General features: G+C 38.4%; 1 protein-coding gene across 2 annotated transcripts; it reads right to left on the bottom strand.

Moving 5' to 3' along the window:
- Positions 1 to 40,991: 40,991 nt before the first annotated feature.
- On the bottom strand, positions 40,992 to 68,846 carry LOC143856451 (putative clathrin assembly protein At5g57200). 2 transcript variants are annotated; one of them, XM_077366677.1, is made up of 15 exons: positions 68,625 to 68,846; positions 68,452 to 68,521; positions 67,473 to 67,570; positions 62,433 to 62,571; positions 62,170 to 62,297; positions 61,984 to 62,076; positions 61,804 to 61,854; positions 48,011 to 48,076; positions 47,510 to 47,575; positions 47,333 to 47,413; positions 47,127 to 47,207; positions 43,265 to 43,441; positions 43,095 to 43,170; positions 42,534 to 42,655; positions 40,992 to 41,539 (listed from the first exon to the last, which is right to left on the bottom strand). In XM_077366677.1, the coding sequence occupies exons 1-15, from the start codon at positions 68,712 to 68,714 to the stop codon at positions 41,213 to 41,215; spliced, it is 1,665 nt and encodes a 554-aa protein (XP_077222792.1). In that variant the 5' UTR covers positions 68,715 to 68,846; the 3' UTR covers positions 40,992 to 41,212. The 2 variants fall into 2 exon arrangements, with proteins under 2 accessions (XP_077222792.1, XP_077222793.1); XM_077366678.1 differs by having other exon boundaries at positions 62,433 to 62,539; positions 68,625 to 68,693.
- Between the last annotated feature and the right edge of the window lie 3,243 nt (positions 68,847 to 72,089).

Raw genomic sequence — 72,089 nt, 5'->3', positions numbered from 1 at the left:
TGGTCTGGAATCCGGAACAAATTGGGCATATTTTCCCTTTCGGCCGGAATTCGGAATTCCGGCGGAGACTAGAATTCCGGACAAAACGGGCGGAATGCCCTGTTTCATCCGGGAATTCATTAAAAATGCATATTTTTCAAATTACTGAAATGCCATTATAGCCGTTGGATTAGTTTTTTGCCCCTTTTACCCTCATGTTTTGACCGTTTATAACTATTTTATAGCCATAAAAATGGGAAAAAATGGACAGACACAGTTTGTCCACAAATCTGCCCATTTTTCCCTCCACTGTTGGATGGGTTAGGATCATCCTATGGTTCTGATTTTTTGTGGACACCCTATCTAGGTAAGGGGCTTTCAAATGAATGGTTTGGATCACCCAAACAATGTGGTACCCACTGTATTTAACCCGACCGAGTAGATAAGCTTAGCTACAAGACCGAGTAGCAACACTTTTCCGATATATATATATATATATATATATATATATATATATATATATATATATATATATATATATATAGAGAGAGAGAGAGAGAGAACTGTTGGTGAGCTTAAGCGCACCATTTTTTTGGTGCGCTTAAGTTGTTATAACGCCTCCCATTGGTGCGCTTAAGTGGGACCCAAACATTTAAATGAATGGGAGGCGTTATAACAACTTAAGAGCACCAAAAAAATGGTGAGCTTAAGCGCACCAACAGTTTTCCCATATATATATATATATATATATATATATATATATATATATAGAGAGAGAGAGAGAGAGAGAGTAGTGTTCCTGCGAAGCTGCTCAGATAGCTTATCTGAGCTGCTGCTTCAAAAACTCATGTGGCCCACATTTTTGGGGTGATCCAGAGCATTCATTTGAAAGGCCCTTTCATGGATAGGGTGTGTACCAAAAATCAGCCCTATAGGATCATCCTAACCCAATCAAAGGTGGAGGGGAAAATGGACAGACACTGTTTCTGACCATTTTTTCCCTCCACAAATGGCAGGGTTAGGATGATCCTAAAGGGCACATTTTTGGTACACACCCTATCCATGGAAGGGCCTCCCAAATGAATGCTTTGGATCACCCCAAAAATGTGGGGCCACATGAGTTTTTGAAGCAGCTGCTCAAATAAGCTATCTGAGTAGGAACACTTTTCTCATATATATATATATATATATATATATATATATATATATATATATATATGAGGAAAAGGATTGTACGCTTGAGCGTACCAAGCTTATGGTACGCTCGAGTGCCCCAATCACATGGGTCCCACATTTTTTGTGGTGATCCAAAGTATTCATTTGCAAGGCCTTATCATAGATAGGGTGTGTACCAAAAATCAGCTCCACTGAATCATCCTAACCCCTCCAAAAGTGGAGGGCAAAAATGGGCAGATTTGTGGTCTATCCATTTTGCCCTCCACAAATGGATGGGTTAGGATGATCCTATGGAGCTGATTTTTGGTACACACCCTATCTATGATAGGGCCTTTCCAATGAATGCTTTGGATCATCCTAACAAAGTGGGCCCATATGTGATTGGGCACTCGAGCGTACCATAAGCTTGGTATGCTCGAGCGTAAATGCACCCATTCAACTCACATATTTTCATTCTTACCCCCTCCTTTATGCTTTTTAACAAAGGCACCCATTAAAGCCATATAATTTCAATCTTACCCCCCTCCTTTATGGTTTTTTAATAAAAAGTCTATAGGGTGATCTTAACCATCCGATTTAAGAAGAATTATGGAAACCTCTATAGATTGGAGGGCTAGGATCAGCCTATGGAAATGATTTTACGGGCACAACCTATTTATGTTGTATTCCATCACATGAACGGTTTGAATCAACCTATGATGTGGTCCGTACAGTTCTTTGTCGGCCCGTGCATCGCACAGGGTTTTTTGCTAGTATATATAGTAGCAAAAAACTCCATAATTCCTCTTAAATCGGATGGTTAAGATCACCCTATAGATTTTTTTATTAAAAACCCATAAAGGAGGGGGGTAAGATTGAAATTATGTGGCTTTAATGGGTGCCTTTGTTAAAAAGCATAAAGGAGGCGGTAGGATTGAAAGTATGTGAGTTGAATGGGTGCATTTGTTAAAAAAAGTCAAAAAAAGTGATGTGTAATTCTCATAGAATTTTGAAAAAATTCAAAAAATTCTCTTCTTTTCTCTTCTGCTATATATATATATATATATATATATATATATATATATATATATATATATATATATATATATATGAGGAAAGGGTTCCTGCTAACGTCAGCGTAAAACAAGGGTGGGCCACATTGTTGGGCTGATCCTAAGCATTCATTTGAAAGGCCCCATCATGGATGGGGTGTGTACCAAAAATCTGCTTCATTGGATCATCATAGGATGTCCTTTTGTGGGGGTGAAAATGGACAGATACTGTTTGTCCACTAATCTGCCCATTTTTTCACCCCACAAATGGACACCCTAAGAAGATCTAATGGAGCCGATTTTTTGTGAACACCCTATCCATGAAAGGGCCTTCCAAATGAATGCTTTGGACCCCCCCCCCCCAACAATGTGGGCCCACCTTGTTTTACGCTAACGTTAGCAGGTAAGCTTACCTGACGTTAGCAGGAACCCTTTCCTCCTATATATATATATATATATATATATATATATATATATATATATGTGTGTGTGTGAGAAAACGGTTTCTACACACATGTGTAGATAAGTTATCTACACACTAGCTTAAAATACAATGGAGGGCATATTGTTTGGGTGATCCAAACCATTCGTTTGATTGGCCCTCACATAGATAGGGTGTCCATAAAAAATCAGCTCCATAGGATCATCCCAACCCTAGGATTTGTGGAGGTAAAATGGACGTGTATATAAAACTTCACAAATCTGTCCATTTTTTGCCTCCACGGTTCGAAGCGTTAGAATGATCCTATGGAGCTGATTTTTTGTGGACACCCTATCTATGAGAGGGCCAATCAAATGAAGGATTTCGATCACCCAAACAATGTGGGCCTCCACTGTATTTTATGCTAGTGTGTAGATAACTTATCTACACATGTGACGTGTGTAGAATCCGCTCTCTCTCTCTCTCTCTCTCTCTCTCTCTCTCTCTCTCTCTCTCTCTCTCTCTCTCTCTACATATATATATATATGAGGAAAATGATTGTGAGCTTGAAGCTCATATAGCATATATGAGCTTGAGGGCCCAAACACATGTGGGCCCACATTGTTAGGATGATCCGAAGCATTCATTTGAAAGGCCCTTACATAGATAGGGTGTGTTCAAAAAATCAACTCCATAGGATCATCCTAACCCATCCAAAAGTGGAGGGCAAAATAGACAGACACCGTTTGCCACAAATCTGCCCATTTTTACCCTCCGCTTTTGGAGGGGTTAGGATGATCCAATGGAGCTGATTTTTGGCACACACCCTATCTATGATGGGGCCTTGCAAATGAATGGTTTGGATCACCACAAAAATTGTGGGACCCATGTGTTTGGGCCCTCAAGCTCATATAAGCTATATGAGCTTCAAGCTCACAATCATTTTCCTCATTATATATATATATATATATATATATATATATATATATATATATATATATATTCATTTGCAAGGCCCCATCATAGATAGGGTGTGTTTCAAAAATCAGTTCCATTGAATTATCCTAACCCCTCCAAAAGTGAGGGCAAAAATGGGCAGATTTGTCGACAAACAGTGTCTATCCATTTTTCCCTCCACTTTTGGATAGGTTAGGATGATCGTATGGACCTGATTTTTGGTACACACCCTATCTATATAAAGGCCTTCCAAATGAATGCATTGGATCACCCTAAAAAATGTGAGACCTATGTGTTTGTGGCACTCTAGCTCATATAAGCTATATGAGCTCAAGCTCACGAACAGTTTTCCCTAAATATATATATATATATATATATATATATATATATATATATGGGAAAGGTGTGCGTACTCGGTCGAGTAGATAAGCTTATCTACTCGGTCGGGTTAAAAACAGTGGGGGCCCACATTTTTGGGGTGATCCAAACCATTCATTTGAAAGGCCCTTACCTAGATAGGGTGTCCACAAAAAATCAGCCCCATAGGATCATCCTAACTCATGCAACAGTGGAGGGAAAAATGGGGAAAAATGGACAAACACAGCTTGTCCACAAATCTGCCCATTTTCCCCTCCACTGTTGCATGAGTTAGGATGATCCTATGGGGCTGATTTTTTGTGGACACCCTATCTAGGTAAGGGCCTTTCACATGAATGGTTTGGATCACCCCAAAAATGTGGGCCCCCACTGTTTTTAACCCGACCGAGTAGATAAGCTTATCTACTCGACCGAGTACGCACACTTTTCCCTATATATATATATATATATATATATATATATATATATATATATATATATATATATATATATAGGGAGAGAGAGAGAGAGAGAGAGAGAGAGAGAGGAAAGGGTTCCTGCTAACGTCAGCAGCTAGCTTAGCTGCTAACGTTAGCGTAAAACAAGGGTGGGCCACATTGTTGGGCTAATCCTAAGCATTCATGGATGAGGTGTGTACCAAAAATCAGCTTCATTGGATTATCATAGGATGTCCATTTGTGGGGGTGAAAATGGACAGATACTGTTTGTCCACTAATCTGCCCATTTTTTCACCCCACAAATGGACACCCTAAGATGATCCAATGGAGCTGATTTTTTGTGGACACCCTATCCATGAAAAGGCCTTTCAAATGAATGCTTTGGATCCCCCCAACAATGTGGGCCCACCTTGTTTTACACTAACGTTAGCAGGTAAGCTTACCTGCTAACGTTACCAGGAACCCTTTATATATATATATATATATATGTGTGTGTGTGTGTGTGTGTGTGTGTGTGTGTGTGTGTGTGTTGCGTAAGGGGGAGATTGCTTAACGCATTCTCTCTCTCAGACGCCTCTTTTTCCTCCATCGTTTCTCTATCTCTCATACTTCTTCTCCCTTCCTTCTATTTCTCACCCACCATCATGTAGATCTCTAACATGGTATCAGAGCGGATGGTGTGACAGATCCACATCAACAAAAAAGATTCTCTATTCTTCTTGCCTCTTTTTTTCAAATTTTATTTGGTTTTTTATTTCAGCCCTAACCGTTTAGGGTTTCCAACCCAAACTTTAACCAAAACTCTCATACCCCATACTCTTTATTTTCGACCAATCATTTTCCTAAAAAAAATTTGTCTTATTCACAAAACCCTAGTTTTGTCCTATTCAAAAATCAGCACCTTCGGTCCCTTTTCTCCATGCCCTAAACCCTTTTTTTCTTGTCTTTCTTCCTCGTTTGTGATTCCGATCCTTAGGTCCATTTTACGCATGATCTAAATGATATCTTATCTTTTTATTACGAAACTTGTGGTTCGTGGTATCCGTGGTTCGTTCTGTCATCCATGATCTAAAATCAGCACCTTAGTTGTTGTCGTTGGTGGTTTGATGAGGTAGGATGGTTCATCTATTACATGAATTGTTGGTGGTTGTATTGGCGCAGTTGTGGTGATTTACTTATGGATGCTTGACTACTTGTGTTATAGCCTCCTTTTGGTTGTTTCGCCTTGTGGGTGCTGTGGTGGTTATGGTTGGTGATCGTCTTCTTTTGTTTGTTGGCTGAGGTGTTGTTGCCTCATGGTGTTTGTTGTTAGTGCTCCTATGGCATTGCAATCGGTTGTTGGGTGCCTTGTGGAGTTTTTTATTTATTTATTTTCGGTAGTGATTGGGGTATACTTGTTGGTTGTTCTAATTGTCGGTTGTTGCTATGGTTCTGTGGAGCCCTCCGCTCAGCAACTTTCTACTCTCAAGGTTGATGAGGACCGTTCTTCATCGTATACTGCTTAGTCTAGCTATTCCTGTATTGAGCCTCCCCTTCAGATGACTTCAATAAAACTGAATGGGACAAATTACCCCCGTAGAAGATGGCGGTCTACACTTATCTACTTGGCCGTAGAAAAATCAGTTTTCTTGAGCGCTCTCCTCCGATTAGCACCGATTCGACATATGATCAGTGGCGTGAGGATGATGCTGTAGTTCGCTCCTTTCTATAGGGCTGTATGGTACCCCATATCGCTATGTCCATGATGTATCTGCAGTCCTCGAAGGAAATCTGGGAGAGTGTGGCTACGATGTATTTAGCAGTGGATAATCTGACTCGTATCTGTGATCGTTTTTCAGATTGGTTAGTCTTGAGCGAGGAGACAAACCTGTAGGATCCCATTACATTGACTACCTTGCACTCTGTCAGGAGCTTGACTTATTGTTGCCCTTTACGGTTGATCCTGAGGTTCTCAAAAAGCGTCAAGAAGAGTTGTGGGTGGTTCGGTTTCTTGATTTTGGGCTATCTCCAGATCCGTTAGCGGCTTGTTAGTTCTAGGTCGCTTCCATCCCTCGCAGAGGCCTTCTCCCGTGTCCAGCATATGCGAGTACCTCAGCCTGGTGAACATCTAGTGGATGGATCTGCTCATGTTTCATATGGTGGGGGTGATCGTGGCCGTGGTGGTGGTAGCTTTAGGCGCGGCCGTGATGGTGGTTGGCATGGTCGTGGCCGTGAGTCGGGGGAGGCAGAGATGGCGGCCGTGGGGGACGTTATTGCACTCATTGTCGTTTGGATGGCCATACTATTGATTATTGCTACGATTTACATCCTGAGCTTCGTCCATACAAGCCTATGAATGCTTCGGCTGCTGCTTCTGATGGTATTTCTTCTTCTGTGGCTCCATCTACATCTGAGTCCCTTATTATCGCTCGTGTGGAATACAAGGAGCTTCTCCGCATTCGGGACAAGGGAAAAGAGCCAGCTGCCACGTTTGCACATAAAGGTAGTCCCTCATGTTTTCTCTCTAGTACTTCTTCTGGGACATGGCTCATTGATTCAGGAGCATCGGACCATATGACTGGTAATCCTACAATTCTTCTCTCCAATCTCTTCCTTCTATGGGACCTCGTACTGTTACATTGGCATATGAAGGCTTGGTTTGGAAGATTTAGTGCTGCGATTTTGTGTTTTGGGTTGAAGCAGTGTGCTGTTGATCATTCTGTATTGAGTCACAAATCTAGTTCTGGATATATTCTCCTCATAGTGTATGTTGATGACATTGTATTACAGGAGATGACAAGTCTGGTATACATAATCTGAAATCCTTTCTCCAAAGTGAATTTTTACTAAAGATCTGGGTCAACTCAGATACTTCCTTGGTATTGAGGTTGCTCGCTCTCGTCACGGTCTCTCCTCGTCACAAAAGAAATATGTGTTGGACATTTTAGAGGAGACAGGCTCAATGGGGGTGAAACCTGCGGCTATCCCTATGGATCCAAACGTTAAACTTCTTCCTGATCAAGGAGAGTTGCTGAATGATTCTGGTCGATATAGAAGATTGGTTGGGAAACTAATCTATTTGATTGTCACTCGTCCAGACATATCATTTGCAGTTGGTATGGTTAGTCGCTTTATGAGTACTCCACATACTTCCCATTGGGCCGTTGTCATCCAGATCATCAAATATTTAAAGGGTACGCAAGGTAAAGGTTTGTGCTTCAGAAAATATGGACATGAAAAGGTAGAAGGATTCAGTGATGCAGATTGGGCAGGATCTCCCGTTGACAGGAGATTAACGACAGGAGTGCACATTTGTCGGAGGTAATTGGAGAAGTAAAAAGAAAGATGTTGTGTCCAAGTCAAGTGCAGAAGCCGAGTATAGAGCTATGTCATATACGAGTGGGAAAAGTTAAGGATTAGTAATCCTTTTTCGAAATCGAATGGATTCGGTCTTATACATACGCGAGGAAGGTAATCAAAAAAGAAAGAAGGTGAGTTCTTTCTTTTAAGCCGTGTGAGATGAAAGTCTCATGCACGGTTTTGAATGAGAGAAAGAAGTGAGGAATCCTCTTTTCGACTCTGACTCTCCCACTCCAATCGTTGCTTTTCTTTCTGTTAATTCGAAAGTAGTTGCTTCAGCTTCAGCCACTCGAATTTTCGATATTCCTTTTTATTTCTCATCAAACGAACGGCATCTTCTTCTGGAAATCTTAGCTATTCTTAGCAGAGATTGGGTTCACATCGACATCTCCAGCACAGTTGTATTGTGACAATAGAGCGGCAATTCATAGTGTAACGAATCTAGTGTTCCATGAACAAACCAAGCATATTGAAGTTGATTGTCACTTCATTTGTCATCGAATTCAAAGTGGTGAGATTTGCACAGTGTTTACCCGATCTGCAGATCAACTTGCAGATATGTTTACCAAACCATTGGGATGTGCAAAAATTGAAAGATTTTTGTAACAACCTTGGAATGTATGATATATACATTCCAGCTTGAGGGGGAGTGTCAAATGTAATGACGCCCATTGAGGGGCATACTTGTCCATCAATTATATATATATATATATATATATATATATATATATATATATATGTTACGTAAGGGGGAGATTTCTTAACGCATTCTCTATCTCAGGCACCGCTTTTTCGTCCCTCTCTCTCTCTCTCTCTCTCTCTCTCTCTCTCTCTCTCTCTCTCTCATACTTCTTCTCCCTTCCTTCTATCTCTCACTCACTATCATGTAGATCTCTAACAAGAGGAAAGGTTCCTTTTTTAGGCTACTACCGGGAACAGATCCAGTGGAGACGGGGTGGGGCCTATAGCTTAGAGGATTAGAGCATGTAGATACCCCCCCTCGGAGATTCGCCAATTCTTTGATGAGATCCGTGATAGAACTGATGGTTCTTCAAATCCTTCTTGCATGTTAGATGATCGGCTAATGAGATTCCGGATAGACTAGCTAGGGAAGGAGTAGATGAGCACGGTTTGGAGTTGTTTGATTTCTTACCTCCTTGATTGGGCTTTCTCGGTGTATTTTCTTCTATTGCTATTTTCTTTTTTCACTTTCGTTGTAATTTTGGGTTGACTTTCTCAATCGTCCCCTTCTAAAACTGAAATCTGCTACCGTTCAAAAAAAAAAAAAAAAGAGATTTGGACTGCTCTTTTAGCCTACTTAAAAGCCTATTTCTACTTTTAATTGATTACATTAAAGCCCAAATCCCTAAAATCCCCAAATTTTAACTTGTTCCCTTGGAATTTGCCCTGGAAAGGTCAAATCCTCCATATTGGGGTGTTGTTTGCGCATCATATGAGGTACTGGACGGCAAGCCTAATCTGGATTGCTATTTAAATGGGATTGCACTTTTGGGACAAGAATGAGGGTCCCAACACATTTCTATTGAATCATTCTTCAGTGCCCTTAGTGTGCCAATCGTAGGTGTTAATTTTATGCAGTTCTTTTGAAATGATCAATTGTTCTTTTGAAATGATCAATTGCTTGTTGGTTATATTTTATGGTTCCAGCTGAACAAAATTGTTCAGCTGAGCATTGGAATGGACATTTGCTTTTTTCAAATTCTGCGGGATGCAAACAAGGTTGCTCATTCCCTCACGAAAGAAGGGGTAGGCAGGAATGCGATTCTTTCTGGAAATTTTATTCCGTTGTGTCATCTGACTCTTATTTATGTTGATGTTTTCTTTTTTCTTGTAACTGTTTTCTTTTTCTTTTTCCTTTTTTTTTTTTTGGTTGACCAAAGTGTTATCTTCTCAACACACACATAATCAATATTCAATACAATGAAGCTCATTTCATTGTCTTAATTCCAAATCAGTAACACTAAAAGAGTGAAATCAAATGAAAGAAATATAACAGCTACTGCAGTATCGAACAGACAACCTGTGTTGACAACCTATAATACAATGGTTTTGAGGAAAAAAATTGGATTTAGTAAATTTCATTTCCATGTCTTAATTCCAAATCAGTAACATTCAAAGAAAGTATGAAGATCAGATGGAAGGAGTATAATGGTTGATGGCAATATCAGAAAGAAAACCCATGCTGGCAACCTTTGACCCAATGGTTTTGACAAACATAATTGGCTGAGAGAGAGAGATTCTTTTTTTGGTGTGTGTATGTGTGTGTGGGTGGTTTGGGTTAATTTGTCGGCAATTATATAGGTTCTACAGAATTCAAATGTAGTCTCAATAAATCCATTGCCATTCAAAAATATAAAGAATAAAAATAAATCCATTATGCTTACGAAGAAAACTAAAATCGATATATACAAAAATCAAGAAACAAAATCGTGCTCAGCTAAAAGATCATGACAGAATATGAAAGAGAATACATGTCTAATCATCCAGCAAACGAGTTCCAAACAATAAAATAAATTCATGAAGCCACAGAAACATTAAATGCTCTGGCTAGAACAGAAAGACATCTCACTCACCCATGATGCCACTTTGTCAGAGATGTGAGTCATCCTTCTTCATCTTCAGACTGTGTTGTCTTCTTTGAAAGTGTCTTTGTCTTCTTTGAATGTGTCTCTGTCTTCTTTGAATGTGTCTCCACAGGCTGTGGAGATGCACCTGCAACCAAAATAGAAAATACAGTATACATTAATACACATGGACCTCTTTTCTCCTCATAGGTACAAGCACTTAAAAACAAATATGTTTGGGTGTTTGAGGTGCATCTGCAGAAATTGCGTCGTCTGCATCAAACTACAATATTGGACACAGAAAGATAAGCAAACCCTATGAATGCAGATCTGGCATGCTATATGTGCTATATACATTCGACGAAATCCAAACATCAAACTTGCAATCAAGAAACAAACAACACAAACCAAAATTGGACACAGAACAACAGACTAAACACTGCAAATCTAATCCTCAATCTTTCAACAGATCAATCAAGCAAACCACTCAAATCGTTACTACTATCATCATTTCCAAAAAAATCAGCATAAGATGCAAAAACTACCATGAATCAACAGATACCACCAATTTACAACAACCAAAGAAAAGCCGGAAAAAAAAAAGCAAACCTCAGGAATGCAGATCTGGTGTGCTATTACAAAATCCAAACGACAAAACACTAGAAATATAAGTCTTGAACTTGCAATCAAACGATAAAACAAACATAGAATCCAAAATTTCACGCAAAAAAGGGACAAAAACACTACAAATCTAAATCTCAATCTTTGAACAGATCAATCAAGCAAATACTCAAAATTGATACAAATCTCAGCATTTCCAAAGAAAATCAGCACAAGATGCAAAAACTATCATGAATCAATAGATCAAAACCACCATATACATCCACAACAACCAAAGAAAAACAGAAAAAAGAAAATTGTGTCCTTAGAGAGCTTTTAGAATCCACACGTCATGATTTTTGGCAGATCAAAGTACTTGTTTCGAAATTGATAGAGCGACGATGATTTGTGGAAGGTTTGAAAAAAAATCAGCATAGCAATCGAAGAAATTCACAGAGATGAAGGAAGGCTGAATCTTGCAAATTTTGTTGTATGGACAGAGAAGAAAGAGACAATTGATGATCATGAAAAATTGTATTTCTTTTCAACTTTTTTTCCCAAATGAGACTTGAAAGATCATGATCGTTATTTATGAAGAACATGAAGGCATGATGTCAATTATGATATTCAACAAAACTGTGTCCAATAGGATTTGGTACCCCGGTAGAATAAAACATTTTCTCTAAGGGGGAAGGAATGATGTGTGCATGTTAGTGGTGGACATGGGGTTAGTTAGTATGTAGCTATTATGTGGTTCTGGATATCTGTTTTAGGGTTTTGGGTGTTAGTTATGGCTTATGTGCTTAGGGTAGTAGGTGTTCGTTGTTGAGGATGTGTCTTGTAAGTGGGAAAATAGAGAGCGGATGTGTAAATACTTTGTGCTTGTATTTAAGTAGTTATATTACAATAAAATGGAGAAGAAAACAATTTTACAGCAAAGGAAACTTTGTTTTTAGGAGAGTCGTGGTTCCACTTGAATTGAACTGTTAGGAGGTACAGTTGCCTCAAATCAAACCTTTTTCCCCCTCTTTTCCTATGTTTATTTGTGTTACGGCCACGTAACACACGTCAACCAAAGAAAATCAGGAAAAAAAAAAAAGCAAACCCTAGGAATGCACATGATAAATACATTCAACGAAATCCAAAACTCAAAACCTTAGATTTTTTTTTTAATGGTTCAAAACACCGGCCCTATTCGTTTCAGATTGTTGCTAATGATTGTGGACCCCAAACCGATTATTGGACTCCAAACTAAGGCCCTGTACGTTTCAGATTGTGGCTACCGATGGTGAGGGCCCCAATCAATTATTGGTCAAAAATTAAACATAATTTTTGACCAATAATCGGTTGGGGCCCTCACCATCAGTAGCCACAATCTGAAACGAACAGAACATAATTTGGAGTCCAATAATCAGTTTGGGGCCCACAATCAGTTGCAACAATCTGAAACGAACAGGGCCCACAAATTTAAGAGTCGAACTTGCAATCAAACAATAAGAACAGAATCCATAATTACATGCAAAAAAGGGACAAAAACACTACAAATCTAAATCTCAAGCTCGAAATCATGGTTTTAAATTTCGGTTTCAGTCCCAATTTCGGCCTTGGCCGAAATCTGGTAATAGAAAAAAAAAAAGTAATATTTATTATATCCGAAATTTCGGCCGAAATTTGGTAAACCTGAAATTTAGACCGAAATATAGCTATAGATATCAGGTGTGCAGCGTGCCGCTTTATGCATTTTCTACGACTCTGGAAAAGAAGGGACGCTTTCGCTAACCTAAGGGCGGAAAGATCGAAATTTCGGGGATTACGTGAAATTTCAGTTTCGGTTTCAACCGAAATCCGAATCGAAATTTAAAACCATGCTCGAAACAGATAAATCAAGCAAGTCAATTAATATGCAAACAGATCTGGCGTACAATATAATTTCAATGAAATCCAAACCTCAAAAAACTAGAAACATAAGAGTCGAACTTGCAATCAAACAACAAAACAAACTCAAAATCCAGAATTCCATGCAAAAAAAGGAACAAAACACTACAAATCTAAACCTCGATCTCTCAACAGATCAATCAAGCAAATCACTTAAATTTGATACAAATCTCATCATTTCCAAAGAAAACCAGCATAAGACGCAAAAACTACCACGATGATACGTACCTAGATGGGTCCCACTTAGGATTTAGCAATATCTAAATTGGCTTTTGATATAAATGTGGCTGCTGGCAATGTTCAGTAGGAGATGAAGATTTGATAGGACTCTTAGCATATTGGCTACTCTTAGAATAGTAAGTTCTTATTTAATTAGGAAGTAGATTTGGGTAGGATTCTTCTTATGTAGGAAAGTATGTAGGATTATGGGATATAAATAAGTTGTAATCTTTTATTTCATAAATGAAGAAAAAATTCTGAAAATTGTGTCTTTTTGCACAAAGGAGGACTGATCCTTCCCTCGAAGTGGATCAAGAGGCTGATCCTTCTACGAAGATCAATTCCGTTGCTAACCGATTCGGATTCGTAACACACGAATAAATAGATCAAAACCACCAGACATCCACAAAAACCAAAGAAAAACAAAAACAAAACAAAACAAAAAAAAAAAAAAGCAAACCCTAGGAATGCATGTGCTAAATACATTCAATGAAATCCAAAAGTCAAAAAACTAGAATTTTTTTTTTTTTATTTTTTTGAATAGCGCAAAACACTCAAAATATAAGAGTCGAAGTTGCAATCAAACACAAAATCCAAAATTTTATGAAAAAAAAAAGGAACAAAAACACAACAAGTCTAAACATCAATCTCTCTCAACAGATCAATCAAACAAATCACTTTAACATGTAAACAGATCTAGCATATTGTATACATTCGACAAAATCCCAACCTCAAAACACTAGAAACATACTAATCGAACCTGCAATCAAACGATAAAACAAACACAAAATCCAGAATTTCACGCAAAAAAAGGACAAAAACACAAAAAATCTAAACCAAAATCTCTCAACAGATCAATCAACCAAATCAATCAACATATAAACAAATCTAGCGTATTCTATACCTTCAACGTAATACGATGAAGAAGGCCAGCCACGAGTAGAGGAAAAAGATAGGGTTTCCTCTGCAGTGAGAGGATTTGCCAACCGTCGGATCAATTCAACGAGTCCGATCGGGCTTTTTCGCGGTGGAACCCAGTAGGAAGATCCAGGAAGAAAGGGGAGCCATTCAGGAGCAGATCTCTGAGCCATGACTCTATAGATTGTGTCTTCGAGTTTTTGCCATCCTGAGATTTCAACATCTGTGTTTTCTGATTCGAGATTGAGCTCGATTAGTTGTGTTTTTTTAGGTTGATTTGAGTTTTTTCGGTAGGTTATGAGGCGAGAAGAAGGGGAAAGAGGAAAGGATTTGAAGGAGAGAGGTGAGTTTTGGATAAGAGATTGGGAGAGGATTCGAGCCATTTAGAGAGAGGGAGAAATAATAGGGGCGTGAGGGTATTTATAGGTTTATGTACGCTCCATGTGTATGAGTGAGGCTTTGACGGGCGTATTTAGAGGTTTATACAGGGCAATGATAAATTCGCACCTGCTCTAGGATAATTCGCACCACTTGGATGTTAAAAAGGGTTAAAGTCTGCCACATATCCTCTTTTAAAGAGGCGCGAATTATCCTATAGGGGGTGCGAATTTATCATTGCCCGTTTATATATACGCTCCGTGTGTGCCACCTCGTGAATGAAGACAAAATCTGCTGAAAAGTGAGATTTTGTGGCTGCTGTTAGATGCAATAGATCATCTGCGAAATGCCTTATGTGATGGACGCTAGTAAATCCCGGGTACTAGTAGGTAGGCTTTTGCCGCAATTAAATCCGCGGAAAAGGGGATCCAACCCAGGGGTTTAATTCCCGGTTTAAGAGGGGACGGGAATTGAAAAAATTCTAGTTGTCACTATCTCCCATGTTTCTCTAATTTTTCTTCTTGTTCCTCCAATCATTTCTTTTATTAAATTTTAGTTGAGGTACCTTACTTATATGCATGCCTTAAATTATTCATCTTTTCGGTTGGGGTGCTTCATTTATTTTGAACCGCGTGCTTGAAAGAGAATTTTAAATTCCATGAGGAACGGTATTCAATGCTGACACATGTTGTCTTGCCCGTCGAGACCATTTCTTGCTTATTCCGACATTGGTCCCTTGCGACCCATTTCTTGCCCATTCCAGCATTGGTCCCCTGTGACCCATTGCTTGCCCATTCCGATGTTGGTCCATAGTGACCCATTTCTAGAGGATTCGGTATTCAAAACCGGCCTAAAGACGACTCGCCCATTCAGGCTTGAATCCAATGAAGTTCATTGAAGTTCTTCACGGCTCATCTTCCAAGTGATACATTCTTCGGCAACAAGCAGGGATCATTATCTTCTTCGACAATCAACATCAGAGGACATTCCATATCGCCAATCGCCATCACCAAGGGATCTTCGTCGGCAACTTTTGACATTGCTCATCAAATTGTTAGAAATTTTGGAATTCTATTGTATTTGGGAATTTTATTGTAATCAAACGTATATCGATTTTTCAATTCACATACATTTCAGGGGGCATGTTAGAAATATGTAAGATTCGACCATTGCATTTGGTGTAGATCTCATTGTTGGATCATCTTAGTGGTAGATTAGGCGGGTTGAATGAGGTAGCCATGCTAAATTAAATAGCTTGATAGAATTAGAAATTAGGCTAGATTAGAATGTTCCATTCTCATCTCTTTCCATAGTTATCAAGATTTGATTCTATGTTTATCATGTAAGTGCTCTATATAGGCACATCTGAGATTGATTGTAATCATCCAAAAGTTTAGTGAAATCTCCTAAATTTGCTAGCCGCACTTACCATATAACAAATTTCGTTTGGTATTCCTAAATTTTCCCTAATATCTTTCTTAAATGAATTTTTAGTAGAATTTTCTAATAAAAATATCCATTTTCCTCGTAGTATATACGGGGTGGGATGAGGATTACATTATCCCAGCCGGGCAGGGACGAGGATTCCCCGCAATCTCAAAACGGGGATGGAACAACATAAGCCCCGCCCTGCCCTATTGCCACCTCTATCACCTTCCCCTTTTAATGAGAAATTATATGGTGGCTGTACAAAACCATATTTCTCAAAAAAGAAAGAAAGAAAGTACTGTAGGGTCCAATCCGTATTTGACCACAACGTAAATAGGTTGGACATTATGGAAACTTCTATAGATCACATGGTTAGGATTCGAGATTTGAGCCATTGAAGAGAGAGGGACAGACTGAGAGAGACAATAGGGGGTGAGGGTGTTTATAGGTTTATATACGCTCAGGTATTTATAGGTTTATATAGGGCGATGATAAATTCGCACCCGCTGTAGGATAATTCACACCATTTGAATGTTAAAAAGCGTTAAAGTCTGCCATATAACCTTCTTTAAAGCAGTGTGAACTATCCTATAGGGGGTATGGATTTATCATTGCCTTTTTATATACGCTCCGTGTGTGGAGAGAGAGAGAGAGAGAGAGAGAGAGAGAGGGGGGGGGAATGGGTAAGAGAGTCGTGGTTGGGCGCAGAAGCGGGAAGGGAAAATTTTCTTCTGAGCAGACAATATTTTAATAGGGGATTGGGATCTGCTAGCATCCATAGCAGAAGGCTCTTCGCAAATGGTCTGTTGCATCTGACAGCAACCATGTCCTGAATGAAGACAAAATCTGCAGAAAAATGAGCCTCTGTGGCTGTTGTCAGATGTAGACCATCCGCGAAATGCCTTCTGCGATGGACGCTAACAAATACCGGATACTAGTAGTAGGCTTTTGCCGGTCAGCGCCCCAACGGTTGTTTAATTCTCGGAATTGAAAAAATTCTAGTTATCGCTATCTCCCATATTTCTCTAATTTTTCTTCTTATTCTTCCAATCATTTCTTTTATTAAATTTTAGTTGAGGTACCTTTCTTATGTGCCTTAAATTATTCCTCTTTCCAGTTGGAGTGCTTCATTTATTTTGAACCGCGTGCCTAAAAGAGAATTTTATATTCCATGAGGATCGGTATTCAATGATGACCCATGTTGTCTTGCCCATCGAGGCCATTTCTTGCCCATTCTGGCGTTGGTCCATCATTTCTTCCCATTCTGGCATTGGTCCCTTGCGATCCATTTCTTGCCCATTCCGGCATTGGTACATTGTGACCCATTACTTACCCATTCCGGCGTTGGTCCATAGTGACCCATTTCTAGAGGGTTCAGTATTCAAAACCGGCCTAAAGATGACTCACCCATTCAGGCTTGAGTCCAATTCAGTTCCTTGAAGTTCTCCGCGGCTCATCTTCCAAGTGATACATTCTTCGGCAACAAGCAGGAATCATTATCTTCTTCGACAATCAACATCAGAGGACATCCCATATCGCCAATCACCATCACCAAGGGATCTTCGTCGTCAACTTTTGACATTGTTCATCAAATTGTTAGAAATTTGGAGAATTCTATTGTCTTTGGGAATTTTTTTGTAATCAAACGTATGTCAATTTTTCAATCCACATGCATTTGAGGGGGCATGTTAGAATATGTAAGATCCGACCATTGCATTTGGTGTAGATCTCACTGTTGGATCATCTTAGTGGTAGATTAGGCTAGTGGGTTGAATGGGGTAGCCAAGCTAGATTAAGCAGCTTGATAGAATTAGCAATTAGGCTAGATTAGAAATATGGGGGCATGCTAGAAATATGTAAGATTCGACCATTGCATTTGGTGTAGATCTCACTGTTGGATCATCTTAGTGGTAGATTAGGCAAGTGGGTTGAATGAGGTAACCTTGCTAAATTAAGCAGCTTGATAGAATTAGAAATTAGGCTAGATTAGAATGTTCCATTCTCATCTCCTTCCATAGTTATCAAGATTTGATTCTATGTTTATCATGTAAGTGCTCCATATAGGCACATCTGAGATTGATTGTAATCATCCAAAAGTTTAGTGAAATCTCCTAAATTTGCAAGCCGCAGTTACCATATAACAAATTTCGTTTGGTATTCCTAAATTTTCCCTAATATCTTTCTTAAATGCATATTTAGTAGAGTTTTCTAATAAAAATATCCATTTTCCTCGTAGTATATACGGGGTGGGGATGAGGATTAGATTATCCCCGCCGGGTAGGGACAAGGATTCCCCGCAATCTCCGAAGCGGGGATGGAACAACATCAGCCCCGCCCTACCCTATTGCCACCTCTATCACCTTCCCCTTTTAATGAGAAATTATATGGTGGCTGTACAAAACCATATTTCTCAAAAAAGAAAGAAAGAAAGTACTGTAGGGTCCAATCCTTATTTGACCACAACGTAAATAGGTTGGACATTATGGAAACTTTTATAGATCACATGGTTAGGATTCAAGATTCGAGCCATTGAAGAGAGAAGGAAAGACTCAGAGAGACAACAGGGGGTGAGGCTGTTTATAGGTTTATATACGCACAGGTATTTATAGGTTTATATGGGGCAATGATAAATTCGCACCCGCTGTAGGATAATTCACACCATTTGAATGTTAAAAAGCGTTAAAGTCTGCCACATATCCTTCTTTAAAGCAGTGCGAATTATCCTATAGGGGGTGCGAATTTATCATTGCCTGTTTATATACGCTCCGTGTGTGGAGAGAGAGAGAGAGAGAGAGAGAGAGAGAGAGAGAGAGAAGGGGGGATTGGGGAAGAGAGTCGTGGTTGGGCGCAGAAGCGGGAAGGGAAAACTTCTTCTGAGCAGGCGATATTTTAATAGGGGATTGGGATCTTCTACCGTCCATAGCAGAAGGCACTTCGCAGATGGTCTGTTGCATCTGACAGCAACCATGTCCTGAATGAAGACAAAATCTGCTGAAAAATGAGCCTCTGTGGTTGTTGTCAGATGCAGACCATCCGCGAAATGCCTTCTGCGATGGATGCTAACAAATACAAATACTAGTAGTAGGCTTTTGCCAGTCCGCGCCCCAACGGTTGTTTAATTCCCGGAATTGAAAAAATTCTAGTTGTCGCTATCTCCCATATTTCTCTAATTTTTCATCTTATTCTTGCAATCATTTCTTTTATTAAATTTTAGTTGAGGTACCTTACTTATGTGCCTTAAATTATTCCTATTTCCAGTTGGAGTGCTTCATTTATTTTGAACCGTGTGCCCGAAAGAGAATTTTATATTCCATGAGGATTGGTATTCAATGATGACCCATGTTGTCTTGCCCATCGAGGAAATTTCTTGCCCATTCCGGCGTTGGTCCATCATTTCTTCCCATTCCGGCATTGGTCCCTTGCGACCCATTTCTTTCCCATTCCGGCATTGGTACATTGTGACCCATTTCTTACCCATTCCGGCATTAGTCCATAATGACCCATTTCTAGTGGGTTCGGTATTCAAAACCGGCCTAAAGATGACTCACTCATTCAGGCTTGAGTTCAAATCAGTTCCTTGAAGTTCTCCGCGGCTCATCTTCCAAGTGATACATTCTTCGGCAACAAGCAGAAATCATTATCTTCTTCGAGAGTCAACATCAGAGGACATCCCATATCGCCAATCACCATCACCAAGGGATCTTCGTCGTTGACTTTTGACATTGTTCATCAAATTTTTAGAAATTTGGAGAATTCTATTGTCTTTGGGAATTTTATTGTAATCAAACGTATGTCGATTTTTCAATCCACATACATTTGAGGGGGCATCTTAGAATATATAAGATCCGACCATTGCATTTGGTGTAGTTCTCACTGTTGGATCATCTTAGTGGTAGATTAGGCTAGTGGGTTGAATGGGGTAGCCTAGCTAAATTAAGCAACTTGATAGAAATAGAAATTAGGCTAGATTAGAATGTTCCATTCTCATCTCTTTCCGTGGTTATCAAGATTTGATTCTATGTTTGTCATGTAAGTGCTCCACATAAGCACACCTTGAGATTGATTGTAAGCATCCAAAAGTTTAGTGAAATCTCCTAAATTTGTCATGGTATCAGAGCATCTTGGTCCTACCATAGCCTGAGCACAACCTTAGCAATGCCGTCCTCCGGCGGATGGCCAATCGAGCCGTCCACCCGATACAAATCTTCATCTTCGTCTTCTAATATATATGCCTCTACCTGCTCCTTCTCTGTCTTTTTTTTTTAAATCTTTGGTGTTTCGTTGTTGGGCCTTGCACCCATCAACCTTTTGATTTTCTTTAAGATCTAGGGTTCTGTCACTCGTAGTTTCTTCATCTTCCCTCTCTGTTGTCACCACTGTGGCCGAACCCCATCCCTTGCTGCCGAAACAATGGGTGACACAAAATTGCGCTATTCTGTTCTCTGGTTTGAGCCCACTTGTACCTTTTTTCAAAAAAAAAATCTCTCTAATGTCCAAATGCTTAGAATTCTCCGTTGATAATTGCCGCCATCCTTCTTACTCGCTAGTTGTCGCTATCTCCCATATTTCTCTAGTTTTTCTTCTTATTCTTCCAATCATTTCTTTTATTAAATTTTAGTTGAGGTACCTTACTTCTGTGCATGACTTAAATTATTCCTCTTTTAAGTTGGGGTGCTTCATTTATTTTGAAGCGCGTGCCTAAAAGAGAATTTTAAATTCCGTGAGGATCGGTATTCAATGCCTACCCATGGTGTCTTGCCGATCGAGGCCATTTCTTACGCGTTCCGGCATTGGCCCCTTGCGACCCATTTTTTGCCCATTCCGGCATTGTTCCATTGTGGCCCATTTCTTGCCCATTCCAGCGTTGGTCCATAGTGACCCATTTCTAGAGGGTTCGGTATTCAAAACCGGCCTAAAGATGACTCGTCCATTCCGGTGCTGGTCCATAGTGACCCATTGCTAGAGGGTTTGGTATTCAAAACCGGCCTAAAGATGACTCGCCCATTCAGGCGTGAGTCCAATCCAGTTCATTGAAGTTCTTCGATGTTCATCTTCCAAGAGATACATTCTTCGGCAACAAGTAGGAATCATTATCTTCTTCGACAATCAACATCAGAGGACATTCCATATCACCAATCACCATCACCAAGGGATCTTCTTCGTCAACTTTTGACATTGTTCATCAAATTGTTAGAAATTTGGGGAATTCTATTGTATTTGGAAATTTTATTGTACTCAAACATATGTCGATTTTTCAATCCACATACGTTTGAGGGGGCATGTTAGAATATGTAAGATCCGACCATTGCATTTGGTGTAGATCTCACCGTTGGATCATCTTAGTGGTAGATTAGGCTAGTGGGTTGAATGGGGTAGCCTAGCTAAATTAAGCAGCTTGATAGAATTAGCAATTAGGCTAGATTAGAAATATGGGGGCATGTTAGAAATATGTAAGATTCGACCATTGCATTTGGCGTAGATCTCACTGTTGGATCATCTTAGTGGTAGATTAGGCAAGTCGGTTGAATGGGGTAGCCTAGCTAAATTAAGCAGCTTGATAGAATTAGAAATTAGGCTAGATTAGAATGTTCCATTCTCATCTCTTTCCATGGTTATCAAGATTTGGTTCTATGTTTATCATGTGAGTGCTCTTTATAGGCACACCTTGAGATTGATTGTAAGCATCCAAAAGTTTAGTGAAATCTCCTAAATTTGTCACCCGCACTTACCATATAACAAATTCCGTTTGGTATTCCTAAGTTTTCCCTAATATCTTTCTTAAATGCATTTTTAATAGAAGTTTCTAATAAAAATATCAATTAAACACATTTTCCCATAGTATACGAGGTGGGGATGGGGATTAGATTATCCCCGCCGGGCAGGAACTGGGATCCCCCGCAATCTCCGAAGCGGGGATGGAGAATTTTCCTTGAGGCGGGGAAGGGGAATGCAACATGGGCCCCGCCCTGCTCTGTTGCTACCTCTATCACCTTCCCCTTTTAATAAGAAATTATATGGTGATCGTACAAAACTGTATTTCTCCACACAAAAAAAGTTTGGTACGGTATGGTCCAATCCGTATTTGACCACAACATAAATAGGTTGGACATTATGTAAACTTCTATAGACCACATGGTTAGGATCATCTATGGATGGTTTGAATCATCCTATGGAGTTGGCTGTATTGTACATATCTTATGAGGAATGCTAGCATCAAGCAGTTGAATATACTCTAGTTTCTATTGGATGTCAAAGCCACGCTAGCATTCATTTAGTCGAAAACCCCTACTTTGTAAGCAGCTTTCATTGCAGCTAAAGATAGTAAATGGGTTGCCTTGGAAAATTTGCAAAATCTGTACTTATTAGCCTACTTTAACTGCAGCTAAGAGGAATGATAGATGCAAGGGCGCCTTCATTTGACCCACGTCATTAAGTGCAACCAAATTTACTTTCTGAAAAATGACATGGATCGAACCCAGGGCCCTTTTCTGGCTTTTTATGCAAGGGCGCCCTTGTATCTACAATTCCTCTTGCAGCTAAATATTGTAAATGCACTAAAGATCCTTGCTTGTCACTTTCCTTTTTACTCGGAGTTACAAATATGTGGAGATGGGGAATCCTTCTTCCTCTTGTATCCTAAGAGGCAAGTTCGGTTTCCCATTTGGGCTAGGTGCCACGTGTCGAACTATCATAGGGAGAGCGGATTTTGCCCCAACACTAAAAACAACTGTTTTTCAACTTAGACAAATATGAGACATCCATGGGTTAATTTCAGGTTACACACTTAGTTGAGATAGAGGTGAAACAATCTCTTAGTAACTTAAGAAAAGTTTAGCCTCCAATAATATAGCGCTCCTTCTTGTATTCTTGCAGATGTATCACTATCATTTCACCCAATTATTTTTTGAATGATAAATTTTATTAATGAAGAAGACAAAAGCCTAATGACTGAGATAACAGAACAAGAAAGCAACTTGTGCATAGCTGATAGAATTGAATCGATTCTATTTTCGCTCTGTTATTAGGGAAACCTTATTCCCATTTTCCTAACAGCTCTCTATTATATGAAAATGCTAAAAAAATGGTGGTTGACTGGTTGTGAGGTTTCTAACAGACACTTTCTGGCTCTGCTTGTGCCATACCTATGTGATTTGATAGATGGTCCGATTAATAAAAGTTTATTTTTCATGACATTTATGGGTACTGGAAGTTAAATATGTGTGATATGTTACTTTTTATTGACACGTATTTGTCCTTAGGAAGCAAAGTAAGAAACTCATGCTCATGGATTCATAGATCTTAGGGAGCAAGGAGATATGGGATTCCGTTTCTTTGCAGACCTTAGTAGTTCCTAGTTGAGGTTGAGGTTGGACACCTCATCCTGTACACAACTAGCATCTGTCTTGCCTACATGCAAGAGAAGTGAAGTGACTTATCTCAATTACTTGGGTAGTAGACCCTAAGCAAGATAGAATGGGTACGACAGTGAGATTCCGTACTGAACATGATCACATTAGAATAGCTTGTTGAGAAGAGACAATTGAGCTATTCTACTAGACAAGACCCTTTACATGTCCTTTAACCTGAGGGATCATATTGGTCTGTTAGCGAGTCTCTTATTTTTTGTCTATCTAACTGTGGTTCTTATTGGAGTCACCAAAGCGTAGTACTGGAACGTTGGACAAACCTTCGAGGTCAATAGTGATACCCGACATGGAATTCTCCGCCTAATTAATATGACAACATCTACAGTTTTGGTCAGAGTAGTAGACGTAGAAAAATACCTGGCCAGGTGGATTTGATAAAAATATTTATCAAAAGGGTTTTCACAAAATAAGTTTTGAAATAGTTTTAGCAAATGCATTTGCGGGCTACACTACTTTACTGAAAGGTACACTTTGAGTGAGCCCAGGGGGTAGTTAATGTCCACCCCCCGTAAGACTCAACTCGGTAGATATGGACTTGAAGGAAGGACTTGCACATTTGATGTGATTAGATGTATGATGATTTGACGGTTATCTTCAGGGCTACGTCTTGATGGAGGCCACTGACTCAATGCAATCGTAGCATTAGCAACGGAGTAATAATCGCAGTGGGGGTCCACTTATGGGTTATGCAGGATCTACTATTAAATGACTGCTACGATCCCACTCACTACTTGATTGACCTATTATAATCTATTGGATAGAGGTCCTGCATTTATTTAGTTGCTCGCATGAACTATTTTCGTGGCATTTGATGCATTGAAAGGATATACACAATGTATATAGTGTATATACACTATGGGATACATTGGAATACCAAAACAATTAAGTATCATAAGGGTATTTTGAGAATAACATAAATTATGTTGGAGCTTTAATCCTATTCGATAGGATTGGATTGCATTAATTTAATTAGGAATTAAATGAAAAATGCAAAGGAATTTAAATTGGATAATTGGGAACCACATGGGACGAATTTGGGTGGGACCCATGTCCACACGCCCCATGTGGTGTGCCATTATCAATGAATAAAACAAAATTGGAAACTAGGGAACCACATGAGGCAACCTTGGGTTGCTTGGGCGGCAAGGCACACCCCCCCTGGGCACCCCATGTGGGTTTCCCAATTAGGTGTAGCTTGTTTTCCAATTGGAGCTTCCAATTTTGACTAGTTTCCTTAATTTTTTTGAATTCTCTAGAAACTTTGGATTGTATCAAAGGCAATTCAAAACTCTATAAATACAAGACAAAGAGCTAGAGTTTTCTACATATCTTCCATAATTCCATGTGTTGGAAATTGATAGAGTCAACCCCAAAAATTTGTCCCCTTGTTTTCTCTCTCAATTTTTAGTTTTTGGGTTTTTGAACTCATTGACTATCATCAAATTAAGCTCCATTGATCTAAACAATTGTTCTCATATTATAATCTGATTTAGATCAGAATTCAAAGTGAACAAATAGTTGTTTACAAGTTCCTTTGTGCAACAAAAGGAATCCATCGATTCAACTTGCGGCGCGTGATTAGATCGTCGGCAGATTTTCGAGTAGATCAGGCGGATGTTTTCTTCTCTACAGCAACTTAGGTATTTAATTTATATTTATGTTTATTAAATCACCATAAGATCAATTAGTCCCTAGGAATCTTGGGTTAGGGCAAAATTTTTATTCTACGCGGTTTATTCTTCCGCTACGTGTAGCGATTTTGCACTGAGTTTTTCAACCTTTCTAATAACACTTCATCTGATGGGATAGTAGAAATGTGCGGAGAATCGAGACCCTTTATCTTGGTACCTCGCCATGTAGGTGAAATGTTAGAAACCTTCCTAAATTAGTTTTATTCCATATCTTATTAGTTTCCAAATAAAAGATCATTGCTGTAATTGCTTGATTTAGGGAATAATTCTATTGTTGTAATTACGTGACTAAGGGAGTTGATTAGGGTAGAATTAATACAAGAAAGGTTTCTTTGTAAGAGAACAGATAGTGAAGTTAATAATATCAATTGGAGGTCTGGGTTTCCTCGAATTAACATGTCTTCTTCTATTCCAGTTCTTTTTATCTCTTTATTTTTATTTTATAGAGCATTGCTCTATCATCTGGTATCAGAGCAAGGCTCTTGTGTATGCCTATTACGCACATGCAAAAGATAACTCATTCGGCTGTAACGATGTTGTCCTTGCCTATAATCAAAGGACCAGAGATGACCGTGTTGCTGATTCGTTGCTAGAAGCAAGGTTCGTTGCTACAAATCGTCAGATCGGACATCTTAAGGAGTACATATCAACTGTGATAGCCCAATAAACAAAGAGTATTGACGCCTTAACCCAGCAGATTTTGTCAATCGTGGGTCCTTCGCGTTACACCGCTGAAAAAATACAAAATGATCCTGAGATCGTATCCAGGTCCATCAATGATGGGGAAGGACATTACGGTGGAGGAGTCAATCTTCAGGCATGTTGATTGAGCGATCGGGACATCCACAAACATCGGGTGACGAGAGATCGGATGCAAAATTTTACTTTCATGAAGGTTGAGTTTCCACGCTGAGGAGGTGACGATCCAACGGGATGGATATCAAGAGAGGAAAATATTTTCACTTCCACCGCATAGATAATAACATGAAGGTGGAAATTGCCGCCATTAATTTGGATGGTGATGCCATCCAGTGGTTTGATTGGTACAAGTCAAGCCACGAAGTGCCCGCATGGGAAGATTTTGTCGACGATCATACGGGATGGATATCAAGAGCGGAAAAATATTTTTGCTTCCTCCGCATACCTGATAATATGAATGTGGAAATTCCCACCATCAATTTAAACTGCGATGCCATCCAGTGGTATGATTTGTACGATTCAAGCCACGAAGTGCCCACATGGGAAGATTTTGTCGAGGGTCTCATGGCGCGTTTTGGTCCTACAGGATTTGATGATGGTCATGGACAACTTGCAAAAATACATCAGACATCAATGGTACTGGAATACCAAGGTCGCTTTAAGCGACTCTCTAATTGAGCTCATGATTGGACTGAACGACAACTCATTGGCACATTTGTAGAAGGACTTCGATTGGATATTCATCATGAAGTCAAGATGCATAAGCCTCGCACCATGACTGCAACAATATCATTTGCCCGGTTACAAAAGGAGCGGCTTGTTGATGATAACCGTCGCATGAACAAGGAGCTCACAAGCCGATCGAGCGAGGAGATCCGAGGAGGAGCATCAAATATAAGTACACCGGCTCGCAGTCCACCTGTGAAGCGGCTTACACGAGAAGAAATTTAAGGAAAGGGCAGTGCGAGGTCTTTGTTGGCAGTGCGACGAGAAATGGCAGAGGGGCCATCATTGTAAACAAAAGACACTTTACCTCATTAAACCAAATAAAGACATTATTGATTCCAACGAGTCAGACACTGATGGGTCTGAAGTACACGATGAGGACGGTGCAGATCATGATGACACATTGGCAATCTCTATTCATGCTTTGGCGGGCTTTTCTACCCCAAACTATGAGAGTTAATGGATTTATCAAGCAGTAGTTAGTAACAATATTGATTGACTCGGGAAGTACAAACAGCTCCTTAGATTCAAAGATGGCGAAACAACTTTCTTGTCCAGTGGAACATCCTGACCAGTTCGAAGTAAAGGTGGCTGATGGGAGATCCATAACTAGTGGAGGCAAATGTTCTTATATCAAAATCACAATACAAGACCATGCATTCACCACAGATCTGTTCCTCCTCCCATGGATGGATGTGATGTGGTCCTAGGGGCATAGTGGCTGCACACTCTCGGGGATATTACCTCGAATTTTTCAAAGTTTGTTATGCATTTCACTGTGAATGGGAAGCCAGTAACTAGCAGAGGCAAAAGTGGGGGTAATGTAACAACTGTTAGTGCCCACGGTATAGAGAAGATGTTACGGAAAGAACACGAAATCTTCCTGGCATAGTTGTAGAGGTAGAGGCAAAGGAAATCACCTCTCATGAAACTCATGATATGGAGTCCTTATTGTTAGAATTTTTGGACGTCTTTGAAGAAATAAAGGGTTTGCCACCTAAACATTTGCATGACCATAAAATATCATTGCTCCCAAATAGTGGTCCTGCAAATGTGAGGCCTTATCGTTATCCATATGTACAAAAGGCTGAGACTGAGAAGATAGTCCGAGAGATGGTGGAGATAGGGATTGTTAGGCTAAGTGTTAGTCCTTTCTCTTCACCAGTTCTACTAGTTCGCAAAAAAGATGGGTCGTGGAGGATGTGCGTCGACTATCGGGCATTGAATAGGTTAACGGTTAAGGATAAGTATCCTATTCCAGTAGTTGATGAGCTACTTGATGAAATTGGTGGGGCCCAATATTTCTCGAAATTGGATCTACGATTGGGGTATCATCAGATTCGTATCCATGAAGCAGACATACCAAAGACGGCTTTCAGAACCCATGATAGCCATTATGAGTTCCTAGTGATGCCGTTTGGGTTGTCTAATGCTCCATCAACCTTTCAGAGCCTAATGAATGACATCTTTCGCCCATATCTGCGTAAGTTCATCTTAGTATTCTTTGATGATATTATCATCTTTAGTGCATCTTGGGCCGAACATTTACATCACATGAAGATTACTCTAACTATTTTAAGAGAGCATTCTTTGTTTGTTAAGAAGTCAAAATGCAGTTTTGGAAAGACCGAGGTTGAATTCCTTGGTCGTATTGTCTCAAAGGAAGGAGTGTCAATTGACCCATCAAAGGTGAAGGCAATGGTAGAATGGCCAACCCCAACCAACATCAAAGGGCTATGAGGTTTCTTTGGGTTGACGGGCTATTACCGCAAGTTCATCCAAGACTATGGAAGAATTAGTGCATCGTTGATAGAACTATTATGTAAAGATGCTTTCAAGTGGAGCCCATCTGCTGACGAGGCTTTTATCAAATTGAAGAAGGCAATGTCATCCACTCCGGTCCTAGCCTACCTTCCTTCCACAAGTTGCTTGTGGTGGAATGTGATGCATGTGGGATTGGAATAGGAGGAATATTGATGCAAGAGGGAAGGCCTTTAGCTTACACCAGCAAGGCTTTATCCCGCCAACATTAGGCCATGTCGGTGTATGATAAGGAAATGATGGCTATTATTCATGCAGTGACAATGGAGGCCAGTCGACATTTTCATATTAGAATTGATCACAGGAGCATAAAGTACATTTTGGAGCAACGAATTTCATCCGTGGAACAACAAAAGTGGGTTTTAAAATTATTTGAGTATGATTTTGAAATTGTTTACAAGAAAGGGAAGGAGAATGTAGCAGTAGATGCACTTTCAAGAATGTATGAGAATGCAGAGATTGTAGCCATGTCAGTCCCAATGTTTATTGGCCTTGACGACATACGAAGGGAATGGGCACAAGACAATGATATATAGGCGTCGATTCAACGGTTACAACAAGATCCAAGTTTCGACACTCACTACACATGGGATGCATTAGACCTTCAGCATAAGGGTCAAATTGTTTTAGCAGCCCACTCTACCCAAAAAGCCCTGATCTTGAATGAGCTCCATCCGCCTCCTAGTGCATATCACTCGGGATTTTTACGCACATACAAGCGTGTTGCTGTAGACACCCCATTTTGACCGAACCCTAAACCCTGGCTTTTGTTAAAAAAAATCCTTTAAATAGGTGAATTTGATGTCCCAAAATCAGTCCTAGCGTATGTCAGGGTCCCATTTAGGTCCCTCTAAAATTTCAGCAAACGAGAGGGGTAGGTAATGTTGTGTAAATTTAGTATCGCAGAAGGGGTGTGCATTATCCTGACCAGAGGGTGACCTGGTGGGAGTAAAACGTGGGTAATTCGCTGCAGGAGGGTGTCCCTGGGTAACCAGAGAGGTACGGATTTATCCTTTTTTTTTACCTCATTAAAACTTTTACCCAGAGGCCACCCTTTCCAGCAAAGCATTGCAGAAATATACATAAAGGGGTTGTCCAATAACTCTAGGGGGTTGAAAATTTTCTCTAAAAACAATATAAATAGGAGGGCAAGCTTCTCTCACAAGCCATTCTTCATTTTTCGTTAAACATTTTAGAGAGATAAAGAGCGAGAGAAAGAGAATGTTCTAGAGTGAGAAAGTAGATCTCACGACTGAAACCCTAACTTTTTGTCATCTTCTCCGGCAAATCTCCGACCGGCAAATCTCCGACCGGCAAACTCATTCTCTCCGGCGAGCATTTCTTTGTCTTGATCTTAGTTTCGATCATCTCTCCGGCAAACTCCGGCTAGAATTTTGTTCGGAATTCTGACCATTTTCTCACCATTGACAAACCTTTTGATCTCATGTTTCATCTCGATTGGATCTCTTTGCTATTTTCTCATCAAAGCTTCAAGCCCTAATCCCTTGGATCGGATCGCCTTGCACAATGTGCTGTTCTTCAACGAGTGGATTTTAAAGGTGAAGTTAAAAATATTCAAACAGCAAGGCTTCGTTTACAGTTCAGGTATTTATCTCCTCTGAATTTCGTGGATGATATTATTTGATTTACTTTAATTTGTCTTTGCTAATAAGATCCATAGGTTCTTTTGATTATTTGCCTGATATATTTTTTTTATCATATTATGCAATGAGATGCAAATTGCAAAGAAAATCTGTAGGTTTTGTACAAATCTGAGAAATTTTTACAAATTTATTATAAGAGGAAAAGACAAAGGAAAGGAATTTATGTTGTGGATGTTGTTTCATGTTAAATTTTGATTTTAGACTACGATTTTTGGATAGATTTCGATGATCAGTTCTTGAAATAGTATGATGTTTGGTCTGATGTGCTGATCTTACTGAAGGTGTTATCTTGACTAAGTTTTGTAATCTCTATTTCATAATTTCTGACAATTAAAGGAAGAATCAGGAGTTAGAGATTTGTTATATTCTGTTTAAAAGAATTTAGTGAAAATAGAATTTTCATCTTAACATTTTGGGGAAATTATTGAAAACAGGGTTTTTATCTTGATGTTTTGGATTTTTCTCTCGTCAAGTGACTTATTTATTACTACTTTAAAGAGTTAGTTTGTGAAAATATGTCTAGGATAGCATTTAATTCTGAGGTGAGGGTAAAGTTTCCGAACAAGTTGAGGTTAAGGTGAAATTTTTTTTATATTTTAAAATGTGTCTTCTTGTTTATATAGGACTTTATCAGTGATTAAATACATGTAAATGAGATGTAAATGAATTAATGATGTGTTTGAAATATTGGAAAATGATACTCGCTTCAGGCCATGATGTATGTATTAGTTGCTTTTATCTCTTCTCTGTTAAAAGGTGTAGAATGATAGTAGGTCGATTATGGCTAGGTGTACATATAGCCTACTTAGTTCAATTTTGCTGATATGTGTGAAGTAATGTTAACAATTTTTTGGTCTTGATAGAGTTTATTTGGATTATCCCTTAGCAGTGTATATGAAATGATATTTGATATATGTACAGGTCATCCTACTTCCCCCTACTGAATCATTAGAAAAGGATGGACATTTTTTTTTTTTAGCCGATACATATAGAACATGAAAATTGTTTTGCTTGACAGACAGGGGAATAATGAGCTGAGGATAAGGGATAACTATCAGTTTTCTTCACAAGTCATTTTAAACATGTATGTGTATTTTCATGTCATGAAAATTATGCAGACTTGTCCCTTGGTCCTAGCTTTTATAAATTGTTTTGGGGGAAAAGAAACAACCTTATACTATATATTTGAGCTTCCATGATATTTTTTTTTTTTTTCATTTCTTTCCATTCAGGTTCTAGTTTTGTGTTCAAAAATTTTTAATGCTAAGTTTTCTAGCAAGAGCAATTTCCATGTCCTGTTTTGTGGTGACTTTATCCTTTAGGTATTAGATTTCCAAAATTCTTTATTTATTTTTTATTTTTTTATTTTTGGGCATTTGATGTTGATCATGCTATGTTTTATAATTGTGCCGAGTCACCTTGTCCCTTATCAAATTTTGATATGACTCTTAAAGAGCTCATAGAATTTAAGGGGCAAGGTGAATCGGAATTAATCAAAGCATGACAGTTGGGATTCCTGCTTCATTTCTTTCAAGAAGAGCACATCAAAGTCTGTTTCTCCTCACTTGTTGATGGGGAATGATATCTCCCCTACTATCTTGACCCTATCCGTTCTATTCACTTTTAGCCTGCACATTTATTAGCATTGAATTGTCTAGCCACTATCATTTCTGTTTTCCCATTATATTGTTGTAACAAACCTCAATTTCATGTTATCTACATCAATAATCCCAATCATCAACTATCCCCATTATTCCCTCTAATTTAGCTACCATTTCCATCTAACCTAACCTTAACAACATCATTTTTTTTTATCAAATCCTTCTCCCAAATTTAAATCCATTTTTGAAATCTGGGCATATTCTTCTTTAATTCCGACTCTTTACTATCTTGATCTCAATCGGCATCATCTCTTTGCTCTAATTTCAGCAATTAATTCCAGCAATCCTTGCAAATTTTGGCAATGCATCTTTCATTTTCAGGTTATCCCCTGCTACATTCAACCGTTCCTGCTACCTGGATATGATTCATATTTTTTTTGAGTATTTGTGTGGAAGTTAAAAGAAGAAGAGGAAAAGGAGATAGGCTATAAAGAGGAGAAGAAGGTTTAGGGGATTTCTCCTCACGTCGTAGGATTTTATTTTTTTTAGAACTTTTTAGAAGAAGATTAGTAGGAGAGGGAGGAGCTGCATTATCAGATTTCAGAAAGTAGAAGGGGAAGGGATTTGCAGCCATCATTCCTGCCATTGGATCCAGTCTTGCCGGCAACTTTCGAATCAGCCACCTTCATCTCTATTTCTTTCTCTCTGCAAATCCATTTAAACCATGAATCATGCCTCATTTTGTTATCTCCATCTTCTGTCCATCTCATTTATAGTTCCGTTTTTGTCCTTGTCAAATTTCCTCTTGGTCCTTCTCTTGTAATGCTATCCCTCGTTTGTATTTAAATTTGAGCATAAAGTCCAAGATATGAATGTTTGATCCCTGTTTTGATTATTCTTTGCTGTGATTACCATCATGAATTTCCATTCTCCCCGGTGCCCCTTCATAGTTACCCTAAGAGCATCTGTTAAAGTTTTCAACAAAAAAATTCATTCAATGAAGGCAGGATTTAATTGTAATTGACTCATACAGGTTCCTCATTTCAGAGTGGGCATTTTGAATTGTCATGTCAGCCCCACATGTATCATATGGTTATGCTTCCTATAAAGTTTTGTATAATCTGATATAATGCGTATTTTAATTATCATTCAGCACTATATGCACCATGTGAATATTCCTCTTGTACATGTAAAATCATACCTGCTTGTGCATATTAGAGTTGTCATTAGGGGTGGCCAACCGGTTTGGTTCTCGGTTCTCGGTTCCTTTTTTTTCGGTTCTCGGTTCTCGGTTCCTTTTTTTTCGGTTCTCGGTTCTCGGTTCTCGGTTCCATGAACCGTAAGAACCGAACCGAACCGTAGTACACAGTAGGACCGAACCGAACTGGACCGAACATAATCGGTCGGTCCGGTCCGGTTCTTCGGTTCTAATGGCTAATTATTAATTATTAATTATAATTTATAAAAACTTTTAATTAAAGTTATAATATAAGTTACTTTCTTATTATAAGAATAGTATTAACTATTACTTATTAATATTATAAGTAATTTATATTATTAAGTATATGTATAATAGAAATATAAAAATATTATATATATATATATATAAATATTATATATATATATATATATATATATATATATATATATATATATATATATATATATATATATATATATATATATATATATATACATTCAAAGTTCGGTTCTTCGGTTCCGGAACCGAACCGAGAACATTAGACCCCGAACCGAACCGAATAATTTCGGTTCTTCATCAGTGGAACCGAACCGGACCAAAAATATTTTTTTACAGTTCGGTTCCGGTTCGGTTCTTCGGTTCCGGTTCGGTTCTTCGGTTCTGGTTCGGTTCTGGCCACCCCTAGTTGTCATATATCATTGGAAATGTAAGATTTTTTTTTTTAGGCAGGAGAATTGTTTATGGTACTATCTTGTATTCACTTAATTTTGGATAAGATGACTGTGCAAAGTCATTTTTTATTATGTCTTGTTATGTCAAAGCTCATTTTGAATTATTCTATATGGTTCCTAGTATATAGGGGATTTGGTCCAATATAGAATGAATAGGTAATATCTGATCATTGTATTTATTGTCTTGGATGTGTAATTAGATGTATACACTTATATTTCTTCACTGTAACAGTGGTTTTTATAATGGGGGTTAGTAATTTTTTATATATGTATATGATTATGTTCCTTATTTAGTTATTTTACTAAGAAGGAATATAGAAGGGATTGCTAAATGGGGATTATTAAATGATGGTCTTGTAGAAACTTTATGACCTGTCTTTATGTCTGAAAGAGAAGGGAGTTGGTAAAATTTAATTGTCCTTCTTTTATTATCAGAGAACCTTGACTTTTGTATGGTTGTAGGTTGATTTTGGTGTTTGGGTAGTATATTTTGTTTGATTTGCAAGGTGCCCTAACAAGGCTGTTGAAAGACCAGTGTACAATTTTGGACTAGCTTTGGGAAATGAGTAAAAATGAAAGATTTTAATAGGGAGTGTCAATGTTTATTCTGGTGATCCAAATAGGCGTTTCTTTCCATTTCTTTTGTGGTCTGTCCCCTATGTATTATCATATTTAGGTCATGTGATAAGGTGCTTTACTTTATGACTAAGTAGTTTAAAATTTCATCACATCACAGATAGTTAATGCAATATATATATATAACCTAGAGGTTTCTCTTGTGGCATGTATGAATTAAAGATATTTAGGGTGTTCACCAAAACAACAAGAGTTTCTTCTACCATCCATTATGTGCAGATATCTTATGCATATTTGATATCTTATGCATATTAGTATGGGTTTAGTTGGATCCTTTTGTTAGTTGTTTTTTTTGGATAGTGAGAACATTTGGACCATAGCTCTGTCTTCAATTCTTTCATTAGTTGTGCTTTATTTAGTGCCCTTTGATTTTAGTTAGGCCATTATATTTTATAATACATACCTCTTGAATATTGCATTGAATCTGATAATCTTGTTTAACTAGGTACATAAGGGGGTAAGGTAACAGTCATGAATGGATTTGTAGATTATATAATTAACTTAACATATTGAGGGTTATAGTGTTAAGGAGTGTGTAATGTTTTATTTTGATTAAGTCTTAAAATGAACAGGATACATATTCATCTCATTTAATTTTGACAATAGTGCGTGAATTTTTTTATAATATCGGTTACTATATGGACTAGTGTTATATTATTCAGTTTTGTGAGAATATAAAAAATGATTTATACTACTTTAAGAGGAGGATTTGATGGTTAGATACATTTTATATAGGGTGAAAATATCAATCAAGCAAGTAACTGATGATAGACTGATTAGTTTCATATGGCTTTGTTATTGATAAGGTTGTTCTTAGTTTGAAATGTCATAATAATTTAATTTTTGTTATTTGATCTATTGTGTTTGTAATTAGCTAGTTATAAATGTCACAATTATTTGTCGGCTAACCGTTACGCTTATTTAGGGCAATGAAGGCGATAGCCCAAGCTCATCTTTAGGGGACTTGCTCGGTTCTAGTAACACTCCCCTCTTTTGTTTAGTAGGCTTACCCAGACTTTTAGATATTTTACTCATTTTTTAGAACCCTTCTCTCATTGCAACAGTAATGATAAGATTACTTGGAGTCCCATAGGAGACATGTTTTGTCTCATTTGTTTTAGGGGTGTCCCTTCCTTTAGATATGTTTTATTTGATTGGCGTTTCACTTGTTTGTGATAATGCTAGTTTACTTGTTTGTGACCACGCTGGTGTACCTGTTTGTGAGCACGCTAGTTTGCTTGTTTGTGAATCACACATGTTTACTTGTTTAGTGTTTTTATCTCGGAATATGTTCCGAACTACGTTGGCTTGATCCTCTTTCACGAGGTACGTAGCGCAGCTTGGGATTCTTATCCCAGGTCCAGCCAAACATTACAAATCTTTTAAAAACTTATTTTCCAAAAAAGCTCTTCCTCTAGAGTTAGGAGTATGTCCTAGGTAGAGTGTTTTGGTGGTTATGTGTTTGCTTTAGAGTTAGGAGTTTGTCCTAGAGTTATAGGAACGCTTACCATTCAAAAAAAAAAGAAAAAAGGAACGCCTCCGTCTGGTCAGTTGGCGATTCACATCGCTGATTGATGACTAGGTCTAGGATGCGTTAGTGATCCTATTATTTTCCTTAGGACACACAGCCTAGCTACATATAGGTTGTAGGAATTCCATGCATTAGCTTAGGGCTAACCTGCATTTAGTTAGGGCATATAGGGTGTCCTAAAATCATAACCCACTCAAACATAAATAATCGTGCAAAAAAACCTTTAATAACTAGTCCAGTCTTTTAGGTCGAGTCGAGGATAGAGGTCTAGATGTCTTAGGCATTATAGTTTAGAATAGGTGCGAAGAACTACTTCCCTCTGATTCTTGTGGAGGCGGGGATACGTAGGCTGCTTGGATGAATATCAGATCATCCAAGAGTCGAGGACAATTTTAGAACCTTAGGATTTGTTGTTAATGTTTCTTTTTAGAGTTTTATGTTTGTAGTTATCATTTTCTTGTGTGTTTTCTTTCAGATCGAGATTAGTTTCTTATTTGATCATTTACATCGTTAGCTGTAGATTTTTACTGCTTACCAGTCTATTATTTCTTGCTTATATGCTTAGCTATATTTTTTTTACTGCTTTATCGCTTTTACTGCTTATTATGTCTCATTTACTTATTTTGTTGTCCTGCTTATTCTACTTATCATATTCATTATATCTTGTTCAGATCTTATACTTTTAGCTGTAGTATGCATGTGTTTGTCCACCAGAACTTAGACACCTATTAGGTATGTCACTCATAATCTAGCTGTGCTTAGGTGACACACTTCTTTCATTAATTTTGTGTGTATTTATTATTTCTATTCTGAGAAAATGCATGTTTAGGTAGACGATTCCTGAGGATTGTTCCCATTTCATATGATTTTCGCCCAAAACTTTTCAGAGTTAATAATAAATGGCATAAGAGACCAAGTGTTCGCACTCGGGCGAATTGGGGGTGCTCTTCAGACCTTCCCCATTCGTAATCAGGCACGAACTCATTCATTTCTGGTTATCCATGGTATACTGAGCATATTTGTTTAAGGATCCATGATATACGGCCATGGATCCTTAAACAAATATGTTTAGGTACGTCTCGAATCCAGACTTATTCCCGAATCGAGAGGTATCTCCCTTATATTGTCACTTGTTTTATGCTATGAGGGTGACACCATTTCGAGAGTTCCTTGGTAGAGTTCTCCTTCACACGTGGATGATCCTAGAGGCCGCTGGGGGCTCGTCCCCCACCTCTCTCCCGGATCGGGGTCCACAGTTGCTCATGCTTTTTATTAGTGTGGCATGAAGAAGGATATCAAACGATTTGTGGAAGAATGTGATGTGGGCCAAAGAAATAAAGGGAAAATTGTGGCCAACCCAGGATTACTACAACCATTTCCCATTCCCACTCAAATTTGGGCATATATTTCTATGGATTTCATAGATGAGTTGTCTCTCTGAATTCCAATTAGGAAAATCAAGAGGGGGGTGAATTGGTTGGCAATTATAATTTTTTTCTCTTACAAGCATTTGTGAGATTGGTTTTCAAAAACTTAGGTTATAAATTTCACTTAGGCCTTTTAACAAACACTTAGTGTGTGACTTTTGAAAACCCTAGTTGATTCTCTCTTTTAGTCTTTTTATCAAACACTTGATGGGTGACTTTTGAAAAACCTTAGTTGATTCTCTCATTTAGTCTTTTTATCAAACACTTGATAGGTGAGTGAAGTTAGTTATAAATAAAGAGCAAACACCACAATAAGATAAAGGGCAGTGATAAATCGACTCCCCAAATGGATAAATCGACTCCCCATGTGTCTATCTCTCTCCTCTTTCTCTCTCTAACCTAGAGGAGAGAGAAAGACACATGGGGAGTTGATTTATCAATTTGGGGAGTCGATTTATCACTCCCCTAAGATAAATGAATAAAATAGAGAGGTAGAGAGATACACACAAGAGTTTATAGTGGTTCGGTCTAAAATAAAACCTACTCCGCTCTTCCCAAGTTTGTCTCCTTGAGGTAATCCACAAATGATGTTTGATTACAACGAAGATGGCTCCGCGTCTTCTCCACTTGCCCATAAAGATGGCTCCGCGTCTCCGAGCACTTGCTAAAATAATCTCTAAGGGATTTAACTAAGGTGCCTTTCCACCTTTACAATGTTTTTGAAGTTTGAATGTGTTGTGCCTTCCTCTAAGGCTAATACACCTCTTCAATACAATATATTTCTTCTCAACTAGATATTACAACTTTGCTTGATGAGAACTTCTCCGATCTAGGGTTTGAATGAGCTTGAGAGATTTTCCTTTGAGTAGATGATTGCCAATGAGAGCTTGAGTGGAACTTTCTTCAATAATGATCACAATAAGCTTGGGAGATCTTCTTCAAAGTGATTGCAAGTTTGAAACCCAAGGAAGATGAATCTTGAAGAACCCTTTTGAAAGATTGAAAACCCTTTGATAGCAAGTAGATTTGATTCCCATAGTTGCAAAAGTGTTTGAATGCTTCATTTAATATAATATATATAGTCTAACCTAAAATATGACCGTTCAGAGGTAAAATGGTCATTTTACAGGCCCGCAAGTTAAAAAACCGAAGTAGCCGTTATAGCCTTAACGACTATTTTTTTACAACGTAGACGTCTCCACTTTTCCAGATGCCGAAAACTGGTTTCTGAATTTTCGTAGATCTTGCGTAGAGCTCTACCCTTCCATCTATGGATTTTTCAGATTGTGTATTCTTCTCCGTTTTTCTTCCACTTTTGATATGATTCAAAATGAGTTTTTGGGGGATGATTAACATCAACATTAGCATATTTTGAAGATGTTTAGACCTATTTAAAAATACTTTAGCTTAGTGGACCTAAGTGGGATTTTAAGGTGAAATTTAAGGCCATTTGAAAATCATTTTTATAACAGTTTTGAGAACTCTTGCAAACTACATTTGAAACTTGATCTCCATTCAATATAAGCTTGTATGATCCCTTGAATGAGCTATCTTGACCTTCCATGTTCATGATTGATTTTAATCTTCAACTTCGCTAGACTTGCATGAATTCCACCTTGATCGAACTTCATTCCTAGCTTTGAACGTTGGTCTTGATCTTTGAAGAGAAAAACTTGAATTGTGGCTTATCATGCGCGAGGTTTGTCTTTGTCCATCTTGATTGATTGATCTTGACTTGATTTGCTTTTGCTTAATGTTGCTTTGAATTTTCATTTGTTACCTTTCTTTGCCTGGGCATTCTTATTAAAGGTAAAACATTAGTACCAACTTACTTTGATCAATTTGGGTTTGTTATCATCAAAATCATTATTAGGGTCACACTAGGGAACCCTTGGGCTAACACTCTCTCACAAGGAAAGAGTGCCATATTGGTGGTGGTGGACCGACTCACTAAGTATGCTCATTTTTGTCCATTGTCCCATCCATATGCGACAGCGATTGTTTCCCAGTTGTTTATTGAGAATATTTTTAAATTGCATGGGATCCGCAATCCATTGTTAGTGATCAGGACCCAACTTTTATTAGTCACTTTTGGCAGGAATTCTGTAAGCTACAAGGAACTGAGCTAAAGATGAGTATTTCGTATCACCCTCAAACAGATGGTCAAATAGAAGTGGTCAACAAATGCTTATAAAACTACTTGAGGTGTTTTACAGGTGATAAACCGAGGCAATGGGTCTGATGGTTGGGCTAAGTGGTGGTACAACACAACATATCACTCGTCAACAAAGAAAACACCTTTTGAAATTGTTTATGGTCATTCCTCCCTACTCATCACATCCTACACTCATGGATCTACTAAGGTACATCAAGTGGACTGTGAGTTAAGGGATCGAGATCGCGTGCTAGAAATTCTTCGAAATAACCTCCACCAAGCACAGGTGAGAATGAAGCACCCGGCAGATAAACATCACGCATAACGAGAATTTGAAGTTGGAGACTGGGTGTATCTGCATTTGCAGCCATATTGTCAAGCATCAATAGCGGTCCAGGCATCTACGAAACTCCCCCCGTTTTTATGGACCGTATCAAGTACTTCAACGCATTGGGACAGTTGCTTACAAGTTGGAACTTCCTCCTGGTTCCAAAATACATCCGGTTTTCCATGTGTCATGCCTAAAGAGAAAGTTAGGGGATCATGTCAAGTCTCAAAGCCAATTGCCTGTTACCAATGAAAAGGGAGAAATTCAATTCCAGCCCCACACTATTCCCACACTATCTTGGATCGCAGAATGGTCAAACAGGGTAATTGAGCCATCACACAAGCGTTGGTCCAATGGGCCAACTTGCTAGAAGAGGATGCAACATGGGAGAATTTTCAGACCTTAAGGGAAAGTTTTCCTGATTTTGAGCTCAATCAACCTTGGGGACAAGGTTGAAAATAAGGGAAGGGGGATGTTGGAAACCTTCCTAAATTAGTTTTATTCCATATCTCATTAGTTTACAAATAAAAGATTGTTGATGTAATTACTTGATTTAGGGAATAATTATATTATTGTAATTGCTTGATTAAGGGAGTTGATTAAGATAGACTTAGTATAAGAAAGGCTTCAATGTAAGAGAACATACAGAGAAGTTAATAAATATCAATTGGAGGTCTGGGTTTCCTTGAATTAACCCGTCTTCTTCTTCTATTCCTCTCCTTTTTATCTCTTTATTTTTATTTTATAGAGCAATGCCATTCAATTGGAGTACTTGAATTCGGTCTCGTTCGACTTTTTTCTATTTTTTCTTATTTGTCAATTCAAAGCCTTTCGATCAAGGGAAAATGGGAAATGATATCCCCACTACCATATTTTGATAATGGCACTACTCTATTATGTTTGTTTTAGGCCCTGTTCGGTAGATTGTGACGACCTATTGTATGCCCCTACCCGATTATTTGACTCGAAATTAAAACCGATTATTAGACTCAAAATTACATTTAATTTTGAGTCCAATAATAGGGTTGGGGCTCACAATCAGTTATCACAGTCTAAAACGAGATGGCCTAAACATAATTTGAGTCATAATATGTAATATGTATTGGACTCACAAAAGCGATTACAATTCCCTAAGACCCTGTTCGTTTAAGATTGTGACAGCCGATTGTAAGTGCTAAACTGATTACTGGACTCAAATTTAAACGTAATTTTTAGTCCAATAATAGGTTCGGCACTCACAATTGGTTGTCATAATCTTCAAAGGGGCCTAAGTTCGTTTTGGATTTGCAACCGGATGGGCCTAAGAGCTCTCAAAAGCCAATAAAAAAACGTATAAAACAAAGTGATTAGTGTCCTTATCAAAATATGGTAGTGCGGATATCAGTCCCGTTGATCAAAGGGCTAAGAATGGCCACCAAAATATTGTTGTGTCGTCCCCCCTTGTATTAAAATAGGGTCACATTAGCTCTCATCAAAATTGTGGACACAATGGTCGTTGTACTCTAAATTGGTTGCATAATTCCACAAAGAAGCAGATATTGATTAACAGATTCACACACAAACACACGGAGAGGGAGGGAGAGAGCACAAGATTTTAAAGAATGAGCAAAGAATACATGAATCAGTGTTCAACCAATTTTCAGTGTTTTCAAGACAAAGAATACATCCACAACAGCAGGAATGCAGAAACCCAGCTCAAAATTTACGAGGAAAAAAAAAGCTACCCACAAATACCTCTCTCTCCCAAGGGAAAAAGAACCAAAGATTACAATTAAATTTAGAAAAAAAATTACCTAGAGCAAGTTAGGGTTGCCCTGAGGGGCACTCTGCGAGAAGCCGCCAAAAGGGTCACCAAATGGGTTTGAACCTCCCATCTGTGGCTGAGGATATTGAGGTTGGTATGGCGCCATACGTTGTTGTTGCTGTTGCTGTTGTTGTTGCTGAGCCATTAAGGCCATTTGCACATTAGGTGGGGGTGCGAAGTTGTTCGACATGGCAAATGGGTCATACGAGTTGAACGGATTAGCATCCATCCCAACTCCATAGCCTACATTCTGTTGTTTCCTTGCTGCGGCGTCATCGTACAAACTATCCAACAACAGCTTGTCAAATCCACCAGCCTGAGGTAGAGACAAAATTTATCAGAAATAATCCGACACAGGTATTGAGTGTCAGATTCGGCAAACCTAAAAAGAACAATTTGCAGATTCTCCAAAATGTTTTAATCAATTCTCAAATTTTATTTTATTTACATAATAATATCGTTATAACAAGTAATAGATTGAATATTTTAATAGGTTAAGTAGATATAATATTATATTTCAATTTAAGAAACTTAATATTAGGATGGGTAAAACTCAAAACATATGGAAATTGTAAAGTTGTGGTAGTAGTATTCAGAAACAACAGATAAAAGAAATTTAGAAGTGTCTAAGAGAATCATGAAGTATTGGAATCAGAGACGTGTCGGACACGGATTCTTCGCCCAGTTAAAAGAATGACACTTTTTAAATTAAAAGTAGTCACAAGAGTTACCAATGTGGTGGTCTTTAAAAATGACACTTTTTAAATTAAAAGTAGTCACAAGAGTTACCAATGTCAATGGATAAATGCTTGGTCTAACACCACCTAGTCAGGGGCTCAGGTCCACTAATGTCCATATCAGATCACAATAGAGCAATGGTAATATATGCATTGAAAGGAATGTTGCATGAGTACGGATAAGAGTGTCGGAATCCACAGGGCTATCAGGTGTCAAATATGGCTAAACCTAAAAAAAAATGATTTGTGGATTCGTCTAATTTTATTCTTTTACGATATAATGTGGTTATATATTTGGAATTTTGGTAGATTACATGTGCAGCAAATCATGCAAGTGAGAGACATCGGGCTGATTGGTGTTCAGAACAATGATGCATAGACGGAGAGGACATGTTTGTTTACCTATGAATGCCAATGGTCTATTATTCCTTTTGAGATTCTGCATTAATGCATTGAGATGATAATATTTCTCATAGCATTTTTCAAAATTACAATGGATGCAAAGTAACTTCATAAATAAGAAGCAAAGAGAAAAAAACAAAGAGAACTATAGATTGTCCAGAAAACACAAACCAATTTGCTTTCAGTCAAGTGGGTGCTATTGCTACTAGGAGTAGTAACCAGTGCTAGCTCCCATCCAGAAATATCAGTCCCACTTCCCATCAATCCTCCGTTCGTGGATTTTGAGGCATCATCTGCATAAGTTTTAAAATTTTGATTTTTAAAAAGAATACAAAATGATAATAGAAAGTAAATAGAGATCAACTGCTGAAGAAACACTAAAGAAAACCAGTTCTGACAAGAAACGAGACCAGAACCTGGTGATCCTGAGTTCAACCAAGAACAATGCGATTATCGGGAAAAAAAAAACACTAAGCCAAGAATAATTGACTAAGGGAAATGATATCAGCACAATCATATTTTGATATTTTCACAAAACATCATCTTTTAGTAATTAAAGAGCTGTCAAAAGGTTATTACATTTCTCCAAAAGCTCTCACGAGCCAATTAGAGAGAAATAGACAGCTGGGGTTTGTGCAAATACCAAAATATGGTCGTGCTGATAACATTTTCCCTTGACTAAACACAAATTATAAGCAAGTCAGTAAATCAGGCATGTGTTATGTACCCTACCAGGTGGAACTATGGCTAGAGCCAATGCGTTGCTTTCCTCGAGCGCAGCGGCATTGGGATTAATTTCATTCAAACCCTGCAGGAAGTATAAAATGGAAGGAATTTCTAGGAGTAAGAGACTGTGGGATCAACGGCATGGATTTAATCTAAGAAACACATAAGGATCTAACCAATAAATCTCCAGTATCTGCAGCTGGCACAGGTTCAGGTGCAACCTCACTTTCAACCTGAGAAGGTTCTTCTGTCTCTACAGCTGGTTTTACATCAGCTTCTACAGCAGGTTTTAGATTCTCCGAAGGGGACAATTCTTCTGGTTTGTCCATCAATAGATTCTTTTCCTGATACTCCTGGTTTAAAGTTTAAACAAGAACCAAATAAAGATATACCCAAGCACATCTGAGGCTTATTTTCGAACCTCGACAATAGAGAACGCAACCAGATTGACTGAAATACGAAACCAGTTCATAACCCAAAAGAATAGCAACCCTTTGGACCTATTTGCCTTCTTCATCAAGAGATAATACTGAGCCAAAAGATAGATTTCTAAGTCCCCAAAAAGTATAGTATTTTGCTTGCTTAAATACCATGATTGGTCCTTCCATGTAGGGGTGGACATGGTTCGGGTCCAACTTGAAGAACCAAACCGGCCTATTTGGTTCGGTTCGTTTCGGTTATGAAAATATGTGGTTCGGTTCTGGTTCCAAAATTTTGGAACCGTTGGTTTTTGGTTCGGTTCTGGGTTTGAGGTCCTGGGACCCAGAACTGAACCGAATATATATATATATATATATGAGGAAAATGATTGTGAGCTTGAAGCTCATATAACATATATGCGCTTGAGGGCCCAAACACATGTGGGCCCACATTGTTAGGATGATCCGAAGCATTCATTTGAAAGGCCCTTACATAGATAGGGTGTGTACAAAAAATCAGCTCCATAGGATCATCCTAACCCATCCAAAAGTGGAGGGCAAAATGGACAGACACCGTTTGCCACAAATCTGCCCGTTTTTGCCCTCCGCTTTTGGAGGAGTTAGGATGATCCAATGGAGCTGATTTTTGGTACACACCCTATCTATGATGGGGCCTTGCAAATGAATGGTTTGGATCACCACAAAAAATGTGGGACCCATGTGTTTGGGCCCTCAAGCTCATATAAGCTATATGAGCTTCAAGCTCACAATCATTTTCCTCATATATATATATATATATATATATATATATATATATATAGAGAGAGAGAGAGAGAGAGAGAGAGAGGTTTATGCGCTCGAGCACAGAAAGAGGGGGGAGGGGGCATTGGGGGGTGATCCTAACCATTCATTTGGAAGGCCCAATCATGGATGGGGGGCCTACCAAAAATCAGCTCCATTGGATCACCAATGGGTGTCCATTTGTGGGGCCAAAAATGGACAGATACTGTTTGTCCACAAATCTGTCCATTTTTGGCCCCACAAATGGCCACCCTAAGGTGATCCAATGGAGCTGATTTTTGGTGGACACCCATGAAAGGGCCCATCAAATGAATGCTTTGGATCCCACCCAAAATGTGGCCCCACCCTGTTTCTGTGCTAGAGCGCAGAAACCATTTGCAGAAGCAAATGGACGGAGCGCAGATAAGCTAATATATATATATAAAGAGAGAGAGAGAGAGAGAGAGAGAGAGAGAGAGAGAGAGAGAGAGAGAGAGAGAAAACTGTTGGTGAGCTTAAGCGCACCATTTTTTTGGTGCGCTTAAGTTGTTATAATGCCTCCCATTTGTGCGCTTAAGCGGGGCCCAGCGAGACCCAAACATTTAAACGAATGGGAGGCGTTATAACAACTTAAGCGCACCCAAAAAATGGTGAGCTTAAGCGCACCAACAGTTCTCTCATATATATATATATATATAGAAAAGTTTGCAGAAACACCTTCGCACTCTGTCCTTTGCAAGTGATGACAGCCATGTCAGATGAATTAAAGGAATAAAGCAAAAGTCAACATATGTGGCTGTCATAACTTGCAAAGGACAGAGCGCGAAGGTGCTTCTGCGAAGGAGGCTAGCAAATCCCATATTACATTTAAGATTTTCAAACTTAAGCAAATATGGGCCATTGGATTGAGCGAGGCTGGAAGGGAGTGTAAAAACTAATAGTCTTTTTTTATTTTCATTTAAAATAAGAGAAGAGGGAGGCTGAATTTGGAAGAAAGGGGGGCTGAAAAAAATAAATAAAAAAGTTGGTTAAACCCAAAACCGAACCGAACCAACCCATTCAGGATCGGTTTTGGTTCGGTTCGGTTCCAGGGTTCAGTTCTGGTTCCCAATATTGGGAACCGATAGGGATTGGTTCGGTTCTGGTTTAACCCAGAACCGAACCAACCCAAACCATGTCCACCCCTACTTCCATGTTCAAACCACAATACCAGGAAAAACTGACTTCGTTTTCTAGTATGCTAATCACATTTTGGCGGGGACAAATGAGAATGGATGCCAAGAAAATGCCACAGATATAAACAGCGTTGTACATAAGGTCCCCAAATATTCAAATAAACCACCTATAAAACCAAATGCTTCAGCTCATACCATTAAAAAATGACAAGAATAAGTAGCACGGTAGATCGCTCTGAATGACCTCAGAAGCCCTGGGACCTTACAGCTATCTAGGGCATGAAAGTAAAATAAAAAGGGAATAACATCCACCGACAGTATGGTTTTGGAAAATTATAATTATCTACACCCAATACAGATAATTGTAGATGGTCAATCCACTCAATCATTCCACTATCATTTTCCAAGATGTGGCAATCCTTTCAAAATAAAGGGCGAAAAATTAGTTGTCAAAAGAACTATGGTCAGAATTCATTTTAAAAAACGAATTTTGAACAGACATGCAGCAGAAGATTGATGCCAAAATAAGCCCAAAAGGAAGACCCATTACTCTTATCATATTTATAGAAACGAAATAAGAGATGAGACAATGTACATGCAATGATTCTCATTACTGATGAAAGATCTCCGGCTGCACATATGCATATTAGCTACAAAAAGTAAAAAATGCATAATACCACACAGTGTAAATGCGATGGATCTAATTATTGAGAAAAAATCTCCAGCGAAAATGCAATTAAGGTCACTTGACACTAAGAAAATCCATGGAAGCACTAGTTGCTAATTGATCCTACGCTAGGTATTCATAATCAACAATCACCCTATTCATGTAAATAGTTGACCACCGTATCCCTCTCATTCAATGAGAGATCTAGGAAGTGAGTCCCCGGTGGTTCTTTTCCCACAGGACATGTCTGAAAAGTGTCACCAGACATATTCTACCCTAGTGTCCTAATTCTCAATTTGTTAAGATGGCCAGAACTAGCTAAGAGGTCTACGAAAGAGAGCCATACCTGCTCAAAATACAGTAAGTACAGACGCTAGATTCTCCTACACAACTTTCATTTCATATAACTATGCAACTCATTGTAATGATTATAACATTATCATCAACAGTGATATGATTGCAACATGCCCACTTTATTTGTGAAAGATCCTCAACTATAAGTATATATTTTAAACAACACTGAAGCAAGAAATTATACGGCACACTAGGAATCCCCAAACCTTTCTTGAAGTATTTAGGCAAAGCCCATTGCAGGCAGCCACCAATTATGTTAACAAGACATTAAAACTTTGCAGAGGACCGTAGTACAACACCCATTTTCATAGGTAAGCCCCAATTAAGGAAACTAACTTTATGTCTACCAGTCCAAAAATTCTCATCCAAAACTAACTAGTGGTGTTAAAAATTATTGCACTGCAACAATTGGACTGGAGAGCTCTACAGTACTAAAAAGGATATTTTGGTTTTCAATCCTTGCAACCTGCCGAAAAAGTTTAAAAAAAAAAAGCAGGCATTTTGCAGTCTTAAAGTAAAAACTTTACAAATGATTTTCTAGCACGAATTCTCACTCTATTGTGCTCAAAGAACCAACAAATTTGCCGTTAAAAAAAAAAGGAACCAACAAATTTACACCATGAATGAATTTGAGTGAACGCACCAGTCTCTTATTTGAAACAGAACCAGTACGAGGTGCTTCTCTTATATATTCCTCCATTGTTGCAAGAAATGAAGGAGGTGGCTGTAGAGAATATAGACTCGTTAAGGACCATCAAACTCATCACAGTATGAAGAACCATTGAAACCAGATAAAAAAGATTATAAACATTAGACCAAATTTGAATAAATAAATAAAAAGAATGAAACCTGTCTCAGAGTTGGGAATTGAAAGTTCCTAGCAAGCTCCAAACCTTTGCAAAACTCATAAAAATCAGAAAGATTTTCAGCCTGTTGAAGGAACGAGTTAAGTTAAACAAGTGTGGATTCAGATAAGTTAAACAAGTTCCGTTGCGGAGAGTCATCTGAAAGTGAAGGATTTGAGACCTGCTGGCCAGCTCTTTTATAGATATTGAGGGCTCTGACAGCATCATGCCTTGACATCTCAAAGAACTGCAGCAAAGTAAAGCAATCATTAGATATGCCTGAAAGCTAAGACCTATGTCACAATTGTCGTTCTCCAGAATTTTTCGGCGGGAAAATTGCGGGGTATATAAAAAAATTATTTTTTTCAGTTTTATATCAGGAAAAAACTGTAAAGATAAAATTATTTAAAAATATATAAAAAATTAAATTTAAGAAAAAATATATAATAAAAAGATCGTAAAAATAATGGGATAATTTCGAGATAATATCGGGATATTTTATGATAAAAATGAAAATATCACTATATTTTTAATATCCCGGGATTAGTTCGGGATTTTGTCGTTTTATCAAAATGTCGCGATAAAAAAGCGATATTTTGAAAATATCGGAGATATTTGTGACATGGATCTTAACCCCATTCCAAGAGGCAAGGAGGATATCAGAATGTCAGGATCACCATACCATATCCACAAGATTGATAATTCCATCATTGATGGCACAATAGATTTTAAAGCTCTCTTTCAACACCTGCATAACGAAAATGGAAAGACTAAACAGATTAGGTAAGGCATCTGGGAAAATGAGTTTTGATAAATAAAAAAATGTCACCCAGATTCACAGATACAAAGACAAATTTTTGAGTTTAAGGGTCTTCCTTTTGTAGATCAGAATAAGAAAATGGGGAAATAGGTATCAGACCTTCAACCTCAACAAAATGCACTGATGTAACCATAGTTCCATACAAACCCATTATTCGTATATAATTTACTTTCTGATTTAAGTTAAAGTTGCAAATTAATTGAATTCATGCATATAAATTTGATATTACATAAGAATCCAAATTTATTGAATACAGGAAACAAGATAAAAACCAAGATTGCAATTCCAATCCAAAAACAATCAGAAAATGTGACTTGCAAAGATATAAGTACGACTCCATGGAAGCCTTAGGCTTCATTTGGATGTAAAATTATATAAAACTGGGAAAATCTATCTCAGTATTCATAAAATTTGTGATTTTCTTCTAAAAATGAAATTTGGGACATTTTGTAACTTTTAGTTAAAATGCAGAGAATGCAATTTGACAAAACACACACACACACGCACGCACGCACGCACGCACGCACACACACACACACACACACAGAAAAGAGTTCCTGCGCAGCTGCTCAGATAGCTTATCTGAGCAGCTGCTTCAAAAACTCATGTGGCCCCACATTTTTGGGGCGATCCAAAGCATTCATTTGGAAGGCCCTTCCATGGATAGGGTGTGTACCAAAAATGACCCCTTTAGGATCATCCTAACCCTGCCATTAGGATAACCCTTCGAACCATGGAGGCAAAAAATGGACAGATTTGTAAAGGCTTATACACGTCCATTTTACCTTCACAAATCGTAGGGTTGGGATGATCCTATGGAGCTGATTTTTTGTGGACACCCTATCTATGTGAGGGCCAATCAAATGAATGGTTTGGATCACCCAAACAATATGCCCTCCACTATATTTTAAGCTAGTGCGTAGATAACTTATCTACACTTGTGTGTAGAAACCGTTTTCTCATATATATATATATATATATATATATATATATATATATATATATATATATATATATGTATGTATGTATAGAGAGAGAGAGAGATTCAAATAAGTAGGAACGACCAATTTATCATTAATGTGGGTGATCAGTCAGACCCAAGGTTGCCAGGGCGGGATTCGAAGGCTCCGGGGATGGTTGGGAGCGGGATTCGAAGGCTCGGGGATGGTTGGGAGTGGGATTCGAAATTTCGCCGGGGACACCCATTGCCTGTGTACTTTGCAATCAAAGCCACTGGATTTTTCTCACATCATGTACATTAGCCCCCTTTGCAATCAAAGCCACTGAATTTTTCTCACCCATTGCCACTGATGCTGGGTGTGGGGTGATCAAAATAGGCGTAAATATCACTCCCCTAAACCATTCTCAAGCCCGAAAACCTCTCAAGCAGTTAACCATTCACATAGAAACCGTTCAAGAGGGGGGAGGGGCGGGTTTATATCTGAGGAATCGTCCTGGAAACGGATTTCACGGAATGGGATTTGCGATTTTGGGTAATGTCAATCCGCGAATTTTATTATCAATGAAACGCGAATCCATAAATGAAGAATCGTGATTCCGGTGGAAAAGAAATCGCGATTCCCAAATAGGGATTCATGTTTCCGATGAAAAGGATTTGGGATTCCCCTATTTTGGGGAATCGAACCGAATCCCGAATCCGATTCCCCACCTGTGAGAATGAATCATGGTTCCTTGGTCAGACCACATAATCCTAAGAAGAAAGAATTATGCATTAGCTAAAAGGAGTAAGCTATATCTCAGGAGGATTGTAGGATGATTGCCGAAGAATATTTTCCTTTAACAGGTACTTACAATATAAAGGACATATGTATACCGGTTTACAAACTTCCTTTTTTCCAAGGTTGTTTGGAGTTCATGAACAACTTGAAACGATTAGATTGGGAGGCGAAGCAAACCCTTTGCATTCGAAAGATATCCGATCTGATAGCCATCCGGATGAATCCGGTTGAAGAGGTCCCCTACCCGCAGTTCGCTTCAGATTTTTTCTCCGAAGATAAGGAATATTGGAACTAGACATTGGGATTTTATTGGTGGAATTGAGCGAGTGTGCATGATAGTTTTTGTGCCAGAGTTAGTTCGGATGTTCTGTAAAAGGGTTATGATAGACGGTTTCTTAAGAGCTAGAAATTAGTTTCTTACTGGATGGAGAAAACGTAAAGATGGCAAGGAAGTGTAACAATTTTTTTTTTTTTTTTGGGTAATAGTTTGTAGGGATGGGAGTTCTTGGGGATTTTGGTTTTGGTTTCTTTGGTAAAAGAAATGAATGTTGGGAAGACCTGGGTGGTGGTTGAACAATGTATAGACATCTGGATGCTGTTTTGTTTATCTCTTTTGGACTGATGCCAGCATGTCGGTCCAGTCCACCTTAATATTTTGTAATGCAAGCTGGGACTACTGGTCCCAATTGCTATCTTAATATTAATGAAATATGTCAATTTTAAAAAAAAAAAAGAAAAAGAAACGAGTAAGCTATATTGTTTTTGGATGCGGCTTTGGTTTTTGAGGCTTCCATCGCATTGGATTTTCCATCTTTAGGACTTCCTCCATTACAAGCTCGAAAGAGTCCGGAAATTGACTCATATCTTTATGTGCGAAATTCTTCAAAAACACTCAGTTAGGGTTCCGAACGTGAAAGCTCGATCTTTGAAGACCTCCACTGAAGTACGGTTTTAACTTTCCACCGAAACCGACATGAAATGACTGAAATGTTTCCATCTTCATTTCCACCGAAACTGAAATGCATACCGAAATCAAAATCATAAGTGTATTAGTGGTATACAATATTAGTATGTGTTACATAATTATATTTATATGAAGAATAGTATGTGAAATGTAATGTGTGCACTACATATAAAAATTTATATGAATTATATATGAAATGTAGTATGTATTGAATAATCAAATATGTGTGACAACGCATCTCAGTAGGTGTTAGTAGTTGTTAAATCATTATGGATTGCTATCTTTCTTATGTGATGGTTTCTAAGTATATATTTGTGCTTATTCCACCATTTCCTGAAGTTTCAACTTAAGATTCTATCATTTGCATATGTTCCTTACATTTTAGTGATTTTACAGAATTTCCACCAAAATTTCCAACCGAATCCAAAACATTTCCATTTCTGTGGAGATTGAAATTGAAACCGAAATTTAAAACCTTGCACTAAAGAAACTCTTTTGGAATCCGCCACTACCTTTTAGATCAGTGTTGAGCTAGGGTTTGAAAGGCCAACAAGAAATATCTTCAAATATTCTTTTGCAATTCCCACTTTGTACTTGAAGCAAAGGGGAGTTAAGATTTCAACATCTAAACTTCTTACATGGATAAAGAGTTTTTGCTTCTACCTTCTAGAAAACCCAGAGATTCTCGGTGCTTCTATTGATTTTTTCAGCAATACTGGATATCTAAGGCATCCAATTGCTCTCGTGCTTGTTGCAACGGTTTATTTTGGCTGGGCTTCTCCTAGTGTGGGCGCTGCCACCGACGATCCATGATCCCATTTGGATATGGCAACCCTGTGACTTGGTCTTCTGATGAGAAAGAGAGTTTAGGGGTTAGAGGGGTATAAACCATTTGATCGAATGGGTGGTTTATAAAATTAACAGTTGCCACCTAGAATTCAGGGTTCTAAGATCCATGAATAACTCTGATCAACTGATCTACGAATTCAGAAAGGGCACGAGTCTAGTTACAAGATTGGAAGGTGTTACGCATTCAATCTTACCTAGTTTTTCAACTGGCTTCCACCAGTAATCTCATTTTTTGTTCTGAAAAACTTTTTATTAAATCCATATTCATGATACAAATGAGTTTAGTAGGCTTTTCTGCATATAATCATCATCTTTGGAGGGTGAAATAACATGATTAATCCAATCAAGGTTGAATTTGGAACGATTCCAAATCAAATGTCTGAACATCCAAACGAACATGTGATATGTCTGCCTAGTCAGGATTGGTGTTTTTACTAGTTTGGGTCTGAAATATATTTTTATTTGAACGTATTGTGCAGATGCCTTGTATTTTTGGACCCTGATGGGCTAATGTGCATGATGCACACGCGAGTCGAGCTGCGCGATCAGCTCGTAGGGGGTGCAGGGGAGTGATTTTCAGATTTTCCGCTAAAGGGTATTTCGGTAAAATTCTTCATATAGTGGCATTGATATATAAGCCACATTTTAGGGTTACGTGAGTAAGGTTTTTTTTTTTCTTTGTGTGTTTTCTTGGCCAAGAAGAAGAGGGTTTGTAACCCTAGACCGAAATAGTGAAAATACTTCTCTTGTGGGCGTAGGCACATTGCCGAACCACGAAAATCCTTTGTAACGACCTCAAAATTTGGGTCCACACCCAAAGTGGGGATGCGCACCACACTCCCAAAATTGGGAGCACGCGCATAGCTTGGGCGGGCCCCGTTAAATTGGTTCTATTTTAAAAAAATTAAAAAGAGAAAAGAGAATCTTTCCAAATATCTTTGAGGTTGTGATAATTATGAAATTAGAAAGCCAACAAAAAAATCCTAAGAAATAGGAAAGCACCAATAATAAAGAGGGATACAAAAAAAGGAAACCTTTTAATTGGGGAAAGAATCCCCATCAAGGAGGATTCTTCCCTCCTCAAATCTCTATTAATATTATATACACACACACACACACACACACACACACACACACACACACACACTATATTGCAGAAGAGAAAAGGAGAGAATTATTTGAATTTCTCCCAAAATTCTAATAGAATTACACATCACTTTTTTTGACTTTTTTTAACAAAGGCACCCATTCAACCCACATATTTTCAATCCTACCCCCTCCTTTATGCTTTCTAACAAAGGCACCCATTAAAGCCACATAATTTCAATCCTACCCCCCTCTAAAATTACGTGCATATGTGACATCAGAACCGTAATTGTCATATTTCTATACATCTTCGTTGTAGTTTTTTCCGTAATTGTAATAGCAAGGTACCATTTTTGGGTACTTTTTCCCGTAATTGCTCTACTGTACAGCACTTTTTCCGTAATTTTCCTCCAAAACTTTAGTACCTTATGTTATTATTGCTAGCCACCTTTCTAGAAATAGTATTTCCGTACAGTTTTCACCACGTCTAATGAGACAAATCTCTCAACACATACAATTGCAAAGGATGGGCGAGAAGTAGCCTTTGGAGAAGGTGGGTAGCAAATACCTAGCAAAACAAAAAAAATAGCAAAAACAAAGATTGGAGAGTTATGATCATCCCATGGAAATGATTTTTGGGGCACAACCTATTTACATTGTGGCCCATCAAATGGATGGTTTGGATCATCCTATGGTGTGAGTCGTGCATTAACATTAAGGCTCAATTGTAGGCCCCACCCATATTTGTCAAAATCAAGTTTGCGATGCAAGCCCTAAAAATCATTGCCATATGATGATCCTAGCCCTCCGATTTTTAGAGAAACTAATTACCATGTCAATTATCGAAGCCATTGCCCTTTTTTATCATTTCGTATGTATGCCACTTTTAGTTATACAATTTCTTCAATTTCGCTATTGTTAATAGTTTTAATGCTTCTTTTAATTAACCATTATCTTTTCTTCGCCGCCTGTGCATCGCACGGGGTTTTTTACTAGTGTGTGTGTGTGTGGGTCTATATATATATATATATATATATATATATATATATATATGAGAAAACGGTTCCTACACACTAGTATAGATAAGTTATCTACACACTAGCTTAAAATATAGTAGGGGCCCACATTATTTGGGTGATCCAAACCATTCATTTTAAAGGCCCTCACATAGATAGGGTGTCCAAAAAAAATCAGATCCATAGGATCATCCCAACCCTACGAACCGTGGAGGCAAAAAATGGACTGATTTGTGAAGGTTTATAGACGTCCATTTTACCACCACAAATCGTAGGGTTGGGATGATCCTATGGATCTGACTTTTTGTGGACACCCTATCCACGTGAGGGCCTTTCAAATGAATGGTTTGGATCACCCAAACAATGTAGGCCCCCACTGTATTTTAAGCTAGTGTGTAGATAACTTATCTACACTCGTGTGAAGGAAATGTGTGTGTGTGTGTGTGTGTGTGTGTGTGTGAGAGAGAGAGAGAGAGAGAGAGAGAGAGAGAGAGGGAGAGTTGGCCGATAGAGGGAGAGAAAGAGAGAGGGCCGAGAGAGACGAGACCGAGAGAGAGATAGAAAGAGTGAAAGCCGGGGAATAGAGTGAGGAGGAAAGAAAAGAAAGAAAAGGGAGAAAAGAGAAGAAGAACCAGATCTAGGGTTTCTTCGCCCCGTTTTCCATTCACGATTCGAGTAAGTGCTGAAAACCTAGTTTTTTGTTATGTTCCATTAAATTTTGATAGGATTTCAGTCCATGCATAATCTTTTTTATTTTTGAGAAGTTGTTCTGGCGTATCTAAACCCAAATCCTCTCACAAAACCCTTAAAATTTGTTTTTGATAACGGCACCAAATAGGTCCGTCTTTTCTGGAAATAATTGATGCGTGATAAACATTTTTCATAACAATATAAAATAGACTTGTCTTTGCTGGAAATTTCAGAATTAACTGATTTAGGATCAAAATCCGTTTTTGATAATGGCACCAAATAGGTCTTTCTTTTCTGGAAATAATTGATGTGTGACCAAAACCTTTTTTATAACAATATAAAATAGGTTTGTCTTTGCTGGGAATTTCAGAAATAACTGATTTGGGATCAAAATTCATTTTTGATAACGGCACCAAATAGGTCTGTCTTTTCTGGAAATAATTGATTCGGGACAAAAACCTTTTTGATACAATATAAAACAGGTTTGTCTTTGCTTGGAATTTCAGAAATAACTGATTTGGGATCAAAATTCATTTTTTAAAACGGCACCAAATAGGTCTGTCATTTCTGGAAATAATTGATTTGGGACAAAAAACTTTTTGAAAACAATATAAAACAGGTTTCTCTTTGCTGGAAATTTAAGAAATAACTGATTTGGGATCGAAGACCCGTTTTTTATAACGGCACCAACTAGGTTTGTCTTTTCTGGAAAATTAAGGAAACAACCGATTTGAGATAGAAAACCATTTTTGATAACATCGCAAATTAGGTTTGTCTCTTCTAGAAACTTAAGAAGATAACTGATTTGGACAAAAATCCATTTTTGATAACGACACAAACTACGTTTGTCTTTTCTGGAATTTTAAAAGGAAACAACTGATTTCAACGCTATTAAGTTTTGATAAACCGCACAAAGTCAGTCCGTGTTCTAAAAAAGAAATAGATCATGTATATGCGTGTGTATTAGTATAGAGTTGCATTTTTTTCGACTGAGAACTAATTAGGTTGAGGAAAATCGTCTAGTCGGGAAAAGAACTTTTGACACTTAGATGATTTACATAACACCCTCGATATCTAATCCTTCTAGGTTCTCTTCGTGACCGATGCTCATAGAGACTTTCACTTCTTTCACATCTCGAAGACCAAGGCAAGTAATGGTAGACTTGTTTAATAATGATAACATAAATAGCTTGATTATTATGACTCTAGCTATTACAATGATGTGTCTTATTCATGGGTTGTTTACGTTCCGAGGAATTATCTCTGCTATCTGCCTTTAATAAATTGATTTAATGAGGAAAATTGAGTACCAATATTTGAATGAAAAGTGATAGTTCGAATGATAAGGTTTGTAAGAAAAAGAGAAATTTAATCTCATAGCTAATACAGAAGAAGTACGCGTAGTGTGTGACATACTTTAGGATTTGGAAGAGAGGGAGGGAGGACTAAGGAGACCCCTTGGATCCAACCTTGGGCAAAATGCCAAAAGCCACCCAGACTGAGAGCGTAAGACATCTGGCTGGCAATGCATATATGGGTGGAACCTTCAAGGTGACAAAAGAAATCCTAGAGAGGATCACATTCCAATAGGGAATGGAGGGTCCTTGATGGTCAGTGATCGCCGACAAGGCTATAAAGCCACCGCTAAAGAGCAAAGAACAATGGGAGTTTGCCGCATGATCACTGGGGAAATGGAGAGTCGCATATTGCTTGTCATGCATACATTGTATTTTTTTTAATTTAGGCTGGTTAATACTTGAAATCTTGCTAAGAATTTTTTGTTTTTTGAATGGTAATCTTGCTAAGAATGCTGCAACTGTTCAATTTTATGTTAATTCATTGTTGTAAGAATTAGTGTTATAATATCATGTTATTTTTATTGTTCTTATTATGCAAGCCTCGTCCTTTACTTTGCTCTAACCCACCTTACCTACAGGAAATGTAGGTGACAGGGAAGGAGCCTTCGCTAGCGAGAACATATAAAGAACCACAAGGGAAATGGGGGTGCTGGCGTAGAGTCTTGTGGAATGACACGATTGTCACTCCCAGAATAATTGAGGTGGATTGGAGATTTATTTGGTTTTAATTCAAACTTTAAGTTAGTTGGTTTATGTTTAAGTTGAGATGATGTTTTTTTTTATTTAAGGTTATGGAAATGGATATTTTAAATTTTAAGATTTATTTATTAATTAAAAAGTATTCTTCTCGCTTCCGCTATTCATTGTTCAAAAAAAATTACCGGATTTTATCTATTTTATCCCGTACCGACCTAATGCCGGAAATCGGGCCATTACATCCTGTGTTTCTTGTTTGATTGCATTCTTTGCATCGTTTCTTGGCATTTTTGCTACACATCGTGTTTGATCCTTGTTGAGGAGGTATTTCTCAGTTTTCTACATAATGGCCATGAATACCGCCTGAATGGACATTCAACATTTATGAGCAGCACAGATAGGGAATATTTAGACTATTCAGGATTTTCTAGACTTTCGTATTTTACTCATAGATTTTGGAGATCTTTCAAATCTCAATGTAAAAGCTGCCGGAACTTATTTCCATTCATTATATTTAACTTATTTCCATCCACTCTATTTCTGTGGCATAAATAGATAAAAAAAAATTGGAAACTAAAGATTCCTACACGATTTCAATTGGAATCTACATTGGTATGGAAGAAAAACAAATATTACTAAGATCTGATTCTTATTAGTACATATTTGATAGATTTCAAAATGATTTTTAAGTAGATTAGGATTAGAATTCAATAAAATGGATCAGATCCAGGTCAAATCAAAATTTGAGGAGAATTCTGAACTTTAAATGTAAGAAATCTACACATGTTTAGAATTCTTCTTAGATCTGAACCACATTTAGAAGAATTCCAATATTATCATCAGTAGTAATGTCTAGAACTCCTCAAAATTTTCAGATCTAGTTTTAGAGTCGTCGGATCTCATTTAAATAAATCCATAAAACCTTAAAGTGGTATAAATAAACATATATTTTAACGAGAGAAATTCAAAATTTTGATCTAATTAGAATTAGAATAGAAGTTAAAGGACTATTTAGACAAACCTAAGAAAACTTGGAACTTTGATGATCTACTACGAAAACACTGCAAATTACCCTATGCTATGCCTACGTATTGAATTAAACATGTAAGAATTAAAGAAAACTGAACTTAAAAAGAAAATAGCCTGAAAATTAGGTGTGGAAGGTAGATTACTGATTGATGCTCCTCAGCTCCCCCCAAGAACACCAAAAAATGGACAGGTTTTAACAAAAGTTCAATCTCAAGATCCTCAAAATTTAGGAGATCTCTGGAGCCTCTCTCCATGATTTATTTAGAAATTTTTGTGGGAGTATCAGTGTATCTTTTTTTAATAATTGATGCGATATTTGTAGGGACTTACATCAGGTAAAATTTGCTCACAATAAATGCGGGACTAAACTTTGGTAAACAAATCCCAAAAACAATCAAGCCAAGTGTGAAACCAAATGAAAATTTAAATTTTTGCAGGAGCTCAGTAATGTCCAAACGAACTTCGGCATGTCCTATTAGACGTGAATGTCTATGATCAGATAAAGGTGTATCCAGTCGGATTTTCCAAAGAATATTTTTCAAATCTTTGTCTAGGGTATTTTCTGATGAAAATTGAAAATCAACCCTCAAGGCCATTTTTAATCCTATTTTGAAACTTTCTATGAATTCAATGGTTCTAGGAAATAAATCTGAAAAATGTTTCAAAGAATGATCGGATGAGGATTCGGAAATTGGTATTCTAACTGGTTTTTTAACAAGTGCATTTTAGATTCCAAATTCGTTTCCTATTAGGGGATCAATTCATTAAGAAACAGATATACCTTATAATTGGCGCAAGAGACTGATGGTAGGTTACATCGAAACAAAATGAGGTGTCTAAAACGAGTCTTCTTTTTGATCTATAACAACCAACATGATATCGTTACATTTTAACAAATTTTCCATCTTCTCATAGAACAAGCGTGAAAGAAGAAAGAATGGAGAGAAAGGCTCTGGCGCTCATTGTAGTGCTATTTTGGTTCGGATTCTCCTGGACTTTTATTCCAGCCTGTCACAGATTTTCTGCCTTCTCAGAGAAGACAAGTGAAAGAAGAAAGATCGGAGAGAGCGTGAGAAAGGGAGGAAAACGAGGGAGAGTGTGCAGCATCAAAGTGGGGAAGAAGAGCGCTTTAGAGGAGAAATATAATTTAGAACTCTCCATGAAAAAATTTGTGATTTTAATATGACTCCTCTCCCATGTTAACCACAGAATAAGAGTAGGTTAGCTGTAGTGGAAGCATGCTTCAGGAGTTTTGAGCGATCGTAAAATACGTACCTAGTTGAAGGAAAAGTTTTATGAGACAGTTGTGAGGCCAGCCATGCTGTACGGCTCAGAATGTTGGGCCACCAAGAACCAGCATGTGCATAAGATGAGTGTAGCAGAGATGCGAATGCTTAGATGGATGTGCGGCCACACAAGGTTAGATCGAATTAAAAATTAAGACATTCGTAAAAAGGTGGGGATGGCACCAATTGAGGAGAAGATGAGAGAGCACCGCTTAAGATGGTTTGGGCATTTCCAACGTAGGCCTTTGGATGCTCCAGTGAGAAGAAGTGACTCGTGCCAAGTTGGAGTAAAAGGAGGTAGGGGCAGACCGAAAACAACTTGGGTAGAAACAGTGAGGAAAGACTTCAGGGCTAGGAACATAACAGAGAACATGATCCTGGATAGGATATGTTGAAGTATAAAAGATAAATAACGCCTTTGTCCAACAGCTTAAGCTTTTGGAGAAGTTAGTTAGTTAATATGGTATCAAAGCCCTAGGGTTTTGATCCCTAGGGACACCATCGTTGCCCTCCTCACCAATCTCCACCCAAAGCCAAATCCCTCTCCAGCCAAAGCCAAACCCAATCTCCACCCAAAGCCAAATCCATCTACAGCCCCAACCCAACTTCTCCACGGCAACCCACCCGTAAACCCAAACCTATCCCATCCCCTTACGGCACCCCATCTCCACCCGTACGGCAACCCAGACCCACCCGTAACTCCACCCACCCCCCCCCCCCACTTGTCGTACGCTCTCCCCTCTTCTCACGACACTCCCAGCCCCCTCCCTCCTTGCCGTAATCCCCCCCCCCCCCCCCTAACTCCACCCCCCCTGTAGTCCCTTTGTCGTCCTACACCCTAAACATGATCCCTTTCCACTCACTCCTCGTGTCTTTGGGTGTGTGTGCTTTGTTCACCATTTAGGACCAGGACGAGATAAACTTGATCCTCGTTCTGAGCACTGTGTTTTTGGGTTATTCTTGTACACATAAGGGGTATTGCTGTTACAGCCCTCGCCTCCGTCGTTGGTTCGTTTCGGAGGATGTTACATTCTTTGAATCTGAGCCATTCTTTGACTCCACTCGCGATACTTTAGCCCCGATCACAGATTCAGTGCCTTATGTTCCTCTTCCCGTCCTCCGAGACTCTGTTCTAGTTCCCTCGCCTCATATCCCAGACTCTACACCTGTGTCACCTTTTTGGCCTCTCCTCCTGTTGTATTTTTTGAACCACAACAACCAACGGTTCCTCCAAAGCAGTATCAACGTCGTCGACGCCCTGAGGGTCCATTACTTGCGCCAGTTGATCCATCGCCTTCGCAGCCAGAGATTCCAATTTCTACTACTCAGGTATCCTTTGTTCCTAGTTCTTCTGATTCTCCTATTGCGTCGCGCACTCTCTCTCATTCTACCGCACATCCTATCTCTCATTATGTTTCCTATGATAGTCAGACTCCATCCTTTAAAGGATTTGTCACTTCGTTAGCTTCTGTTGTGTTACCACAATCTGTGGCCGAGGTTCTTGCTCACCTAGGGTGGCGTGCTGCCATGGACTTAGAAATGGGCGCACTTCATGCGAACCAGACTTGGGATCTGGTTACTCTTCCTACTAATGCTCAGCCTATTAGTTGTCGCTGGGTCTTCTCGATCAAGTATTTACTTGATGGTACCGTTGAGCGCTTGAAAGCGCAAATTGTAGCCAAAGGGTACACGCAAACTTGTAGGGTTGATTATACAAAGACATTCTCACCAGTTGCCAAGATACCATCAGCTCGTGTGCTTCTCTCCTTGGCAGTTAATCATGGTATCAGAGCCAAAGGTCTCGAGTTCAAACCTCCCGGATAGCAAAAATCCACATGCGATGGTCGGCCCAAAGTGGGACAGGGCCACAAGTGCAGGGGAGTGTTAAATTATAAAAGATAAATAACGCCTTTCTCCAACAGCTTAAACTTTTGGAGAAGTTGGTTAGTTAACAGGATAGAATGGAAGAAAATGATCCATGTACACGAACCCAACTAGTGTCAGGATTAGACTTAGTCAATTTGAGCTGGGTAGATCCTTTCACTTTCTTCATGAAAATTTTCTAAAGGATTCATTAGCCGACCCCAACTAGTTTGGGAGAAAGGCTTAGTTGAGTTGAGTTGAGTTGAGTTGAGTTGAGTTGAGTTTAATATTACTCCTCTCCCCCGAAATCTATAAAATCACAATTATAGACTCAATTTACGATTTTAAAAGATATTGCCCAAGTTACCCAAACAAATGCTTTTCAAAATCCTAATTTCAATTCTCATGAATTTAGAAAGTCTAGTGAAATCACGATTTAATGGGCTAACCAACCGCAGCCTATGGTTACATGGAAAAGTCCCAAGTCTTGAGTCTTGACCAAGTTAGACTGAATCTCAGACAGGCAAGTCATTGCATCAACATCAACTATGAATATAGGTGACTCCGGTAATCCAGAGTCTTTTAAGTTTCTCAAACCTTGTTTGGAAGTGAATTGGCTCTTTAAGTTCTACATTCATCCGATGACATTGAAGCTACACCAGTAATGCTATCAGAATCTAAGACTAAGGAAAAAAAAAATTGAAAGTCATGAATCCGTTTGCACCCATTTGTTCCTTTCCACCTTGCCAAGTTCCAAATCCTATGCTACTGATAGCCAATTTAGTCACTAGTCCAAGAAAGAATAAGAAAATGCCACTGGACTTTACAAGCTCAATATTTTCTTCAATGTTTCAGGCTGTAAATGATTTTTTATTTCTTTTTGAAAGATTCAGGATGTAAATTAATTACAAATTTTTTATTTTGTACATTTGAATAAAGGTTTTATGAGAAGTTTGGCATGTTGATACAAATCTAGAGACCGAAACAATATCCAATATTAAATATAACATTTCGAGCATTATGACCGTTGCAGCATAATTAAAAGTTTATTAGGGCTACCATTTGAAAAAAAAAATTACCAAAGCTAAGGCATATTGTATAAGATAGTTGTGGAAAGCTGCTCCTTCGGGCTGCAAAACATGAAAAAAAATTATGATGTTCGATCTAGAAAAAAGACAATTAATAAATTGCAGAATTCTCAGGCTGAATCTTCATATCAAAAAAGGCCAAATGACCAAATATTCAATTTCAATGACTACCTGGCAGCCAATAAGTCGGTACAATAGCTGTTGTAATGCAGGCAACTGCTCCAGCAGTTCATCACCACCCAAGTCCCTTGTTTTACTATGCCCCTGTTATCAGAAAGCAAAAATTAATAAATAGTGTAGTAACCATGATTATGGGATCATATATAACACTTATGCATGATGAAATGGGATGCACACCTTGGCCGCTCCGGCTGCAGATTTTGTTAAACGCTCGGCTTCGATGTCATACTTTAAAATTCTAAAACACTCGAGCCTTTCCTCTAAAAAGAGAGCATATGTGCGAACCCAAGCAGAGCAATCCCAGGCTGCAGGGGATAAAATCCAATCCATCTGAGAAGGAAGTACTAATAAATCCAAATTTCTAGGAGCATGTCCCTTTTCAATAGAAGGTAGAATGAAAAATTTCCTATGCAAACAAAAAATGGCCAGAAATGAATTACCAAGAGGACTTGAGTCATCCTTGAAATTAGAGATTTGGATAACATGTCCTCTGTGTGAATAGTTTAGTAGCTCATCTCGGAAGGTAGGATCTCCCTCTCTCAATGTCCTGTGAATAACGATCAATGTTTTCAATGCAACCTGCAGAATTGCATCAATAAGAAATCAAAATTATACAGACAAAGAAAAGCAGATTCAGAAACTAGTAGGCAATCTTAATATCTAAAAGCTTTAGTTTGATCATGCAACCTTTTCAAAGATAAATCCGACTTCAGGGCCCACACAAATAATAAATGATACAGATCCATGCAAATAATATGTTTGTACCCATACACGCATGCATGAACCTGCTGAATGACTGCTCATTCTATTGCCTACGAATCCATGTTAGTTATAGATGAAGTGCCCCTAATGGTCAATATGAAATAAAAGCAGAAGCAAAAAAAATCCATGGCTAGCTTCCTGACACTTAAATCAGCTGCTTATACCATGAACATACCAGTTTTATTGAGAAGAAAAGTGTTAAGACTTAAGAAATAGATATATAACACTCTTTTTTTGGTAGGTAAGCTAGGATCGAACCTGAGACCTCAAGGTTGAGAAATGAAGCCTCAACCATTGAGCTACAGGCCCAACCCCTGATGTATAAATCTTACCAAAACCTAATTATCAGAATTATTTCACCAAAACTTTAAATACTAATGATCTCTTCCAGAATCAAGGAGCATGTCCTTTTCCCGTGTCTGTGTTCCGCACTTTGCCGTTGTGTTCCGCATTTTACCCTACAGAGTCAATAAAACTCTTTTGACACTCCCGAGTTGTGGTCGCGTCAACAGAGTTCTTGGCCGCGTCCGCGCCAAATCAACAAGGATTTTTTCTTGCCGCATTTTAATCCGCACCCGCATTTTTAAAAACCGGTACCATTTATCAAAAAGTTGAACAACAGAGATGGAAGGGGAGATAGCTAGGAGACAATTATCAAGAGATAAGTTATTGATCCTTAAAGTGGTTCAAAAACCTAAATTGACAACATCTCCATTGGCAACCAGCACCTGGCTGGTGTAGGCTGCCCAATATTTAGATTGATAGTGAAAAAAGAGGATTCCAAGTGATATTTTCAGGTATCTCCAGCATCAAGGTCCCAAAAAGAAAAAAATGTGTACCTGATACATATACTTGTGACTTTTTTAATGGAGAAGTCTTCTAATAAAAAAGGAGGGAAGCCGCAATGACCAAGATGGACAATACAAAAGAAAGGAAACAAACATAACCATTCAAAAAAAAAGAAGGAAACAAACGTAGCAACCTCTACCAGCCTAAGATACAAATACAATAATATCATGGAGGAAGATGGTCAAACATCTCTAATCGAGTTCTATCCACTCCAGACCGAGCCAACTGATCTGCATCATTTTTAGTCGATCTGCTTACATTCTGAAGCTTAACTGAATTCTCCTCCAAGCATTCCTGAATTTCTTCAATGGCATTCCCAAACCTCCAAGATAGGGATTCATGTGGTCCATCCATCTGATCACATTAAGGGATTCAACAATCAGCCAATCTATATCTCAGCAATCAATAAATCAGACACCATCCAGACTGTCATCACTTCCGCTTCATTAGAATCCTCCACTCCTGTCAGACCTGAGAAGGGCTATTTGATCTCTAAGAAGCCAAACCCCCCCCCCCCCCCCCCCCCAAAAAAAAAAAAAAAAAAAAAAAAAAAAACCCTACTCCTGCAGGACTGACTTGGGTTTCCTATTCTTGAGACGTCGAAATTCAATTTCACCGTGCCTGAATCCGGCGGGGACCATGTAGTTGCGGGGTCAAAAACCTTCTCCATACTAGAGCACACCTCCCTCCAAAACTGTCTCAGAGCAAAGTTAGAAATGTATATGAAGCCTGGGGCACGATAGGACTTCGCCCAAAGGATAGCTAGAGATATGACCTTCATACAGATGTAATAGGAACCTCGATAAGAATTTCTAAAAAGGCGACTATTCCTTTCCTTCCATATAACCTATATGGTAGTTAACAAGACCATGGGACAGAGATCCAACTCTCTTCTAGCTCATGGGACAGAGATCCAACTCTCCATAGAATTCACCTTTTTCTCACCCATGGGACAGAGATCCAACTCTCTACTAGCTCATCCAGCCTCGATGGGAAAACCCATGAGATACCAAATCGCTTAAGGATGTGAACACATACCTCTCTAGATATTATGCAATGAATGAATAAATGATCTATTGTTTCTCCCGCCTCTAAACATAGAGCACAATGATCCACTATTAAAAACTTCTAATTACAGATATGGTCAACCATCGTAATCTTATCTAATATCGTCGTCCAACCGAAAGCACACACTCTAGACAGAGCCGGAATCCTCCAAATTTTGTTAGCTAGTGAAGACGGCAAGATTGGGCAGGGGTGATGGAAATATGATTTGACATTAAACACTCCGATGGAGTTTCAGATCAAGATCCTTTTGTCACCACCTTCCTTCTTAATGAAAATAGAATTCATAAAACTCAGAAACAAGGCTACACTATCAATCTCCCCGTCAAAAAATTCCGACGGAACTTCACTTTCCATGAAATCCTCCTATTTATATGCTCACCGATGCCTCTTTGTCAATTGCCAATGCAAAAGAGGTGTATCCTTGCACCATAAGTCTTTCCAGAACTTTTTTATATCGCCCTTATAAGCTTTATATCTAATTCCTTTTAAAAAGTTGGTCTTCTACTTTAATATATCTCTCCACACCATCACCACACTACTTTTATAGTTGTCTTCCAACACCCAACAACCATGGCTAATCCCAGACTTCTTTTCAATAATATGAGCCTATACATGATTTCTCTCCTCAAATCTCCAAAACCATTTACCAAGAAGTGCTTTGTTCATTACCTCGAGATTGCAAAAGCCAAGACCATCTGCACCTTTAGGCTTGTAGACTTCCTCCCACTTTACGAGATGAGTCCTCTACTTTTCAATTGAGTCCCCACAAAAAGTTACTCTATACGTTTTAGAACTCAACTTGTTCAAATGAGCATGGATAAATAATAAATTGAGAGGTTGGCTAAGATCGATAAGTTTCCTCCGGGTCAAGCTACGTCTTTCCAATCTCTCAATGATCAAATCCCATTTTCTCTTCATTGGTCTTCCCAGGACCTATGTATTTGGAGGGAACTAGTCTATACAGCACCCGAGCATCATCACGTATCTCTCTCTTTCTTCATTTGAGAGATGAATGCCCATCGGCTTGGATTTGCCAAAATTAGTCATTTGCCTTAAGACAACCTCGTAACACAGAAGAATTGTTTTCAATTTTAAAACATTGTCCTTATTTTCCCCACTAAAAATCAGGAAGGCCGGCATATTGAACGTGAGTAATCTCCAATCCCGGGCTTCTCACTCTAAGTCCTTCGATGAGCCCACATCTCCTACCTTTCTCAAGCAATTCAATCTACTAAGGGTTTCAGCCATAATTATGAACAGGAAGGGGGACAGCGGATCACTCTGTCTCAAGCCTGGAGAAGATTTGAAGAAGCCTTTAAGAGCGTGATTAACCAAGATGGAATGCCAAGCTGATGATATGCGTTTCCTATCCAAGCTCACCATCTATTTTAGAAGCCCATCCCCCCCATAAAGTAATCCAGACATTTCCAATCCACTCTGTGATATGCTTTTTCTATGATCAACCTGCATACAATGCCCTTGTACAAATTTTAAGAGTAATACTCCATATCTCCACCACATCATTAGTTATGAAAGCTCCATCTAAGATTTTACAATCTTCTATAAATGCCAACTGACTGGAGGAAATGACTTTTTTTTTTGAATGGCATTGGAGGAAATGACTTTGTACATAACCTTTCAGCCTATCTGCCAGCACACCTTATAGACATATCCCACCAAACTAATAAGCTTGAAATCTGATACCCTATCCGCCCCTTTTTCTGTGGAATAAATACGGCGAAAAAGGCACACATGCCTTTATCTAGCTCTAAATTCTCAAAGAATCTATGTCATCTTTCACTGCATCCTAACAAAGCTGGAAGAAGGCAAGGCAGAATCTCTCATGCTCTGAAGTATATTCACCTTTCAGGGAGAAGAACCCAGTCCCGATCTCCTCTTCTTCAAATGGCCTCTCTAAGCATTGTCGGTTTGCATCATCAAGCTGATCAAACTCGATACCTTCTGGGGTGAGGAGACACTCTTCCTCAGCAAAATATAATCTTTTATAAAATTTCAGTCTCTTTAGTCATAGCCTCCTTATTTCATATCCAGTTCCCTCAATCTGCAAGGAAATAATGTCGTTACCTCTCCTTTTGGCACTGGCAATCCCATAGAAATACGATGCATTCTTGTGCCCTTCTTTGAGTCATCTAGATCTAGATCTCTATCTACAAAAGATTTCATTCTGCACCACAATATGATTATACCCCTCTTTAGGGATCCCTTTGTCCTCTACTTCCTCCTCCCCTACCATATTTGATGAGTGAGCAATCTTGATAATTTCCTGTGGAGACTAATGAAAGAAATGATGTGCATGCATCTAAGTTGTAGGTTCACCGGCCAAACAGATGTCAGACTCAAGGAACAATTGCTACAATTGACCTATTGGATTGAAGTGACTCCCTCAGTTCCATTAGATGACTCATCGGATATGCCTTGCCTCCATTCTACTTCTTCCTAGTTCCTAGGAAATCCACTATTTGATTTCTTGACTGATGGTGGGAGCCTCAAAGTGGACACATTTGTCAGTTTTAGCATCTTTTTGTGACTGGTAGGATTTGTGGTGTATAACCCGGTAATCAAACTTCGTTTGTTTTCTTGTAATAAACTTCTATTTGCAGATTAAGTGTGCACCCATGTATGATGTTTTATAGACGTATTAAAACCTAAAAACTTAAAACATTATGAAGGAACACAATAATGAAGGAATTGCTTTAATTAACCTATAATAACTGCTTTAATTAACCTATAAAATCAAAGTTATGCACATTAATAACATGTCTATGTGTGTAGAAGAATACCGTCCAGTTACGTGTCTTTGCCAATCTTCTTGCAAGTGCGTGTATGCAGTAAGAGACATCTGATAGCGGACGAACAGCAGAGGTAGCAGCAAATATTTCTGCAAAAAGAACAGAAAAAATGATAACACAAGCTAGAACAAAATAATTGTAAAAGAAAAATATCAAGAAATTTTTAAATTGCATAGATATGAGAAAAATGAACCGAAATCATAAAAAAAAAAAGGTTAATAAAATAGCATTAGGCCATAAAAAGTGAAGATTGTTGATTAAAAAAAAAACAATACCAACGTGAAGATTAGATCCATATCCATTAAAACTGGTATCGAATCACATTCATTAATTTGAAAATGACAGCAAACTAACCACAATTCTATTCAAATATCCGTAATCCTACGCAGATCTATGACCTAGCAACCAAATTCAAAAAATAATAAAACAATAAAATAAAATAGAATCCATCAAATCGAACCCGAATTACTCACTTCAATAATTCGAAAATGACAGCAAACTAACCACAATTCAATTCAAAGATCCATAATTCTACTCAGATCTACGACCTAGCAAACAAATTCAACAACTTTTAAGAAAAATAATTAAAATTCATCAAATCGAAGCCGAATTACTCACTTCTAACATGCTATTCCTTACTCAGATTTATGACCTAATAACCAAATGCCACAGTTTTTAAGAAAATAAAATAAAATCCATCAAATCTAAGCCGAATTACTCACTTATAACATGCCCTAATTCAACAATCTCTAAGAAAACAAAATAAAATCCATCAAATCGAAGCCGAATTACTCACTTCTAAAATGCCCTTTCTTTGGCATAAATTCAATGTGATTTCAGTAATTCAAAAATGACAGCAAACTAACAACGATTCAATTCAAAAATCCATAATTCTATGCAGATCTACAACCTAACAACCAAAATCAACATTTTTTAATAAAATCCATCAAATCAAAGAATAATTACTCACTTCTAACATGTCTTTCCTTTGGCGGACATTCGACGTGATTCGTGGCCTTGACTACAGCAATATCCAGATCCTTTTACCATTAAAAAGTAGAAAAAAAATAAATAAAACAAAATTCAAAGATACAAAAACAGAAAAATTCAAGAAATTCAAAAGAAATGATGGAGAATTAGAACCTTGAATTCGCTGTTGACCTTAGCAAGGCCGACTGTGGTGGAATCTTTGAGCGCTCCGTAGGCTTTTCGCCAGCTCTGTAGCGTTCCCATATCTATCGTTTTTTTAGAAACCCTAGGTTTTGTTATCGTTTTTTGAAACCCTAGGTTTTCTCGTTTATTATTTTGGAATCGGAAGAGATGAGAAGATGGAAGAGGAGATGTTCTGGTTTTCGTAATCGTAACCGAAATTTTATTCTCTCTCTGTCTCTTTCGCTGGCGCGCAAAAAGAGTGGTTTCGTTAAAGGAATTTGCTAGGGACCATTGCTGAAAGGAATTTTGCGGATGGATATTGCATGTGAGAGCAGCCACCCAGGCTCACTTTTCAGTAGATTTTGTCTTATTAGTTAGTCATCTGAGGTGGCTTCTCTTACATGGAATAACCAGCCGCGAAATGCCTTTCTGTGATGGTTCCTAGCAAATGCTATTGTTAGATTACTTAATTCGACGGTTTTGGAATAATGCCAATGTTTGGAAATGATTGTTGGTACCCTTTTTTTGGATCTTACTTCATTAATCAATTTTAGGGAGTTTTTATATGGTGTGTGGCCAAATGGTCCAGTATTTTTCAAAAATTATTGTACGGCCCCGTACCATAGGATGATCCAAACCGTCCATTTGATGTGCTTCAAAGTAAATAGGTTATGCCCAAAAATCATTACCATAGGATGATTCAAACCGTCCGATCTATAGAGGTTTCGATAATATCCAAACGATCTTCCTTTGGAAATAACTTTTCGATCACAATCTATTTCTCTATAGATCGGATGGCTACGATCATTTTATGGAAATGATTTTCTGGACACGACCTATTTATGTTGTTTTTTTTGTTTTTTTTTTGAAATGGCTGAAAGATTTCATTAGAAAAGGTAGTGGGCCGAGGAGGACCACCCCTGAAAGTACAAGAGATAATACAACAATAAAAATTACAGTGAAACTCTCAAGGAGGGAGGACCACTCCAATTCCATACGACTAACCCCACCTCTAGCCAAAGAATCCGCCTCCCCACTTGCATATCTCCGCAAATGATTGAAAACAATAGTAGAATCTGAGATTAGACTAACTATTTCATTAAAACTAGAATAAAATCTCCAAGGAGACAACACCGCTCCCTCAATCATCGAATCACATTGAGTGAATCACCCTCCATAATAATGCAATCCATTTTTGCACATCAAATGTACAGGTTGGATCATCCTATGGAGTGGACTATACAATAATTTTTGAAAAATATTGGACTATGCTACCATACATAATATATAGCTTCACTAAATCACTATAGAAAATATGGGAATTGTAGGACCGTTCCTTTGGACTGTTCTTTGCAAAAGGAACAGGCCTCACTCGGCCGTGTCTTCAGTATGATCCCTTTCTAAATAGCTTTATCCAAAGCAACAGCCCTTCGCACGGTCGTGTCTTCAGTATCTCCTCTTTCTCCATAGCTTTATCGGGCTATAAGAGCCTTCAACAAATAATATTTGGAAGAGTCTAAAATAAAGAGGAGAGTGTCATTATCGAATCAAGGGAGTTTGAATATAATTACCTTTAGGCCCTGAATGATTTAGTTTACCATACAGGTACACTATGATATGAACCATGTATCTTTTTTCTGTAACAACAAGGCTATGCATGGGTCTAAGATGGTGGGCCCCTCCCATGAAAACATGAGGTGAAAAATGATGGGCCCATCCTATGCATGAGTTTAGCCAGAGTTAGTGGGCCCTACCCTATGCATAGTTTGTGTGGAGAAGGTGGCCCACCCTATGAAAATATGAGGTGTAAAATGTTGGGCCCCACCTACGCTATACATGAGTGTATATTGGTGGGATCACCCATAAAAATGAGGTGTAAAATGGTGAACCATAGACTATGTATTGTTTGGGTGGAGTTAGAGGCCCCACCATGTTATGCATGAGGTATGGAAAAATAACCATAAAGAAAATTATGGTAAAAAATTCTCATGGAAAAAGTTTTCCAATAAAAAAATTTCAAGAAAAGAAAACGATTAACAGTGGAAAGAAACGCTCATTATATACAATAGAGAAACGATAGATAGATAGATAGATAGATATACAGATGCCTCTTCATTTTTATGTCATTGATAGTAGGGTTGCAACTCGGGTCGGGCGGGTCTGGTTTTCTAGAACCCTACCCTACCACCATCTCGGGTCGGGTCGGTTTTAGAAGAATCCACGATTCGTAAACCCGGCCCTACCCGAGATAGTTTCTTGGGTCGGGTCGGGTTTTTTTAGATTTTCGCACTGAGCTTCATGCAGACAAATGAGAAGATTGTTCTAAACAGACTTTGGAGATTAGCTGATCTAATGCTCTGCAGTTTTTGTTGAAGTATATATTTAACCGTACTTCTAATGTTTTATCTCCAATTGATTACTCCTTGCAAGACAAGACAGAGAGAGGGAAGAAGGAACACAAGAGAGAGAGGGAAATGCGTAGCTTTCTATTTTTGTCAGTTATGTTATGGTAAAAGGTAGTGTGATATATCGGCCCCTTTTTTATTTAGGACAGCCCCTCTAGTGTATTTATGAGTACTCTTTTAAACTAAATGGGGTTGTCCCAGGTAAGAAAAGGAGGCGAATATTTCATGTCCCTTTTGATAGGATACAAAAGCCGATAAAAAAAAAAAATGAAGTCGGGTTTTCCGGGTTTTCGGGTTTTACCCCTTAAAACCCGAACCCACCCGAAAAAGCTACGGGTTTTTTAAAGTAAAACCGGCCCAACCCAAAACCCACGCTCTTGGAACCCGATCCATGTGTTTTTCGGGTTGGGCTGACGCGGGCCGGGTAAAATCAGACCCAAGTTGCAACCCATTGATAGTGATCTTTACCAGATAAAGACAACAATAAGCGTGTGTTCTTATAAATAAAGGGCCTACCAAGTCACAGAGAGAGAAAGAGAGCATACAAGTGGATAATCTCAGCTAACCAAAGATGGGGGTTCATTAAAATCTTTGTATAATAACTGGTGCAATAACTCATTGTATAATGTCCAAGGTTTTAAATTTCGACCGAAATCTGAAATTTTGGGTTTCGGTCAATAATGAAACCGAAATCGATTATACCCGAAACTATAGTTTATTTTGGCCGAAATTTCAAAATTTCGGTCAAAATTTCGTTTATCCCGAAATTTCGGTCGAAATAAACTAGGAGAAAAAATAGCCGTTGAATAGATTTCGTCGAAATTTCGGCCAAAGGTTTCGGTGACCACCGAAAGCATTCCAAAACCGAAATTTGAAACCTTGACCATGTCTTGGGGCACATTTCTCCCTCCTCCCAGCTCCTCTTTTCGTTGACATTAAATGAATATCATTGGCCTTTAAGATTACATGAATGGCTTGTTTATAGGCTACTATCGATCCGTACCAATGCCTATAAGATGTGGACGGTTTTGATCAATCAAAGGTGAGACTC

The sequence above is a fragment of the Tasmannia lanceolata genome, unplaced genomic scaffold, assembly GCF_043159265.1.
Source record: "Tasmannia lanceolata isolate RefF3 unplaced genomic scaffold, GAP_Taslan_0.1 ptg000023l, whole genome shotgun sequence".
NCBI lineage: Eukaryota > Viridiplantae > Streptophyta > Magnoliopsida > Canellales > Winteraceae > Tasmannia > Tasmannia lanceolata.
The sequence above is the reverse complement of the archived record's forward strand: the minus strand, read 5'-3'. Positions and strand labels throughout refer to the sequence as shown.

Bases quoted from the DNA above. Each gene is read 5' to 3' on its own strand.
- LOC143856451 (XM_077366677.1), bottom strand. From the start codon at position 68,714: ATGGGAACGCTACAGAGCTGGCGAAAAGCCTACGGAGCGCTCAAAGAT. The intron at 67,571-68,451 runs GTGAGTAATTAT...TTCTTTTTGCAG, and splicing joins AAAGGAAAGACATGTTAGAA to AAATATTTGCTGCTACCTCT. The intron at 62,572-67,472 runs GTATTCTTCTAC...GCAATTCTGCAG, and splicing joins CAAAGACACGTAACTGGACG to GTTGCATTGAAAACATTGAT.